At 41.4% G+C, this 60948-nt stretch overlaps 2 protein-coding genes and 1 pseudogene across 2 annotated transcripts; 2 read left to right on the top strand and 1 right to left on the bottom strand.

Annotated features, from left to right (window-relative positions):
* Window positions 1–13941: 13941 nt before the first annotated feature.
* On the top strand, window positions 13942–14040 carry LOC136170086 (U6 spliceosomal RNA; annotated as a pseudogene).
* Window positions 14041–22213: 8173 nt separating this feature from the next.
* On the top strand, window positions 22214–25930 carry LOC136168741 (PRAME family member 8-like). Its single transcript, XM_065936438.1, has 4 exons — window positions 22214–22246; window positions 23178–23488; window positions 23847–24419; window positions 25378–25930. The coding sequence occupies exons 1-4, from the start codon at window positions 22214–22216 to the stop codon at window positions 25928–25930; spliced, it is 1470 nt and encodes a 489-aa protein (XP_065792510.1).
* Window positions 25931–34972: 9042 nt separating this feature from the next.
* Window positions 34973–53066, bottom strand: LOC136168740 (tripartite motif-containing protein 64-like). The gene is made up of 10 exons (XM_065936435.1): window positions 52656–53066; window positions 52071–52166; window positions 51160–51403; window positions 50344–50353; window positions 48932–49029; window positions 47863–48352; window positions 42144–42558; window positions 37773–37823; window positions 35797–36023; window positions 34973–35168 (listed from the first exon to the last, which is right to left on the bottom strand). The coding sequence occupies exons 1-10, from the start codon at window positions 53064–53066 to the stop codon at window positions 34973–34975; spliced, it is 2238 nt and encodes a 745-aa protein (XP_065792507.1).
* Between the last annotated feature and the right edge of the window lie 7882 nt (window positions 53067–60948).

Here is a 60948-nt window from a genome sequence, read left to right as displayed (position 1 = left end):
TAGAGGATCTTGTCATCTGTAAACAGCGAGAGTTTCACTTCTTCTTTTCCTATCTGGATTCCTTTTACTTCTTTTTCTGCTCTGATTGCTGTGGCCAAAACTTCCAAGACTATGTTGAATAGTAGTGGTGAGAGTGGGCACCCTTGTCTTGTTCCTGATTTCAGGGGAAATGCTTTCAATTTTTCACCATAGAGGGTGATGCTTGTTGTGGGTTTGTCATATATAGCTTTTATTATATTGAGGCATGTTCCCTCTTTTTAATATACACTGTTGTACTATCTAACAGGGTAGAAAGAAGGAAAGAAAGTGAAGTCGCTCAGACATGTCCGACTCTTTGCGACTGCATGACGTATAGCCTAACAGGCTTCTCCATCCATGAGATTTCCCAGGCATGGGTACAGGAGTGGGTTGCCATTTCCTTCTCCAGGGGATCTTCCCGACCCAGGGATCAAACTCAAGTTTCCCACATTACAGGCAGCTGCTTTACCCTCTGAGCCACCAGGGAAGCCCATATGGAGTACAGTATTTTTAATACACTACTGTCTACCTTGTAGAATTTTCAAACATTCTATTCAACTATATAACAACTGGACAAATGCTTTAGAGACAAACAAGAAGATGCATCGTTCTTCTTATCACACCCAATCAGCATTATCTGCCATAAACCTGATATAATTTGATGTTAAACATGTTAATGTTGCTGTTAAACATGATTGTTGGTTAATGTAGTTTTTGGAAGATTTCTTACCTGTAAAGTGAAGTTTCTTTTTTGTCCTGCTTTATAAAATGAAGTACTAAATATTGTCTATTCTTAAAAGAAAGGTAGATTATGCATTGGTTTCTGAGGTTGTTATTGTTCAGGCACTAAGTCATGTCCCACTCTGCAGCCTCATAGACTAGTATGCCAGGCTCCTCTCCCTTCCACTGTCTCCCAAAGTTTACTCAGATTTGTGTCCACTGAGTTGGTGATGTTATCTAACCATTTGATCTCCTGCTGCCCCTTTCTCCATTTCCCTTCAATCTCGCCCAGAATTATGTGCTTTTGTTTTTGTTTTTTCTGATGAGTTGTCTCATCAGGAGGCCACAGTGTTGGAGCTTCAGCAACAGTACTTCCAGTGAATGTTCAGAGTTGGTTTCCTTTACACCATAGTTCAAAATCTTCAATTTTTTGATGCTCAGCCTTCTTTATGGGCCAACTCTCACATCTGTGCATAACTGCTGGAAAAACCATAGATTTGACTGTTCAGATCTTTGTCAGCATAGTGATGTCTCTGCTTTTCAATATGCTGTCTAGGTTTCTCATGCCTTACTTCCAAGAAGCAAGCATATTTTAATTTCATGACTATAGTCATGGTTTGGTGCCCAAGAAAATAAAATTTGTTGCTGCATCCACTATTTCCCCTTCTATTGGCCATGAAGTGATGGGACTGGTTGCTGTTATCTTTGTGTTTTTAATGTTGAGTTTCAAGCCAGTTTTTTCACTCTCCTCTTCTCATGAAAAGAATTTTAGTTCCTCTTCACTTTCTGCCATTAGAGTGGTACCATCTTCATATCAGAGGTTGTTGACATTTCTCCTAACAATCCTGATTCTATCTTGCGATTCATCCAGCCCAGAATTTTGCAAGATGTACTTGCTATATACATTAAATAGGCAGGGTGACAATATACACCTTGCTGTACTCCTTTCACAATTTGGAACTGCTCCATTGTTACATGTCTGATATTAACTGTTGCTTCTTGACCCCCATACAGCTGTCTTGGGAGAGAAGTAACGTAGTCTGGAACTCCAGTCTCCTTAAGTATTTTCCACAATTTTGCAGTCCACACAGTGTAGTCACTGAAGCAGAAGTCAATGTTGTTCTGGCACTCCTTTACTTTCCCCAGGATTCAATAAATGTTGGCAATTGGATCTCTGGTTCCTCTGCCTCTTTGAAATCCAGCTTGTACATCTGAAAGTTCTCAGTGCATGTATTATGGAAGTTTAGCATGAAGGACTTTGAGCATAACCTTGCTAGCATGTGAAATGAAGGCAATTGTAGGGTAGTTTGAATAATCTTTAGCATTGCCCTTCTTTGGGATTGGGATGAAAAGTGACATTTCTTGTCCTGCGGTCACTACTGAGCTGTCTGATTTTGCTGACATATAGAGGACAACAGTTGCATGGCATTATCTTTTAGGATTTTAAATAGCTCAGCTAAAATTCCCTCACCTCCACTATCTTTGTTTATAGTAATGCTTCCTAAAACACACTTGACTTCACACTACAGGATATCTGGCTCTAGATGAGTGACCACACCATTGCAGGTATCTGGGTCATTAAGAGCTTTCCTGTATAGTTCTTCTGCACATTCTTGCAATGTGTTCTGAAACCCTTCTGCTTCTATTCGGTCCTTCCCATTTCTGAGATTTTGATATTTCCAGTTTTCTTGAATAGATCTCTAGATTTTTTTAACTCTATTGTTTACCTCTATTTATTGCATTTTTTCATTCAAGAAGGACTTATCTCTCCTCACTATTCTCTGAAACTCCATGTTCAGTTGGATGTTTCTTTCCTTTTCTCCCTTGCCTTTCACTTTTCTTCTTTCCTCAGCTATTTGTAAAACCTCCTCAGACAACCACTTTGCCTTCCTGCATTTCTTTTTCTTTAGGATAGTTTTGGTCACTGCCTCCTGCACAATGTTATGGACCCAATCCATAATTCTCCAGGCACTCTGTCTACCAAATCTTGTCCCTTGAATCTAGTCATGACTCCACTGTATAATCATAAGGGATTTGATTTAGGTCACACCTGAAGGGCCTAGTGGTTTTTCCTACTTTCTTCAATTAAAGCCTGAATTTTACAGTTAGAACTCAGGATCTGAGCCACAGTCAACTCTAGGTCTTGTTTCTGCTTACTCTATAGAGCTTCTCCATCTTTGGCTGCAAAGTACATAATCCATCTGGTGATGTCTATGTGTAGAGCCATCTCTTGGGTTGTTGGCAAGGGTGTTACTATAACCAGCTTGGTGTTCTCTTGACAAATCCTGTTAGCCTTTTCCCTGCTTCATTTTGTTCTGCAAGGCTCAACTTGCCTGATATTTTGGTTGTCTCTTGAGTTCCTACTTTGCATTTGAATCCCCATGAGGAAAAACACAAGTTTTTTTGGTGTTGGTTCTAGAAAGTGTTGTAGGTCTTCATAGAACCAGTCAACTTCTTCAGCATTAGTGGTTGGGGCATAGACTTGGATAACTGTGTTGTTGGACAATTTGCCTTGGAAACTAACCGAGTTCATTCTGTCATATTTGTGAGTGCAACCAAGTACAGCATTTTGGACCCTTTTGTTGACTATGAGGGCTACTCCATTTCTCCTAAGAGATTATTGCCCAAACTAATAAGTATATTTGTCACTTGTAATTTAAATGATAATATAATTCATTAAATGGATATATTAAATTCATACTTGGGAAGTTCATTTATTGTCCAAGCAACAACTTCATGGATTACAAATGTAAACTTTTTAGCAGAGGTTGGATTGTGGCAATTGGATTAAGTAGGTATCAAAGGTTTGACATCAAGCATTAGCATTTGAAAGTGTTTTCAACTCTGCAAAACTCTAATCATGTGAACCTATACCTTTTCACAAGACTGATAACCATATCACTTGGAAGAAAAGGATGTGGTGTTCAGAGAATACATAAAGCACCTGGTGACAATGCAAGCTCATTCTTCTCCAGAGTCCAGAGTTGTTGGGATTGGAGTTGGCAGCACTGTACAGACTTCGCAATATTTCTGCCAGGAGGAGGTGAGCATCTAAGCCGAACTGAATTTAACAGAGTTACAGAACAGAAGTAGAACATTTCATCAGCTGTACCCAGAAGTGAGTTCTAATCAAGGTACAATTAAATTCTTCTATGTTCACTTAGAAATGGAACTTTAGTGGTAATTGTGGACCAAAATGCAATTTGTGTGTGTGTGTGCATGTATGCATTTGTCAGTAATATCTATTACTGCATATAATGCAGTGAGTACTGCACTAAGGATTTATTTTCTGTGGGATCTGAAGACAAGTAATTTCTTTTACCCACACTATGTCTAGTAATCCTTATAAAATGAGGGGGAGGGTATAAACTTGGTGAACATTGTTGAGAAGATTAAAATAGCTAATCTATATAAAAGGAATAATCCAAGGCCAAGAAATACTAAAAAACACACATTAGGTTCTCCTCTTGTTGTTGCCGGGTTGCTAATTTGTGTCAGCCCCATGGACTGTAACCAGCCAGGCTCCTCTGCCCATGGGGTTTTCCAGGCAAGAATAGTGGAGTGCGTTGCCATGTCCTTCTCCAGGGAGTCTTCCTGATCCAGGAATCGAACCCCCATCTTCTACATTGGCAAGCTGATTCTTTACCCCTGAGCCACCTGGGAAGCCCAGTAAGTTCTCCTATTATTTTAATATATCATAATCATTAAGATCATTAGTATAAAAGTTATTTTCTTCATAACGAATTCTTGGTCCGTGTCTAGCCCACTCTAAACATGACCTCTTTATACTTTCTCCCTGTTCATCAGCTATCTCATTTGACGCATGTGTTAGCCAAAGGCTTTAGGTTCTATGCTGTTGAAAATTATGGTTATCTTTCAGAATTCCATAAATCCCCTCTCAACAGTTTTCTTTTCTTTCAATAAATAGATCTTTGCACCATGGCTTTACTGTTATTTTTTAAGGCATCTTAAAGCTGTTGTTATACTTGCTCAATTAAGTAAAAGTTTTTTTTTTTTCCCTGTCTTTTTCTGACCAGACCTAAAGTCTCAACTTTGGAAAGAAGCAGCCTCTTCTATTCAATTTCTCACTGAGAGGAAAGAAAACAGGAAACATATAGTTAAAGCAAATATTTAGTTACAATGTATGATAACTGAAATTATATACTCATGCCCACTTCCTCTTATCCAATATTTTCCATTACCAACTTACCTCCATGGGTCTTGTCCTAGAAAACAAGTGGTTTTCTTAGGGTTTTAAAATGATATCAAAATTTAGAATAAATGTTAATAAAGCAATTTTAATATACTGATATTGGTAATATTCAGCTATTTAATTATTCTTGTTTCATGACCTTATATGTTCTTAGATATTTTTAAGTCTTAAAAGAATTTCTAGAGACATATGTATTTATAAAACACATAGTACTTTTAAAATGTTCAACACCATGTATACATTTGATAGTGTTTACACAGATGAAGAAGGTTTGAATTAATCAGAAAAACTTCTTTAAATGGTCCCATTTACTATCATTTTTAAACCATCACTTTGCATCCATAAATGAAAAGTATTCATACTAAATCCAAATACCGACATTTTTACAGTTTTAGGACATCAAAGTTCAAGTCAACAAGGATTATATTAAGTTTAAATTATTCATAGACAATTTTATTTGTCTTTAGAAGAACACACGTGTCACTCTGAGGTCAGAAGAGATAGAGAACGTTGGTGTAGAGGAGAAGGGTGTACAGTGTTGGCTCCGAGCAGGGAGAGATGGAGAGAAAGAGACGGGCTGAGATTATATGTGCGTATTTGTACCACTCAGCTGACAAAATGAACTCTGGAGTCTTCCTAACATTTACCTTCAGGTCTAATCTTTAACCTCTTCCATGTAATTTAGGTATGATTAAGATTAGAGTTTAAAGAGAAAAAAGTTTCTAGCGCTTCTCCTCTAGTTTTATTCTTTGTATGATAGCATGGGCCTAACTGTCTGTAGTCACCATTTCTAAGTTTGTATTGGGAGTAAGGAAATATGGAGATTAGATAGAGTTCAAGACAGGCCTATGCAAAAGGCTTTATGTTTCCATTATCAGGGCAGAAGAAAGACTTTCTCTCTTACCATTTCTATTCTCTCTAATTTTCAGAAACACAGACTCAGACAAGCTGGAAGCCTTCCAGAAGGAACTCACCTGCTCCATCTGCATGAACTGCTTCCTGGACCCCGTCACCATAGACTGTGGGCACAGCTTCTGCCATCCCTGTCCAAGCCTTTACTGGCAAAAGGCCAGACTCCAAGGAGCTGCCCTGAGTGAAGTACCGTATCAGAGACATCAGATTTCAAAACCAACACTGACCTCCAGAGGCGGGATTCCCTTGCCAGACAGACCAGAGCTGACCATGACCACACCTCTGAGGAGCAGGTTGAATTAATACAAATCTGCCCACCAAAGCTCAATCCTTATAACTTTTTTCTGTTTTTTTTCCCCTTCCAGTTTGATTGAGCTATAATTGACACATATCACTATATAAGTTTAAGGTGTATTTGATTAAAGTGTAAATCATTTTACTACATACATAGTGAAATGACTACCACAATAAAGTTTAGTGAGCATCTCCTATCTCGTGTGATACAAAATTAAAGAAATAGAAACAAAATTTCTTTGTCATAAGAACTCAGATTTACTGTATTGACAATTTTTATTTACTTTTTTTCATTTATTTTTATTATTTGGAGGCTAATTACTTTACAATATTGTAGTGGTTTGTGCCATACATTGACATGGAGTTACATGTGTTCCCCATCCCGATCCCCCCTCCCACCTCCCTCTCCACCCGATCCCTCTGGGTCTTCCCAGTTCACCAGCCCCGAGCACTTGTCTCATGCACCCAACCTGGGCTGGTGATCTGTTTCACCCTTGATAATATACATGTTTCAATGCTGTTCTCTCGAAACATCCCACCCTCGTCTTCTCCCACAGAGTCCAAAAGTCTGTTCTGTACATCTGTGTCTCTTTTTCTGTTTTGCATATAGGGTTATCGTTACCACCTTTCTAAATTCCATATATATGCATTAGTATACTGTATTGGTCTTTATCTTACTGGCTTACTTCACTCTGCATAATGGGCTCTAGTTTCATCAGATAGGAAAAGAAGAAGTGAAACTTTCACTGTTTGCAGATGACATGATCCTCTACATAGAAAACCCTAAAGACTCTACCAGAAAATTACTAGAGCTAATCAATGAATATAGTAAAGTTGCAGGATATAAAATTAACACACAGAAATCCCTTGCATTCCTATACACTAACAATGAGAAAACAGAAAGAGAAATTAAGGAAACAATACCATTCACCCTTGCAACAAAAAGAATAAATTACTTAGGAGTATATCTACCTAAAGAAACAATTTTTATATATAACATACAGCAGAGTTAAATATTTTTTATCCTATTGTACACTGTACCACTAGTGCTTCTTTATCTTCTAACTGGAAGTTTGTACGCTTTGACCACCTTCATCCAGTTTCCCCTCTCTCGACCCCACCCTCCTTCACCTTTGGAAACCATAAATCTGAACACTTTTTCTATGAGACCATTTGGTTTTGAAGTATAATTAACCTACTTATAATAATTTAAGCCCCTATAAGACCTGCACTCCCACCAGTCCATCTGTTACCCGTCTTCCATCACCACTCTGCCGCATTGCTTCATCTCCAGTGTCCTCCCGGTTTACTTAGAAGGTATGAAAACTGCTCTCACTCTGGGCATTTGCACTTCTTGTTTCCTCTACCTGGAATGCTTTCCCCCACTCCTTTCAGGTTTCTCTCCAAGTACTTTCTTTTTGGTGGAGAGATCATTTCTGACTACTTTTAAAAATAGTACCAATGATGTCACCTCATCCCTCTCTTTGCAAATTTCCCTGCTTTATTATTCTATTCTAAACCTTTGACTGTGAAGATCACAATAAACTGTGGAAAATTCTGAAAGACATGGGCATACCAGACCATCTGATCTGCCTCTTGAGAAACCTGTATGCAGGTCAGGAAACAACTGTTAGAACTGGACATGGAACAACCGACTGGTTCCAAATATGAATAGGAGTATGTCAAGGCTGTATATTGTCACGCTGCTTACTTAACTTATATGCCGGGTACATCATGAGAAACGCTGGGCTGGAGGAAGCACAAGCTGGAATCAAGATTGCTGGGAGAAATATCAGCAATCTCAGATATGCAGATGACACCACCCTTATGGCAGAAAGTGAAGGGGAACTAAAAAGCCTCTTGAAGAAAGTGAAAGAGGAGAGTGAAAAAAATTGGCTTAAAACTCATCATTCAGAAAACTAAGATCATGGCATCTGGTCCCATCACCTCATGGGAAATAGACGTGGAAACAGTGTCAGACTTTATTCTTTTGGGCTCCAAAATCACTGCAGATGGTGATTGCAGCCATGAAATTAAAAGACGCTTACTCCTTGGAAGGAAAGTGATGACCAACCTAGATAGTATATTAAAAAGCAGAGACATTACTTTGCCAGCAAAGGTCCATCTAGTCAAGGCTATGGTTTTTCCAGTGGTCATGTATGGATGTGAGAGTTGGACTGTGAGGAAACCTGAGCACTGAAAATTTGATGCTTTTGAACTGTGGTGTTGAAGAAGACTCTTGAGAGTCCCTTGGACTGCAGGGAGATCCAACCAGTCCATCCTGAAGGAGAAAAGTCCTGGGTGTTCATTGGAAGGACTGATGCTAAAGCTGAAACTCCAATATTTTGGCCACCTGATGTGAAGAGTTGACTCATTGGAAAAGACCCTGATGCTGGGAGGGATTGGAGGCAGGAGGAGAAGGGGACGACAGAGGATGAGATGGCTGGATGGCATCGCCGACTCGATGGACATGTGTTTGAGTAAACTCTGGGAGTTTGTGATGGTCAGGGAGGCCTGGTGTGCTGTGATTCATGGGGTCACAAAGAGTCAGACACGACTGAGTGGTTGAACTGACCTGATTATTCTATTCATGTACAAAAGGCCACAAGCACATGTAAAGATGCTCAGCATCACTGATAATTAGTAAACTGCAAATTATTTTCCACTCACCAAAATAATTATAATCAAAGAGACAGATAATAAGTGTTGACAGGATATGAAGAAAATGAAACCTCATTCATTGCTGGTGAGAATGTTAACTGCTACAGTCACTTTTGAGAACAGTTTGGCATAACATTGAAAAGTTAAAAATAAACATTGTATATTTCAAGAGTTCTACTCCTATGACTACCTAAGATAAATGAAAAAATCTATTCACACAAAGACTTGTACATAAATGTTATAGTAGCATTTTCAAAATAGTCCAAAAGTTGAAGCATTCCAATATCCAAATGGTGATTGAATTAACATGTGATACATCCCTACAATTGTATATTAATTAGCAATAAAAAGGGATGAAGTACTGATAAATGGTATAGCATGAGAGAATCTCAGAAATAGGCTAAGTGAAAGAAGCCAGATGTTAAAGACTACATGTTGATTCCAGCTGTATGAAATGTATAAAAAAATCAAATGTGTAAATACAGGTATCAGGACAGCAGTTAATTAGGACTGGAAGTAAATGAGAAAATTGAAAACAGAATGGAGGAAATTTTTGAGGGTTAATGAGAGCATTCTAAAACTGGATTTTTGCAATGCTTAGACAGTTTAGTACACTTACTAAAAATTCTTTACTTTCAATGGATCAAATTTTATAAAACGTAAATGATAACATGATAGAGATAAAATGCTTTCTTATTAACTCTCACTATGATTTATAGCAAATGATATGGAGGAGCTATAATTTTCTTTCTCCACATATAGATATACAGAAAAAAAATGTGGAGTGCTTACATTTTCTTTTGGCATAAAATGTAAGCACTCCACATTTTTTCTGAGTATTTATTTTTATTTAGTTTTTATTGGAGTATAGTTGATTTATAAGGAATTAATTTCTGCTGTACAGCAAAGTGAATCAGTTATGTATAGAGATATATCCACTCATTTTTACATTATTTCCTCATGTACGTCACTAGAGAGTAGTCCCCTGTGCTATACGGTAGGTCCTTATTAGTTATCTATTTTATACACACTAATGTGTATATGTTAACTGCAATCTCCCAATTTACCCCCCTTCCCCTTTGCTCCTGGTAACTATAGGTTTTACTTTTCTTTTCTTTTTTTAAAATTGTGACTCTATTTCTGTTTTGCAAATAAGTTCATTTGTACCATTTTTTTTTAGGGTTTGACATATGAGCAATATCACATGATACTTGTCTTGGTCTCACTAACTTAACTCAGTATGAAAATTCCTAGGTCTATCCATGTTGCTGCAAATGACATTACTTCATTTTTTCATGACTGAGTAAAATTCCGTTGTGCATATGCAATCACATCTTTATCCATTCCTCTGGTGATGGATATTTAGGTTGCCTCCATATTTTGACTAGTGTGAATAGTGCCACTATGAAAACTGGGGTGGGTGTATCTTTTTGAATTATGTTTTTCACCAGATAGGTGCCCAAGGAGTGGGAAGGCAGCATCAAATGCTGGCTCTATTTTCAGTTTTGTTAAGGAATCTACATTCAGTTCAATTCAGTTCAGTTCAGTCGCTCAGTCATGTGTGACTCCTTGCGACCCCATGAATCGCAGCACACCACACCTCCCTGACCATCACAAACTCCTGGAGTTTACTCAAACTCATGTCCATCGAGTCGGTGATGCCATCCAGCCATCTCATCCTCTGTCGTCCCCTTCTCCTCCTGCCTCCAATCCCTCCCAGCATCAGGGTCTTTTCCAATGAGTCAACTCTTCACATCAGGTGGCCAAAATATTGGAGTTTCAGCTTCAGCATCAGTCCTTCCAATGAACATCCAGGACTGATCTCCTTCAGGATGGACTGGTTGGATCTCCCTGCAGTCCAAGGGACTCTCAAGAGTCTTCTTCAACACCACAGTTCAAAAGCATCAAATTTTCAGTGCTCAGCTTTCTTCACAGTCCAACTCTCACATCCATAGATGACCACTGGAAAAACCATAGCCTTGACTAGATGGACCTTTGCTGGCAAAGTAATGTCTCTGCTTTTTAATATACTATCTAGGTTGGTCATCACTTTCCTTCTAAGGAGTAAGTGTCTTTTAATTTCATGGCTGCAATCACCATCTGCAGTGATTTTGGAGGCCCACCCCAAAAAAAGTCTGACGCTGTTTCCACTGTCTCCTCATCTATTTCCCACGAGGTGATGGGACCAGATGCCATGATCTTAGTTTTCTGGATGCTGAGTTTTAAGCCAACTTTTTCACTCTCCTCTTTCACTTTCTTCAAGAGGCTTTTTAGTTCCTCTTCACTTTCTGCCATAAGGGTGGTGTCATCTGCATATCTGAGGTTATTGATATTTCTCCTGGCAATCTTAATTCCAGCTTGTGCTTCTTCCAGCCCAGCGTTTCTCACGATATACTCTACATAGAAGTTAAATAAGTAGGGTTGCAATATACAGCCTTGATGTACTCCTGTTCCTATTTGGAACCAGTGTGTTGTTCCATGTCCAGTTCTAACTGTTCCTTCCTGACCTGCATATAGGTTTCTCAAGAGGCAGGTCAGGTGGTCTTGTATTCCCATCTCCTTCAGAGTGTCCCACAGTTTATTGTGATCCACACAGTCGAAGGCTTTGGCGTAGTCAGTAAAGCAGAGATAGATGTTTTTCTGGAACTCCCTTGCTTTTTAAATGATCCAGCAGATATTGGCAATTTGATCTCTGGTTCCTCTGCCTTTTCTAAAGCTAGCTTGAACATCTGGAAGTTCTCAGTTCATGTATTGCTGAAGCCTGGCTTGGAGAATTTTGAGCATTACTTTACTAGTATGTGAGATGAGTGCAATTGTGCGGTAGTCTGAGCATTCTTTGGGTTTGCCTTTCTTAGGGATTGGAATGAAAACTGACATTTTCCAGCCCTGCGGCCACTGCTGAGTTTTCCAAATTTGCTGGCATATTGAGTGCAGCACTTTCACAGCATCATCTTTCAGGATTTGAAATAGCTCAACTGGAATTCCATCACATCTACTAGCTTTGTTCGTAGTGATGCTTTCTAAGGCCCACTTGACTTCACATTCCAGGGTGTCTGACTTTAGGTGAGTGATCACACCATTGTGATTATCTGGGTCATGAAGATGTTTTTTGTACAGTTCTTCTGTGTATTCTTGCCACCTCTTCACATCTTCTGCTTCTGTTAGGTCCATACCATTTCTGCCCTTTATTGAGCCCATTTTTGCATAAAATGATCCTTGGTATCTCTAATTTTCTTATAGAGATCTCTAGCCTTTCCCATCTATTGTCTTCCACTATTTCTTTGCATTGATCATGAGAAAGGTTTTCTTATCTCTCCTTGATATTCTTTGGAACAATGCATTCAAATGGGTATACCTTTTCTTTTCTCCTTTGCTTTTTGCTTGTCTTCCTTTCACAGCTACTTTTAAGGCCTTCTCAGATAGCCATTTTGCTTTTTTCTGCATTTCTTTTTCCTGGGCATGGTCTTGATCCCTGTCTTCTGTACCATCTCATGAACCTCTGTCCATAGTTCATTAGGCATTCTGTCTATCAGATCCAGTCCCTTAAATCTATTTCTCACTTCCACTGTATAATCATTAAGGATTTGATTTAGGTCATATCTGAATGGTCTAGTGGTTTTCCCTATTTCTTCAATTTCAGTCTGAATTTGGCAATAAACAGTTCATGATCTGAGCCACAGTCAGCTCTAAGTCTTACTTTTGCTGACTTTATAGGGTGTCTCCATCTTTGGCTGCAAAGAACATAATCAATCTGATTTTTGTGTTGACCATTTGGTTATGTCCATGTGTCGAGTCTTCTCTTGTGTTATTGGAAGAGGGTGTTTGTTATGACCAGTGCATTCTCTTGGCAAAACTCTACTAGCCTTTTCCCTGCTTCATTCTGTACTCCTTGGCCAAATTTGCCTGTTACTCCAGATATCTCTTGACTTACTACCTTTGCATTCCAGTCCCCTGTAATGAAAAGGACATCTTTTTTGGGTGTTCGTTCTAAAATATTTTGTAGATGTAGAACTAACTTACTGTTTAAAAAATAAATCCTCATCTAGGTGACCCTGAGCAGTTCAACCATGTGTTGTTCAATATTCACCCGGTACAGACACATACATAGTTTCAGAAGAGGCTGGCGTGATTACGGTGACTCTGTATTCCCACTTGGTGTTGGATAAGATTCTTGAGAGTCCTTTGGACTGCAAGGAGATCAAACCAGTCAATCCTAAAGGAAATAAGTCCTGAATATTCAAGCTGAAGAACTGATGCTCAACCTGAAGCTCCAATACTCTGACCACTGATGTGCTGAACTAAGTCCTTGGAAAAGACCCTGATGCTGGGAAAGCCTGAAGGTAGGAGGAGTAGGGGAAAACAGAGAATGAGATGATTGGATGGTATCACTAACTCAATGGACATGAGCTTGAGTAAGCTCTGGGAGTTGATGATTGACAGGAAAGCCTGGCGTGCTGCAGTGCATGGAGTTGCAAAGGGTCGGACACAATAGAGTGACTGAGCTGAACTGATAGTCCCACCATCTGCTCTCTGTTGCCTAGAGAACTACATAATGCTATGGTATAATTCAGAACTAATTTGAAGATTGAAAAGCAATGGAAGTGACGGTGTAGCTCTCAGTCAAGAGTAAAGGCTGTGAGAACCAGGGAGCCAACTTGTGTGTGTCCTGGATTTTCCAGGTTCAGGAGCTAGAAACTCCAGTATTCATGGCCTGGAAGAGAGAGGGAGAACAGTTGCCCTTGTTCCATTCAAGCCCCCAGAGGATAAAGTGATGCCCACCACATTGGTGAGGGCTGATGTCTTGACTCAATTACTGATGTCAATGCTAATCTCTTCCAGGAATTCCCTTGCAGATCCTCCTAGAATTAATCTTAGACCTGTGATCTGGGCATCTCAACTCACACTGAAGTTGACATATGAATTTAACCCTCACAGTGTGTCTACACAAATGCAGCCAAATAAAGTTTCCCTGCTAAGGATTAAGAGGCTGCAATAGTTTTTTTCTGTGATGAAAGGGGATATAAGGCTGGGAGAACTTTAGGCAGTGCTTTGATTCCTCCACAGTGAATATAATGATGCACATACAGTTTATGGGATTTTTAGTAGGATCCAATGAGATACCTGAGCTCAATTGGGCAGCACATATACTAAAATTGAAATGATACAGAGAAGTTTATCTGTGCAAGGATGACACACAAATTCATGAAGTGTTCCTTATTTCCCTGGTGGCTCAACTGGTAAAGAATTAATGCAGGAGATCCCTGGGTTGGAAAGATCCCCTGGAGAAAGGAAGGGCTACCCATTCCAGTATCCTGGACAATTCCATGGACTGTATGTATAGTCCATGAGATCACAAAGAGTTGCACTCGACTTTGTCACTTTCACAAAATGAGATATTGCCTGTTGAGGGCTTGGCTCTGGGGTTGTTGAGTAAGAGCTCATTATTATATAAGCACTCCATATATATATATATATATATATATATATATATGTATATATATATATATATATATATATATATATATTTATACAATCTTCTCCCTCCTCACGAATAGCATGAGTCTTCATCCCTTGAACTTAACTCTTGTTGCTTACAAGAGAGGAAAGCAAAACCTAGGTAGTGAAATTGGACTCGCATATTACATGTAGTCCCTAATGAATTAGGATTCATCCAGGCTGTTCCATTTGGCAGTGCGAGGGGAGCTGGGGGTAGGAGTGAGTAGGAGAGACTGGATTCATCTTCAGTGATAGACATTCTGAGCTTCAGGTCTCTAGGCCAACTGCTCTTAGATCAGACCAGAGCACAGGGGTTAATAGTCAGCTGCCTGTTGCTCTGGCTAAGCCACGAGAAAAACCCCATGGGAAAAGAATAAAAGCAAAATATAGCAAAAAGTTATAATCTAAACAAAGGTACATCGGGTTGATTAGTTGGGTTCATCATGTCCTGCCAAGCTAAGGAATAGCTTAGTGTGGACCTTGGGATGCCAGGTCAGTGAAATTTCAGAACGCTGCTTCTGCACACACCAAGATGTTTTTCCATAGCATATGTGGGTCTATGAACTCCAGTTGGGTGAACCCCTTGTATAAAATAATAACAAAGATGGTCCAAAGTAATCTATAAAATGGGAGATGTGACCGGGGACACAAGACCGATTTTATCATAGTACAACAGATACTTTCTGCATGCCAAGACACTAAGTAAAGGTGATGTGGCTCCGAAGAACAGGGCTCTTGATCCAAGAGGTCTTGAGTCCCTTAGTTCCATCTTTGAAATTTTAATTCTGTCTCTAATTTCTTTTCCCCAAACTGTGCATCGACCACTTTCAATCCCTACCTGCTGCGCTGGCCACAGCACCTCACAATAAAAATCAGTTTTGTAATCAGGACTGTATACTTCAGAATTTTCAATAAACCTTGCTGTTCTGGAACTTCCCTGGTGATCCAGTGGGTATGACTCCATGCTCCCAACGCAGTGGTCTCTGGCTCTATCCCTGGTCAGGGAAATAGATCCCATATCCTGCAACTAAGTGTTTGCATGCCACAACTAAATGATCCCTCATATTTCCCAGGTGGCCCAGTGGCAAAGAAACTGCCTGCCAATGCAAGAACACAGAAGATGTGGGTTCTATCCCTGGATCAGGAAGAACCCCTGGAGAAGGAAATGGCACCCTACTCCAGTATTCTTGCCTGGAAAACCATGGACGGAGGAGCCTGGTGGGCTACATACAGTCCGTGGGTTCACAGAGTTGGAATCAAATGAACACATACACACAGAGACATACACACACACAATACCCACACACAGGGTCACAAAGAAGATTAAAGATCCTGGGTGCATGACTAAGACCCAGGGCAGCCAAATAATTAAATAAGTAAATATTTTAAAAACAGTGTCTTCTGGTAATATCATTGAGCATAAATATTTGCACAGTGGTTTGTATACAAATTACTCTAAAGGTTATTGAGGCAATATAGTATTTTTAAGAAGGCACATGGTTAATTTAAAAATATTGTACTTGCTTAGAAGACTCAAAAAAAACAAATGAGATTTAAAAACTGCTTTTAACCATAAATGAACAAGAATTGTTTCTTTAAAAAAATATGTAGATCAATAAAATTTTGAGCCAAAAGTCTTGCAAGGATAGTTTTGAGAGTAAATATTATATTTTGGAGCAGTTTTAGGTTCACAATAATATTGAGTAGAATGCACAGAAAGTTTTGTGAAATGAGAACATCTCTTGCCATTTCAATAAACAAGAAATGACACAGTCATCAGAAGTTTCTGGAGTCCAAATGAGGGCTCCCAGACCTCCAATCCAACAGATGTCACCACTCCCCAGGGTGATTGCTGAGGACTTCAGGGGGTGAAAGAAGCAGTCATCTGGTGCATCTACCACTCCTTAAGATGAACAAGGAAATAGGATTTGGCCCCAGAGAGCTGAGGTGCATATGAAAGGAATGAATTCAATGAGCCCAGAGGCTTGCATCTTCCCATATGTAGCATGCTAAACTCCTTCACTTGATGTCTGATTTTTGTTTCCGCAGCCCATGGAATTGCAAAGTCGGACTGAGTGACTGAACAACAACAATCTTTGATGTTCAGACTACCTTCTCCTTTTAACAAACTTTATCACTTGGGCCCCCCTCTTGCCTTCTTGGAGCAGTTTTCTCAGAACTGCTGAGATTCTGTCTCTTGGGCTTGGGTGGTCCTAAACATTGCCACCAAATAAAATATCCCTCTACTTTCAGGGGGTGTCTAATGTTTTCCTTGACAGTTTCCATCTAACTCCTGGAACTCAGGTGAGTGGGGCCAGGACATGTGCATTGGGAAAAGACTTGGAAGAGCATATAAAATGACAAATACACAGCCTAACATGTGAGACATATGTTTTATTTGGTGACTACAGATTATAGCCAGAAAGGTGGCTTCTCAGACAGCTCTAAGGAACTGTTCAAAAGTTATAAGGAGAAAAAAAAAAAAAAAAAACGTTATAAGGAGAGCCACAGTTGACAAGATCATTTGGTATTAAAAAAAAATCAGAAAATATCAAAAGATTATTGCACATGATAAAAGTGATACATCTCACTAATTTTCATGCATTTTAAATTTTATTTATTTATTTCTCTAATTTTTAAAACTTTCTTATTTTGGCTGTGCTGGGTCTTTCTGGCTAAGCACAGCTTTTCTCCTGTTGTGGTGAGGAGGGGCCACTTTCTAGTAGAAATGCATTGATTTCTCATTTTGGTGGTTTCTCTCATTGCAGAGCATGACCCCAGGGTGTGTGCACTTCAGTAGTCACAGCTCCCAGGCTCCAGTCTGGTGCTTGTGGAGCTTGCGCTTAGTTGCTCCCCAGCCTGTGGGACCATCCAAGACCAGGGATCCAACCTGTATCCCTTGCACTGACTAGTGGATTCTTAACCACTGGACCATCAGGAAATTTCTCTCTCTTTCTTTCTTCCTTTTTTAATGTATTGAAAGAGGCAAAAGTTTGGATATATTGAAGTCATCCATGTGACATGTATGGTAACCACCTCAGGACACCAACCTTCAACTGCTCCTTGAACTGCCCTCAGAGCATACTGTCTTGGGGGCTGCAGTGGGTGACGGTCTTTTGGCTGCAATAGCCTTTGTTTACTGACAAGGCAAGTGAAATATTTGTCCCCAGAGGAAAGTGTAGGAGAAGACCACAAGTGGAACTGAGGGAGAATGTCTACTGAGTCCCCGCAAGATGCACCTGCTCACTGGGTTACAGAAGTGAGGCAGGGAAAGCATTGTTTCACCAAAATTTATTCAGGCTCGTGATCCTTCTCCTCAAATTGTCTGAGGGCTTCCTTGTAAAATCCAGTTTGAATAATAATTCTAAATCAGTAGTCAGTTCAGCAAGAAATCCCACTCTTGATATCTGGTCTCCCCAAGAATCTGATCAAATATCCTCACTGCCCACTATTAGTATCCAGTTCAGCTGGGCTGCCCTCAGCAAAAAATCTATTAGCTTGGTTCAGCCAAGATCCTTCACAGACCTGATTCCTCCCATAGGAAATTATCAGTCAAGAAACACACTGCTTCTGAGTTGTGAGTCCCTGCCACCTGAAACTGTTAAAGCTGGATGACCCAAAATGTTAGGGTATTTTGTCTGTATTATCGTTGTCCTAAATAAAACTTGATGTAGCTACTTACACCTGTGTCTGTGTCTGAATTTCCTTGGAAATAATTCCTTCAGCTGATTACTGCTCAGGCAGGAAGCATTCTTCAAATATCCCCCAGATTCCCACATTCTCAAGGATGACCAACTTGGAGGCTGACCACTTTTGTAGCTTCCATATTGGGCCTCGAGTTATTTTCAGAAAATGCATTTCAACTTTAAAACATTCTGCTTTTGGATCTCATTGTAACTGTGATCCCAGAGGAACATCCCCACCTTGAATTTAGAAATTTCCACATTTCCACTAACATCACAGCATTTTCCAACATTTATGTGGTTTGACAATTGGAGGGGTCCTTCTCATCCTTTCAGCTATGACAGGAATGGTCAAATTTAATTCAGATGACCATTATATCTACTACTGTGGGCAAGAATCTCTTTGAAGAAATGTAGTAGCTCTCCTAGTCAACAAAAGAGTCTGAAATGCAGTACTTGGGTGTAGTCTCAAAAATGACAGAATGATCTCGGTTCCTTTCCAAGGCAAACCATTCAACATCAAAATAATCCAAGTCTATGCCCCAACCATGGACATGTCCAATGATGGACATGGGTTTGAGCAAGCTCCAGGGGTTGCTGATGAACAGAGAAACCTGGCATGCTGCAATCCATGAGGTCACAAAGAGTCAGACACAACTGAGTGATGGAACTGTACTGATGCCCCAACCACTAATGCAGAAAGCCGAAGTTGAATGGTTCTATGAAGATCTATGTGACCTTCTAGAACTAACACCAAAAAAAGATGACCTTTTCATCATAGGGGACTAGAATGAAAATGTAGGAAGTCAAGAGAAACCTGGAGTAACAGGCAAGTTTGGCCTTGCAAAATGAAGCAGGCAAAGGCTAACAGAATCTTGTCAAAAGAACATACCTGCCATAGCAAACACCCTTGCCATTAACCCAAGAGAAGACTCTACAGATGGATATCACTAGATGGTCAATACCAAAATCAGATTGATTATATTCCTTGTAGTCAAACATGGAGAAGCTCTATATAGCCAGCAAAAACGAGTCTGGGAGATGATTGTGGCCAGATCATGAACTTATTGCCAACTTCAGACTCAAACTGAAGAATGTAGGGAAAACTACTAGGCCATTCAGGTATGACCTAAATCAAATTGCTTATGATTATACAGCAAAAGTGAAAGTCACTCAGTTGTGCCCAATTCTTTGAGACCATGAACATTACAGTCAATGGAATTGTCCAGTCCAGAATAATGGATTGCGGAGCTTTTCACTTCTCCAGGGTATCTTCCCAATCCAGAGATCAAGCCCAAGTCTTTCACATTGCAGGTAGATTCTTTACCAACTGAAACACAAGGGAAGCCCAAGAATACTGGAGTGGATAGTCTATCCCTTCTCCAGTGGATCTTCTGGACCCAGGAATTGAACTGGGTCTCTTGCATTGCAGACAGATTACTTACCAACTGAGCTATCAGGGAAGACCCATGATTATACAGTGGAAGTGACAAATAGATTCAAGGGAATAGATCTGATAGATAATGTCCTTGAAGAACTATGGACAGAGGTTTGTAACTTTGTACAGGAGGCGGTGATCAAAACCATCCCCAAGAAAAGAAATGCTAAAAGGCAAATTGGTTGTCTGAGGAGGCCTTAAAAATAGCTGAGAAAATAGAGAAATGAAAGGTAAAGGAGATACATCCATCTGAATGCATCGTGCCAGAAAATAGCAAGGAGAGATGAGAAATCCATTTTAAGTGAAAAATGCAAAGAAATAGAGGAAAATAATAGAGCAGGAGAGACTAGAGATCTCTTCAAGAAAATTAGAAGTAACAAGGAAATATTTCATGCAAAAATGGGCATAATAAAGGACAGAAATTGTATGGACCTAAAAGAAGCAGAAGATATTAAGGAGAGGTAGCAAAAATACACAGAAGAATTATTCAAAAATTTTCTTAATGACCCAGATAACCATGATGGTGTGATCACTCACCTAGAGTCAGACATCCTGGAATGCAAACTCAAGTGGGCCTTAGGAAGATTCACTATCTACAAAGATAGTGGAGATGATGGAATTCTAGCTGAACTCTTTCAAATTCTAAAAGATGGTACTGTTAATGTGATACAGTCAATATGTCAGCCAATTTGGAAAACTCAGCAGTGGCTGCAGGACTGGAAAATGTCACTTTTCATTCCAATCCCAAAGAAGGGCAATGCCAAAGAGTATTCAAACTACCACACAATTGCACTCATTTCACATGGTAGCAAGATAAAGCTCAAAATCCGTCAAGCTAGGCTTCAACAGTATGTGAATTGAGAGCTTCCGGATGTTCAAACTGGATTTAGAAACGGCAGAGCAACGTGAGCTCAAATTGCCAATATTCATTGGATCTTAGAAAAGACTAGAAATTCCAGGAAAACTTCTGCTGCTTCATTGACTACGCCAAAGAACATTTATTGACTGTGTGGATCACAACAAACTGTACAAAATTCTTAAAGACATGGGAATACCAGACAATGTTACTTGCCTCCTGCGAGACCTGTATGCAAGTCAAGAAGCCACACTTAGACTGGACATGGAACAAGGAACTGGTTCCAAATTGGGAAAGAAGTACATCAAGGCTGTATATTATCACCCTGCTTATTTAACTTCTATGCTGAGTACATCATGTCAAATGCCAGGCTGGATGAAGCACAAACTGTAATCAAGATTGCCAGGAGAAATATCAATCAACTCATATAGGCAGATGAAACCAACCTAATGGCAGAAAGCAAAAAGGAACTAAATTTGATAAAAGTAAAAGAGGAGAGTGAAAAAGATGGCTTAGAACTCAGTATTCAAAAGCAAAGATCGTGGCATCCAGTGTCATCACTTCATGGCAAATAGATGCTGAAACAATGGAAACAGTGACAGACTTTATTTTCCTGGGCTCCAAAATCACTGTGGAATATACTGCAGCCATGAATTTAAAAGATATTTACCCCTTGGCAGAAAAGCAGTGACAAATCTAGACAGTATGTTGATAAGCAGAGACATTACTTTGCTGACAAAGTCCATCTAGTCAAAACTACAGCTTTTCCAGTATGCACATACGGATTTGAGATCTGGATAATAAAAAACACTGAGCAACAAAGAATGGATGCCTTCGAACTGTGGAATTGGAGAAGACTCTTAAGATTCCCTTGGACTGCAAGATAAAGCTAGTCAATCCTAAAAGAAATCAAGCTTGAATATTCTTTGGAAGGACTGATGCTGAAGCTGAAGTTCCAATACCTTGGCCACCTAACGCGAAGAGCTGTGTCATTGGAAAATAGCCTGATATTGGGGAAAATTGAAGGCGGGAGAAGACGACAGAGGATGAAATGATTATATGGTATCACTGACACAGTGGACTTCATGAAATGGTGAAGGACAGGGAAGCCTGGCATTCTGCAGTCCATGGGGTCACAAAGAGTTGGATATGACTGAGTGACTGAATGACAGGAACCCATAATTTCTTCCCTTTCTTCTACCCAGGGATACAACTGTCCATACTCAATTCGGTTCAGTTGCTCAGTTGTGTCTGACTATTTATGACCCCATGGACTGCAGCACACCAGGCCTCCCTGTCCACCACCAACTCCAAGACCTTACTCAAATTCATGTCCATTGAGTCCATGATGCCATCCAACCACCTCATTCTCTGTTGTCCAACCCCTTCTCCTCCAGCCTTCAACATCTCCCAGCCTCAGAATCATTTCCAATGAGTCAGCACTTCGCATCAGGTGGCCAAAGAATTGGAGTTTCAGCTTCAGAATTAGTCCTTCTAATCAACATTCAGGACTGATTTCCTTTAGAATGGACTGGTTGGATCTCCTTGCAGTCCAACGGACTCTCAGGAGTCTTCTCCAACACCACAGTTCAAAACCATCAATTCTTTGGTGCTCAGCTTTTTTTATATCCAACTCTCACATCCATACATGACCACTGGAAAAATCATAGCCTTGGCTTGACAGATCTTTGTTGGCAAAGTAATGTCACTGCTTTTTAATATGCTATCTAGGTAGGTCATAACTTTTCTTCCAAGGAGTAAGCGTCTTTTTATTTCACTGGCCATATTAGCAAAACTCAACCAATTTTGTGGAGTGAAGCAATGAATAAGTCCTAGATTCCCCCTCCCCCAATTCTTTCTCTTTCATGAATGATGATCTGACTCAATCAATTCATCTGGAGACTGGCAGTAACCCAATCAGGATGAACCTGAGCGACACTCTGGAATCCAATCAGGTAATGCCTACTGATTGGAAGTTAGCAGTTGAAAGGAGGGCAGATGTGGTTAAAAAGTTCCATAAAATGCCCAAGCACCAGAGAATAGATGCAGAAGCTTCTCACTCTGGAGTCACTCCTTGTGTTCTCCCTGAAGTCTGAGGTCTGAGCAGCACCCCAACCCCGACCACATCAGACCTGGTGAGTTAACCTCTGTGAGGGATGTTCTGCCAACAGCCAGCATGCAGTGAATGGTAGAATGCAGTTTGATATGGCATGGAGAGCTTTCCTTTTTCTCTTCTTTTTGTTAAATTTAAATCTATCTTGTTGCCTCAAAGCCTGTTTTTGCTTCACATCCATCTTGGTTTGTGCTTTGGTTTATATTATTTAAAAGTCTTAACTAGCAGTTTTTCTTTTTAAAGACATCTGTTTGGAATGCTATTTTTGGCATTTAAGGTTTTTACTCTATGCACAAATGGCATTCCCTTTACAAGTATCTCCTTCATTTTTCCCAGTTAAGTTGACTTTGGGAACTGAGGATGATAGCTGTGTTATACATGAACTCCTGTCCCCATGATTTGGGCTTTAAGTGATAGTTTATTTTTTTCACCATAAAAGCAAAGGGAGTCAGCTTTTTCAGTCTCCTGGTGCAGATATGCAAGAGGGAAATGCATTAAGGAAAGCAGTGGATGGAAATGGATGAGACCCCGGTTGGCTTTGTTCCTTACAGGAACTTGTTAGATTCTTGCTCTAGTGGCAGGATGGGGAGAGCTCTGGCTTTATGGCCACAAACCCAGACTGGAATCCAGACAGAGTTCTTCCATTTTGGTTCATCATTGCCAGAGCAATGGCTGTGCTCCTGATTTGATTTCTCTGACGTGTGGGGAGAGAGACTATCCTGATGATTACGATTGTTCTGAGAAGGATGCCTTGTCCCCTTGCTGTTTCCCAGGATTCCAATCAGAGAAGAGTCAGGATGAGTGTTCACAACCCTCCCAGACTTGTGACCTTGGCAGCAATTGGCCTGCTGAGAGACGAGCCCTCAGCCATCTCCGCTTTGGAGTATCTGCCCAGAGAGCTCTACCCGCCACTCTTCATGGCTGCGGTCTCTGGCCAACGCAGGGAGACCCTGAAGGCCATGGTGCCGGCCTGGCCCTTTGCCCGCCTGCCTCTGGGGGGCCTGATGCAAAAGCCTCACCAAGGAACCTTACAAGCAGTGCTGGACGGCCTTGATGTTCTGCTTGCCCAGAAGATTCACCCCAGGTGAGTTGGATTCAGGGAGACTGGCAGGGTCTTGGATGTCCAGGAAGAGATACCTGGTGCCAGGCAGAGTAGATGAACATGCGGTGGACCAGGGGCTTCTGGAAAAGTTCAGAGGCCTTGAGAATTGCTGAGATCAGTTTGGGAAATCCCTTACAAAAATATAATAGGAAGGATGGAAGAGGAAAAGGAGTTGGGGGAGAGGGAGCAAGAGAGGAAAGAAACAACAGCAGGTGAGTGCAGGAGTGTGAAGAAAGAGTGCAGATGGGGAGCTGGAATGTTGCCTCAACTCTGAGGCTGTGGATTCATTCAATGTATATTTTGGAGAATCTCACCCCACCCATCTGCTGTTTCCCCACAGGAGGTGCAAGCTGCGAGTGCTGGACTTAAGGAATACCGGCCAGGACTTCTGGAACATGTGGTCTGGAGGCAAGGACCACATGCCCTCAAGTTCACTGCTGGCCCCAGTGGCTGAGGACATGTCCAGGATAAGGCACGCCTTGACTCCCTTAGAAGTGTACATAGAACTTTGTCTTAAGAAAAAGCCCCTGGAGAAATTCCTCACCTACCTCTTCAGGTGGGTGGAGCAGAGAAAAGCCTCCATACACCTGTGCTGTAAGAAGATGAAGATTATTTCAATGTCCAAGGAAAATATGAAGGAAGTTCTCAGGATGGTGAAGCTGGGCTGTGTACAGAAGGTGAAATTGAGTTTCACCCAGAGGCTGTCGACCCTGGCCCAGTTTGCTCCTCTCCTGGGTCAGATGAGCAGCGTCCAGAGTCTCATTCTCTCCCGCATTCGGGGGTCTGCTGTTGAGGAGCAGGACCATCAGGATCTTCTGCAATTGACCTCTCAGATCCTCCGGCTGCGGGACCTCCGGGACCTCCGCATGGAAGCTCCGTCTTTCCTTGAAGGCCGTCTGGACCAGATGCTCAGGTGAGGCTCCACCGGTGGCCGATTAACAGTGGACACAATGGTAGAATATCAGGGGCAGTGTCTCATCTGCTGCTCCACCGTGAAATGTGGCATTACAGAAGAACAGCAATCCAGGTGGGGGGGATCTGTTACAGAAGCTCTGGAGAGGGACTCCATGCTGGGAACCCACAAATGAGGGGCATAGATGTAGTGCAGGTGTGTATGTGATTTCTTCTTTGGGGGGAGACTTCTCTGTTCTGAAGATTTATGTAATAGATAAGCGAAGGGGGCATTGAAGAGGTAAAATCACATCAGCCTGAGTGTTGTGAAAAGAAACTCCGTGATCACTAACATGGGACCACAAGGAGTCTGTTTTAAAGCCCAAGTCAGTAACAGGTGGCCTTTTGTTGCATATAAGGTAATTAATACATGGGAAATTCATGGTTCTGGAGATGATGGTACTGAAGCAGAGCCAAAAGAATATAAAAAGTGATAGAAAGTTTCTAGATGTCATAGGGCTGGGAGTTCCTAAAGACTGGCAGCCCCAGGGTGTGATGTGGGCTCCTTTGCTTCTGCATGTATTCCAAGAGCCTCAGCTGGCCAGAGGTATATGCCCCTGCAGCTCACCCACAGAGTGGCAATCTAAATGAAAAGCATTTTTTATCTCATCTCCCAGAACTAACCTTCAGCGATGTCCACCCTGATGGACACTTTGTGTCCCACTCTCCTCTGATCATGTTCCAGTGCATTCCATTATCCCCATTCATCCTGCTAAGGAAGTAGAGTGTACTGTACTCTGCTTGTCAGGTGAGGAAAGATGGCTTTCAAGATCACTAAGAAAATGGCGGGACCTAGCCTAGAATGAGCCTGGGCATTCTGGATATTGAACTTTGCTAGCTTTGGGCCAATCATTGACTTCTCTGGGACTCATCTGCCACTTTGGTTTCCCTGATCTAATTGCTTGGTTTTTTCCCCCCAGGTGCTTGAAGACCCCCTTGGACAACATCTCAATCACCAACTGCCTGCTTACAGAATCAGACCTGACACATCTGTCCTGGTGTCCAAAACTCTGTCAGCTGAAGGGCCTGAATCTTAGTGGTGTTACCCTGACCGACTTTAGTCCCGAGCTCCTTCAAGTTCTGCTGGAGGAAGTTGCAGGCACTCTGGAAGAACTGGACTTAAACCTGTGTGGGATCACGGACGTCCACCTCACGGCCTTTTTGCCTGCCCTGAGCCGCTGCTCCCAGCTCAGGGTCCTCAGCATGTGCGGAAACCTCATCTCCATGGCCATCCTGGAGAGTCTCCTGCGTCACACTGACAGGCTCCCCGATTTAAGTTTAGAGCTTTATCCGGCCCCTCGGGAGAGTTACAGCTCTCTGGGTGTCCTTCACTTGGAGAGGCTTGCCCAGATAAAGGCTGAGCTGAGGGCGATCCTTACAGGCTTAGAGCGTCCCAGGAAGATCTGGGTGAGCCCCAGCCCCTGTCCTCACTGCGGTGATGACATGTGTGGTCACCTGAATCCCAACACGTAATTCTGTAATACCCTGCCTAGTCGGTTGCTTCTATCAGAAGCTTTCTCCTGGACACCTGAAAACTGAAATCTAGGACATACATCCATTATGAAGGGAAAACACAGCTCTGGCTTCTGATATTAGCTCAGTGTGATTGAGAAAACCTGATCCAGCAAGGGTGCGGGATTCCAAAAGGGCGTGTTGACTTGTGGAGTTGACATGACTTTTTTAGAGATGTGTTTATAGAGTCAAATATGAGACTGAATTTCTGGAAGATTCAGTCTGAGACACACATGTTCAAGTTATTTCTGTATGCACAGTTGTAGAAATGGTCAGAAATAAAGAGACCTTCAGTGTAAATGATAAATGCCGTCCATGATATTATTCTGCTTTCTGTATTTACATCTCATGGATCTCCAGTTACTGGTGGGGTGGAAGCACTCTGTTGCCTATGACCTGAATCTCTGTCATTCCCTAGTTATCATTTTTCTTCCTGGTTTCCTTACCTGGTTCTGTGGGCTAATACAAACAGCAAAGGAAACACACTCAGTTGTCCTCAACAGCTCATCCCTGTCAAGAGTGGGTGCTTACCTGCATATTCCTGTGAGAAAAATGCTAAGATCATACCGGCATGAAACATAGCTTTGTTACATTTATATCACATTTCAGAAGTATGTCTTTTGAAGGTTAGGTCATATCAATAGAATTTCATTTTATCCCCATACCTACTATTGGTCTTCACTATCGAGGAAGACTAGTAGAGCATGTTTTGACATCAGCATATCAAGATGTATAATAAAATGTCTGTAATATATACCATATAACTTATAGTTCACCATTATTATCCTCAGCTCCCTACTCTCTCCCTCAGTCAGCCACAGATTCATTATAAATTATTTATTAAGATTCTCTGAATCTCCTGTCTTACTAGTCAATAATGATGTAGAAAGTGTTTTCCCCTGTTCCTTCTTCTCATGTCTAGGCATGTACTATTACAAATATCCCCTATGTAGTTTTAGATATGATTGATGGCCTCAAGATATTTAGCTATGTTAGAAGCCTGGGTCCCCATTGGGTAGTGCAGGAGACACTAATTTTATAAGGTAGATGGGCTAAAAGGTATATAGCTCGTTACATTTATAAATTCCTAATACAGTGAAGAGAGGCACAAGACATAAACAATTTGAAAACAAGTTAGAACAAATCAAATAATGATTAGTGAAAATCAATTGTCATCTGGTGGCAGTAATTCATCAAGTCCACAAAGGTGCTGGACAAGACAAATTCTAGAGGAATAAGTTAGAAAGAAAAAGATAAATCCTTCATCTTTGTTTACAAAGTCACAAGCACCTAAGATCAGGTAGAACAATAACATCTCAAAGAAACAGAGCAAAAAATGCAAGTTACTCCTAAAAGGGATTTTATATCTGTAAGGTGAGAATTCTGGAAAAAAATATTTTCTCATGCTAGCTTTTCCTAACTGTGTGCAAAACTATCAAATTTGGACCATCAAAAGAAGCCCATTTGGCCATCTATTGTCGTAACACTGAATAAAATTTGTCTCCAACACTTAACCCCATGTCCGTCTCTGATTTTCCTTGGCATAACTGAAGACAAGCTCAGGCAGGAAAGGCCCTTCTGAACATCCCCCAGATTCCCGCATACCCGAGAATGACCAACCTGGAATCTGGCCACTGCTGTCGAGCTCCATATCAGCCCATGAGCTTTCTTCAGAGACTAGTTTTTTGATCGATAGATTGGCTGTGCTAGGTCTTCCTTGCTGCAGGCTTTCTCTAGCTGCGGTGCACACGGCTGCTCCTCATCACAGTGCTCGGGCTTCCATTGTGGTGCGTCTCTCGTTCTAGAGCACAGGCTTAACTTGCTGCTACCCATGGGTTCAGTACTTGTGGCTCCTGGGCTTAGTTACGCTGTGGCATGAGACATATTCCTGGGCCAGGGGTTGAACTGGCATCCCTTGCATTGTAAGGTAGATTCTTAAACTCTGGACCACCACAGAAGTCCCAGGTTTTTAAAAAAAACTTTTACCGAAGTATAGTTAAATCATTGTGCTTTTACTTAAACACACAATTAAAAATGAACACAATTTAAACACACAATTAAAAATAATTTTAGTTGAATTATTGTGTCTCATCTTAACTGTAGGGCAAAGTGACTCAGTTACACACATATATATTCTTTTTCATCATGTTTATGTTTAAAATGTCACTTGAGTAGAATTCACTTAAGTGACTAAGACACAGAACACCCTTCAGGGAGTCTTCACCTTGGTGGTCAGAGGTGTATAAGCATTGTTCAGGCATCAAATAACAGGGGTGGGTGAGAGGCATGGAAAATTCTTATAGATGAAGAAAGGGTCTCCCTTTCATATGACATTTAACTTCAAAGAAATCCTTGTCAAGTGGGAGTCATCCCTGAACATGGTAGTATGCTAACACCAATAAGAGCTTTGGTATTAAGTGCAGAAAAGATGTTGGTATTAATGAAGAGAAATAGCAGAATTTTATTTCTGGGCCTAATAGTGTCACCTTGATCAGAATCTGTGTGGATTTAGCTAGGTCTAGGAAACAGCAATCATCTAAATACAATGGAAAAGGGGCCAGTGAAATTATGATTTATTTGACTTCTAAGAACCCTGAAAAATGGCAGGGGAATAGCCATCTGGAGAGTGTCCTCAGTGAGACAAAAAAAATGAACAACTTAAAGAAAATGACAGGGTTACTGGGGACTGAAGCAGGGTTATTTGGGACTGATGCAGGTTTATTTCTGCTCTGATTTCAAGTTCCCAAAGAGCCCACAATGCTCACCCTCAGTGTGCTGTGCTGATCTCAGCTTTCTGGGAAAGAGCAGCCTCTAAGGTGACAGAGTCTACTCTGAGTCTCTCTCTTTTCCTGTCTTTTTTCCTTGAAATTTATTGCATTTCTTTTTGGGGCCTTGGGTCTTCACTGCTGTTCCTGCTCTTCTCTAGGTGGGGCAAGGGGGCGGCTCTCTAGTCGTGCTGCGCAGCCGTCTCACTGAGGTGGCTTCTTTTGCTGCAGAGCAAACTCTAGAGTGCTTGACTTTCAGCAGTTTCGGCTCCCAGGATTTAGAGCACAGACTCAACAGCTGTGGCAAACGGGTTTATATGCCTCATGTCATGTGGGATCTCTCCAGACCAGGGAATCAAACCCATATCTCCTGCACTGGCAGTCAGATTTTTTATGACTGAACCACAGGGAAGCCCTCCTTTACTATCTTAAAATCACCCAGAGTAATGTATTTAAATTTCCCTGTTTCTCAAAATATAAAAATGAAAAATAAACCTTTACTTTCCATTGTTGATCATTTATGATGTCCCTTTAGGAATGCTCAGCTCCAAACTTTCCAGAACCACTCCTACTCTCACTGAGGTTTTGACCTGTCCACCTTCAGAGAAGGCTTGGCTTAGGCCTGGAAAACCAATCACATCCCCCAAAGCTCTTCCCTTGCTAGCCGAATAGGCTCAGAATCTCCTGTGTTTCCTACCTAATACCTGAGTGAATATCTCATACAGGAATGAGTATATTTTGTTTTCTTTGATGACAACACCACTGTTTTCATGAAGCTGTTTTAATTCAAGGACATTTTGCTAATTTTGACTTGACCAAAATTCCCTCAACAATAATTCTGTCAACTTTTCTTCTTTCTTGTCCAAGGGCAGGAATCAATAATCCCTTTCAAGCTTGACCCACAAGAATATAACTGTCCATATTAGTAGAATACAGTCAACATTTGTGAAGTGAATCAGTGAGTAGATCCTCGATTCCCTGACCACCCCACCACTCTCTGTTTGGTGATGTGTGTATGATTCAATCAACTAATCTATAGAAGGATGATGATCCAATCAGGGTCAATCCAGTGGTTGCTCTGTAATCTTATCAGATATACTGTTCTGGTTGGGTTAGCAGTGGGGCAGCGGGATGATAGAACAAGAAAGACTTATAAAAGTTTCAAGCACCGGAGAAGAGGTGCAGAATTTCCTGGCTCTGGAGACATCAAAGGGGTTCTCACAGGGTGTGAGGTGTGAGCACCCCACCAGGCACATTAGAGCAGTAAGTTACCACCCTCATACAAGGACGCTCTTCTCTTACTAGTAATTAGCTAATCTTGAAAGGTGCCATGTATCCCTAGTGCAGGATGAGCTATTAAAAAATCAGTTCTTTCTGATGAACATATTGCAGGTCTAATTTTGCCTCTCAGTGTAGTTTTGCCTGAACTCAAACATTTTAATTAGTGCTTTAACTTCTATCATTTTAAAATATCTTTTAAAGACATTTAAAGTATGTATTCAAAATATCATTCTGGAATTTTGTTTCATGAATTTAAAATATACAGTTCTTACACAAATGGCATTCACGTTAGGGGTAACTGAGGATGGAGGCTGTGTTGGTCCACATGACCTTCCTCTTCTTATTGATTTAGGGCTCTAAATGATGCTCTCACATCATCCCCTCATGAAGACTGGAGTGAGTTTTCAGTCTTCCTGCTACCCCCTTCCAGGTGGGACTTGGATTAGTCAAAGCTGTGTATGGAACTGAATGGGCTGGTGGTTGCCTTTCCTCTGGACTGGTACTTGTGAGAGGCTTGTTCTGAATCCAATAGGGAAAGAGCTATAGCTTTGTGCCTATTGAGGCCTGAATGGCATGTGGCCTGACTGAGGCATGTCCACCCCTGCCAGAGCAGTGCCTTAGTCCTGAGTAGGTTCCTCTAAAGGATTGGGAGATTGTCTTGGGTGTGCTCCTGCTTGGCCTGACATGGATGATATACTTATTGGCATTTTCCACAGGATTCCTCCTTAAGTAGAATCAGGATGAGTGTCCGGATCACCCGTAGGCTCCTGGACCTTGAGGGAACCCACCTGCTCAGGGAAGATGCCTTGGTCTATTTTTATCTGGAGTTTCTGCCCAGGGAGCTCTTCCCACCCCTCTTCATGGACGCAATCCATGGGAGACACATCAAGACCTTGGGATCATGGTGCAAGCCTGTCCCTTTGTCCGCCTGCCTCTGGGAGTCCTCCTTGCCCTGCTTCATGCAGGGCCCTTATGAGCAGCGCTGGAAGCACTTGATGTCCTGTTGGCCCAGAAGGTCCACTCCAGGGGAACCAGATCCAGGGAGCTTGACAGGGTCCTGGGCATCCTGGAAGAGATCTCTGGGTTGGGCCAAGGGGGTGACCCGGGGACGGAGCCAAGGGCTCTGAGGGTGGCAGTGAAGAGGCTTGGAGGCCTGGATTCTGGAGATGGAGTAGATGTTGGGCTGGGGGAAATATAGCAGTGGATTGCTATTCCCTTCTCCAAGGGGTCTTCCTCACCCAGGGATCGAACTCGGGTCTCCCACATTGTAGACAACTTCTTTACTGTCTGAGCCATCAGGGAAGCCTTATCCTGGAAATCAATAAGATGAAACATGTTAAGGCCTTGGTACTGGACCTGGTATAGAGTATGAGTTCAATAAATGAGTCCTTGCCTTCTTTTCCCTTGCTAGCAGACACCCTCAGGAGTCTTCATTCTTCAGGCTTACTCTGTATTCTTGTAACAGGAAGGAAAGAAGGACTCAGAAGAAGGCTCAGCAATTACATGAGGCCATGAACGAATCAGAATTCCCCCAGGCTGCTTTAGTAACCCTCACAGAAAGGGGCAGGTGTTGGTCATAGGAAAGATTCCCCTCCTCTCTGGGGACAGACATCCAGAGGCTCAGTACTCCTAGGTGACCGGCTAGTACATCAGCCCCAAGGACATGAACTAATGTTGCAAGCAGGGCTGTGGAGTTCAGCATCCTATAAACATGTGCTATAATGTCAATGCACTTCTGCTGTGATTTATATAAACATAAGGACTTCCCTGTAGCTCAAATGGTAAGGAATCTGCCTGCAATTCAGGAGACCAGGGTTCGATCCTGGGTTGGGAAGATCCTCTGGAGAAGCGAATGACAAGCTACTCCAGTATTCTTGTCTGGAGAATTCCATGGAGAGAGGAGCTTGTTGGGCTACAGTCCATGGGGTTACAAAGAGTTGGACATGACTGAGCGACTAACACACATTATATAAATATAGAAGATGTAAGTTGTCTTTTAAAATTATAAAGAAAATTTAGTGAAAGGATGCATGTAGATTTGGAGTCTCCAAAGAAAAATATCTTTAAAGTTGATTTCAAAGATCATTCAAAAAAGAGTTTCTTTGTCATACATTGACATGAATCAGCCATGGATTTACATGTATTCCCCATCCCGATCCCACCTCCCACCTCCCTCTCCACCCGACCCTCTGGGTCTTCCCAGTGCACCATTGTATGACAAAAACCACTACAATATTGTAAATTAGCCTCCAACTAATAAAAATAAATGAAAAAAAAAACTAGTTTCTTTAAAAATATTTAGAATAAAATTTCAGAACTGGATTGCAATTATCCCTTTTAAAGTAGACTTTACATTGAAGAGCAGTTTTGTATTCAAAGTAAAATAGAGGACATGGTACAGAGAGTTTCCACTAAATCCTTCTCCCTCCCCAGCAGTCAACATTCTGCATTCTACCAGTATGTTTGTTATAACGGATGGGCCCACATTGACATAACATCAGAGCTTATATGGCGCTTCCCTCTTGGTGTTGTGTGTCCTATGACTTCTAACAAGTATATAAGGACATTGTAAAATCACACAGTGTCTTCTCTGCCTGTTTATCCTTCCTCCACCTCTACCCCTGGAAAAAATTCTGATTATTTCATTGTTCTCTGAGCCTACCTTTTGTAAATCGTCATGTAGTTAGGCTCACTGTATGCAGGCTTCTCAGAATGGTTCTTTCACTTAGTAATAGCCATTGTGGTTTCCTCCATGACTTTTCATGGTTTAATACCATTTCGTTGTCTGTATATATCACAGTTCATTGGTTCTTTCACCTACTAAAGGACAGCTTGGTTCCTTTCAAATTTGGCAATGAGGAATGAAGCTTCTCTAAGCTTCCGTGTGCATGTGTTTGCATGGACAGAATGTTTCAAGTCATCTGAAAGGAGTAAAATTGATGGATTGTAAAATACCAATATGTACTAATTTTTTTTTCCTTAACAAACTCCCAAGTTAGATATTGTCAATGGTAAGGAACAAAAATCAATGGTAAGGAACAGTGTCCCTGTGGTCCCATAACTGACCATGGAGACTGGCAAATCAGTAAATGGTTATAAAGGGATGGTCCATGGAAAACTTTATCATCAGTGTTTGGTGAAATATTATTATTTACTAAAATGACAATTTGGGGAAAATCAATGCTAGCCCAAGGTGCCAATACCACAAAAATAAACATATCAAATAAATAACTCTTCTGGTCAATATATATGTCCATGAAAATTACTTATGAAAGAAAACTCCATTTTTTTTTTACCATACCTTTTTAGTTTTTTCCAAATAAAAACACTTTCTAATGCTACAGATAGAAGAAGCATCTCTGCCAAACTTCTTTCTCATCAGTGTGTATATATATACAAACAAACATGTATATACATATTATTATGCTATGAAAAGAAAGATATCCTACCATATTCCACAAAGTGGGATGAATTTTGAGGGCATTATGCTAAGTGAACTATGTCAGAGAAAGTAAATAGTGTATATTCTTCTTTAACTGTGAAATCTAAATAACTGAGCTCCTCTTTCTCTTTCTTCATGCTAGCTTCTTAAACTTCATCTCTATTTCTCTAATTCATTGTATGTTTGCTCTAGATTTTCCAAAAGGATATGTCTTTATTTTCAACACTGTTCATGGAAAAGAATCTGATAATAGAGAATATTCAATAAAATACAGAAAGTTGAGTGGAAATACAATAAAAATTCCCAGAACTTTGCAATCACCAGTGCTTTCATGCTAATGATGACCCTCTGGACATTTCAGCCTGCTGATCATGATGCTCACAGATGTGAATTTCCATCTTTGTGATAATTACCATATCTGTTACTACATATGTTTCCTTTTCCTGAGAGTGAGCAAGAAAAACAATAAAGTTCTGAGGTTTGAAGAATAGATGCTTGCTTCTTGGACAGAAAGCTATGGCAAACCTGGTCAGCATATTAAAAAGCAGGGACACCACTTTGCCTACACCACTTTGTATAGCCAACCTTTGGTTTTTTCAGTAGCCACATACATGGCTATGTGAGAGCTGGACCGTAAGAAAAGCTGAGCACTGAAGAACTGACTCAGATTGTAGTACTGGGGAAGAATCTTGAGAGTCCCTTGCACAGCAAGGAGATCAAACTCATCAATCCTAAAGGGAATCAGTTCAGAATATTCATTGGAAGGACTGATGCTGAAGCTGAAGCGCAAGTATTTTGGTCATCTTATGTGAACAGCCGACTCATTGGAAAAGTCCCTGATGCTGGGAAATATTGAGGGCAAAAGGAAAAGAGGGCATCAGAGGATGAGATGGATGGATGGCATCACCAGGAATGGACATGAAACTGGGCAAAATCTGGGAGACAGTGAGGAACAGGAAAGCCAAAGAAATAAGCAAAGGGTTAAGAGATGCTCTTAACAGAAGAAAGAATGTGCAGGAATGGTTACGTTTTGGATCATAGACCACGCAGTGCTTTCTCTTTAAAAATCAATAACTGGAGATTGCTGAGGTAGAAGCCGAATAAGAGAGTACTGAAACAGGGAAGGCAGAAGTTGATTTTCAATGAAAGTTTCTTTATTTCTGACAATTGCTTTACAAACACCTACCCAGGGAAAATGCCAACATGTGGGTCTCAAACCCTCCAAAATTTGAGATGCATATGTGATTGTATAATACATATCCCCAAAAGTGCCAACACCTCCCTGAGTCTACATTTGTCCTTGCAATGCAGCATCCACGCAGGGTCATCTTTCCTTCTTCCATTCACTTTGAGCTGATTACTTAAGTTGCTCATCGTAGTGGTGTGACTCAGAAGCTTCTCCAGGATGGCCAGAAAGGCCATTCCCACAGACTGAAGGTCCCAAGCTTGAACAGAGGCTCAGGGTAGACAGGATGAACTCACGTTGGGACTCTCTGATCCCACACCACTCTAAGTTCAGTTCCTGGAGGGTGGCTGCAACTTGTTCCAGAAGACTTGGAGGATCTCAGGACTAAAGTCCGTCATGGTGACCACACTCAGATCCAGGCCTTTGAGCTGACGCATGTTTGGGCTCTGGGACAGATGGGGCAAGTCTGAGTCTGTAAGCTGCCAGCTAGTTACTGCCGGGAGGGCCAAGGGGATCCTTGGGCATCTGGGGAGAAAGCAAGCAAATAGGTCTGAGAAATCAGGGTGGCAGCTAAGCTAAAGTTGTGAGATAGGTGATTTGCCCAAAGACAAGGTCCTACTACCGCCTCCTGAAGGTCAGTACCCAGAATGACCCGTCTCATTTTGGCCTGGCAGTTCCTCTCTGCATCACCTGCAAACCACCTACAGCTTTGTATGATCTCTGGCTCCTGCTCCACTATAATCCTCTCAGAATTATGCATTTCTTAAATATTAACTAACTTATCAGGAGCAAAAGGCAATCTTTTAGGGACTGGTGATTTGAGACAAATTCATTGTGTTCAGGAATCTGGTAAGCACAGAGATTTTCTCTCTCTCCCGAACTTTCTCTTTTCATTGTTCTTTGCTGGCCACACCACACAGGTTGTGAAAATTCTTCCCCCACCAGGGATCAAACCTGGACTTTCAGCCCCAAAAGAGAAGCGTCCTAACCACTGGACCCCCAGGGAATCCCTCAGACCTTTTCTCTCAAATTACTCGGGTCTGAGGTGGTGTCCCTTCTTTAAGGCCCTCTTCACTTACCTATTTCCTTAGTCATCTGACATAGCTTTCCCTTCCTAGGGAAGAACCCACGTCCGCCCTCACGGGATCCAAACCGCCCCACCCAGAGATCTCTAGTGTGCTGTCTCTGCTCCTCCCCCTTGATTTCCGAGGTGAAGTGATACCACCGCGCAGGATAGAGCCACGGAGGACCCCGTGGGCTTGACGTGCCAGTGTTGTGCTCACTGTTTCCCAGGCAGCGGTCCACCCTCACCTGAGCGTCTGGTCCAGGCAGGTTCAGACAAGGAGGGAGAGTCCAGATAGACAGACTGGAGACGGTGAGCTTAGAAACAGAGGGGGAAATCGGACCACTTCCTCCTGCTGCTGCTCCTCACTGGCAGACCATGAATGTGGGATAGACAGGGTCTTTGCACATTGCTCATCTGACCCAGGAGAAGAGTAAACGTGGGCAGGATGGACAGATGCCAGATCCAGGTCACTTGCACCTCCTGGATACAGTCCAGCTGCACCATATTCAGGAGCTTCGTGATACTGTCCAGGGCCATTGCAGAGATCGTTAGCTTCTTACAGCACAGGTGTGTGCAGGGTTTTCTCTAGTCAAAGCAGTGGTTTTTCTAGCAGTCATATACGGATGTGAGAGTTGGATCATAAAGAAGGCTGAGCACTGCAGTACCTATGCTTTCAAACTATGGTGCTTGAGAAGACTCTTAAGAGTCCCTTGAACTGAAAGGAGATCAAATGAGTCAGTCCTAAAGGAAATCAACCCTGAATAGTCATTGTAAGCACTGATGTTGAAGATGAAACTCTAGTACTTTGGCCACCTGATTGGAAGAGCCGACTCATCATTAAAGACCCTGATGCCTGTACACCCATGGCTGATTCATGTCAGTGTATGCAGACACCACACAATATTGCAGGTAGCCCCCATTAAAATAAATAAATTAATTAAAAATTATAATAACTAGTAATAAACACCATTAAATGTATACCATTATGCAAAAACAAACAAACAAAAAACAACCCTGACCCTGGGAAAGATTGAGGGCAGGAGGAGAAGAGGATCACAAAGGATGAGATGGTTGGATGGCATCACCAACTCAATGGACATGAATTTGAGCAAACTGTGGAAGATGGTGAAGGACAGGGAAGCCTGGCATGTTGCATCCCTTGTGGTCACAAAGAGACAGACACAACGGAGCAACTGAACAGCAACGCAGTTCTACATCCAGTCTTCTCCTAAGCTTTTGCTTGGGGATAGACATTTCACTTGTCACTTCAGTAAACAAAGGATGTTGCAGCAAAAGGCCGTTATCCACTGCAGTGCCCCTCCCCCCTCAAGACATTGTGCCTGAAGGGAATTCAAGGAGAGGAAAACAGGATGGTGTCCTGAGGGAGTTGAGATGAATAACATAAACAGGACTTCAGTAAGTACAGACTCTTTCCTCTTTTCATAGAGAAAAGCATGAAAAGGAACTTCCCTGGGGGTCCTGTGGTTAAGAATTCACTGGTCAGCACCAGGGATACAGGTTGGATCCCACTAAGCCCAAGCACCACGACTACTGAGCACCTAACTAGAGCCTGGGGGCCATGACCACTGACGCCTACACCCCGGTCCCATGCTCTGTGATGAGAGACGGTGCCGAAAGGAGAAGTCAGCATATTTCACCTTGAGAGTAGCCCCTGCTCGCCACAACCAGAAAAGGATGCGCTCAGCAAGGAAGACCCAGCACTGCCAAAATAAGCAAACAAATAAGATCACACACAAAAAAAATAAATAAATGAATAACAATTGTTTAAAAGCATGAATATCATTAATTTGAGGTGTACTGTGTTCATCATCTGCAGTGATCTTTCTGAATGCTTTCTCAGTCCGTGAGCTTATGCACTCTAGCTCCCCTTATAACTTTTGAACGGTTCCTCAGAGCCACCTGAGAAGACCCCTTTCTGGCTGCAATCTTCTGTAAATCACTGGATAAAGAATATTTGCATATTTTAGTTTGCTCATTTTTTTGTCATTTGACCTGCTCTTCCAAGACCTTTTCCCAACCCACAGAGTCTTTCCCCCACTTACCTGAGTTCCAGGGATTAGATGGAAACTGTCGACTAAAACATGAGTCACCACCTGAAAGTAGAGTCATTTTATTTCATAGGCGTATTTAAGAGCCAAGCCTGGGCTTCCTCAGTGGCTCAGAGGGTAAAGAATCTGCCTGGAATGCAGGAGATCTGGATTTGATCCCTGGGTTGGGAAGATCTCCTGGTGGAGGAAATGGCAGCCCACTCCGGTATTCTTTCCTGGCAAATTCCTGGAAGGTTATCTGAGTGTCCACACAAAGACAATCCACCTGTAGCAGATGGGGGAACGCTGGAAGATCAGCCCTAAACTCACCAGGGAGCTGCTCACGGGCCCTTCCTTCTGAGAGGACAGGGAACCTGCGGGCCTTTCCAGGGCAATCCCTGGTCCCTATCCCCTTCCTTGCCTCCGCAGGAGCTCAAACTTAGACAACTCCACATGGTTTTCTCCAGAGAGGGAGCTTTTCCATGAGGATCCAAGAGGGCGCCTGTACTTGGAAAACTGGTCGGGAAAGCACGGAGCTCCTCTCTGTTCAGCCAGAAGTCAGCCTTGGAGGCTCTGTGGGGAGGCGTGGCAGGCGGGCCTAGCGTGGTCCTTCTCTCCTTTCTTTACAGGGTCTGCACCCCTCATCGCCAGGGCCCCAGGGGTCCTGGGGGGCCCCACTTCCAGACAGAGCTGGCAGAATAATTAGGAAAGACTCCAGAAGGTCAAGAACTCCTACCCTTCATTGAAAGAGAAGCTGCAGACAAGGAAATGGGAGACTGAGAATCCTGAGAACACATACCTCCCTCAGCCACAGGAGCAAAATATGGTATTAATTACTTCCATTCAAGTGTAACAGGAAATTATATTCAACAAAACAGACACGGATATGTGTGTGTTAAGTTGCATCCAATTCTGTGACCCTATGGACTGTAGCCTGCCAGGTTTCTCTGTCCATGGGATTCTCCAGGCAAGAATACTGGAGTCGGTTGCCATGCCCTCTTCCAGGGGATCTTCCCAACTCAGGGATCGAGGCTGCATCTCTTGTGTCTCCTGCATTGGCAGGCGGGTTCTTTACCACTAGCACCACCTGGGAAGCCCCATAGATACATATACACACAAGTAATGTAGTATTGTCTGACACGCTACATGTTCCCTTTGCTAAATGCAGCTTGATCTCTTACACAGCCTTCACAGTGCCATCATCAGCATCACAAGATCAGACTTACCATTTCAGTTTGTCTCCCAATTTCTGTCAAAAATAAAATAAGGAAACATAAGACTAGACTTCTTCATAAATAGCCAACCAGTATTTGGGTTAGGAAGACTTCAGAAAAGCTTTTATCACCACCATGAGAAAACAGTCGGGAAACCCATTGTCGTTTTTCTCCCCAAAGGAAATTGGCACAGCTTGTTGAGAGAAATCTAAATTTTAGATAAATTAAGAAATTCGGAGGGAGAAGAAGAGAAAGAAAGTACAAGGGTAGTGATTGGAGAACCCTCAGCTCTCTGTAAATTGATGTTTCCTAGGGCTTGTCCTAAAGGCTTAATAAGCCCCAAACTAAAGGCAACTCAAACCTCGGATATTCTAACAGGAGGTGAATATTTATGAATGTATCTAAAATTTCTCCCCTTGCCCAATTGGAAATCAAAACATTGAATGGCAGTACAAAAGTTGTTCCTTTCTGGTTTTTACAGAATCAATTTACAAAAGAAGATTTTGAGAAGGGAATATTCCCTGAGGAGTCTCCATTATCACAGTTTTGAAAAGCTTGCTCAATCATGATTTGCATGAGTAGCACTTTCTCTATAATATTTCCCACTAGGAGAGACTCCAACCTTAGGATGAAAGAGATGAAAACATAGACCCCTGGTACCACCTAATGGGCATCAAATGTGTGAGCTTCAGATAATACATTTTAAGTCCTTGGTCCTTAACTGGAGCAGCTCCACATTTGGTTTATAGGACATTTTCTTGAATTCTGTGTATATTACTTTGAGATCTGTCTTCTTTCCACTCAGTTCCTTTTGTCTCTTTGTGATTTGCTTAAAAATCTTTTGGCCTTCTTTTGTAATAAACCCTTTGTAGTGATTTTGCCCCTCCTGAAGAATTGGAGTTACCATCTGATAAGTTTTCTTAATCATGTCTCCATGTCCATTCACGTAAAACTGTTGGGAGAGGGGTTTCAACAGCATTTAGTTTGCTCTGGCTCATTCTGTCTCCCAAGAAACTACATCCATCTTAAATTCATATCTTCCCTCTTCTCAGAAATCAAACTTATTCTTCTTTCCTTCACTTATTTTTCATGGTTTTTTGACTAGGTCAAGAGTCAAACCCACACTTTTCTCAAATAAATTCCATCCATTTCATACAGATGTTTCTGAAACAGCTGGAGAAAATCTGTTCATGGGTCATTTCTTTCATATGCCTCCTATCAAATCTGAAAGACCTGTGCAAGCAATTGAAATCTATGAGTAATTCATGCATCATGTGCAGTATCCTGATTTCAATGTTAAGAAGTAAACTGATGTCTCATCTCAAACCTCCCAAACTCCCTAGCTTGACTTCTCTCTGATCAACTATGTTCCATTTTACCCTTGGGGTTGGTATCCTAAGGAAAGATCTTCAGATTTTCATCTACTGCCCTCAAACAGATGCTCATCCTCCACTCTTTTCTTTCTGCCCTCCTTTTCTCTACAAACACGTTCTGTAAGGTCACAGGTTCCTACCCACATTGTTTAGAAGGGCATTCATCCTCGTTCCGTTGCATATTCCTTCCCAATATTGATGAATTCACTCTCTCACTCTTTATCTGTTTCTCTTTACTCCTTTCCCTTCTGAGGTTTTTCTTTAACATGTCACATTTTCTGCTTCCTCGCTAGATAGTGAGCTGTCACTCTTCACCATGATAGTCACACCCTTACATTGTGGTTCAATTTCCTTTGTATCCACCCGAGCTCATGTACTAATCAGATTGAAAATATCTGTGTTTCTCAATAATATTTCCCTTACTTTCTAGAATGCATGACTTACACAGAAATCTGTGCCTGAAATAACCCAGGAATTTTTAAATGCCCCCTTGATCTTCAGAATGAGAACTGATCTTAAACCTGAGAAGTTTCCCTGAGATCCTGAGTCCCGGGTGTGGAGTTGTCCACGTCCCATCCTGTGTCTCCATCTTAGCACTTGTGCCACAAGCTTCTAATGGATCTTTTGCTGCAGTTTCTGATCCATTAGATTCCAAAAAGCCCAAGCCTCTTGGGCATGTAGGTTGAAATGATACATGGAATATTATTCTAAATAGTGTTCCACCCATTCTCTGAATTTTTTAGCACATGATTATTTCACCTCAATCTATTAAGGGACAAGTTTCTAGCATGTCTGCCTCGATCTTTTTCAAAGACAAATGCATTCTCCTATTTACCATCCAAGCATCAGCTCATTCGTCATATTTTTTGAGGTTTCTTTCAAAATCTTGTATCTTTTCCCATAAAGATCTCATTTGGTTTGCCAACTTCTCCTGTAAAAGAATTAAATTTTAGTGCCAGAAAAGAATGAGGTTTCAGACTTCAAATGAGGGAGTGTACTAGGGAATGTCAGATACAGGAACTGGAGGAAGACTAGCAAGGCCATGACAGATCACCACATTTCCCTGTTCTTCCTCACTAATGATCAATTTCAGGAGATTCCGCACCACAGAACCACACCCAGGGAATCATCCATTTAGGGAAAGGAACAAGGTTTTGTTGAAGATAGCTAATTTTCAGATATTGTGACATCTTGTATCAGAGTGTGATTCTAGTGATGCTTGTCCCCTGTTAAATCCAACATCCTGTATCTCCCTTCTTTGTCCAGGGTTAGGGAACTGATCCAATGGAAAAGACTTTTTACGTTTGTAGATCTTAGAGTCAAAGACTTTTTCTCAAAATGAAGGCTTTACAGAGCCTTAAGCATAATAATGCATCATCCAAATAATCATGGGGCTTCCCGGTGGCTCAGCAGTAAAGAATCCACATGCCAATGCAGGAGATGTGGTCTCAGGCCCTGCGTCAGGGAGGTCCCCTGGAGAAGGACATGGCAACCCACTCCAGTATTCTCGCCTGGGAAATGCCGTGGACTGAGGAGCCTTATGGGCTACAGTCCAAGAGGTCACAAAGAGACAGACATGACTTTACAACAAATTGACTTCATAACCAAGCCAGTGGATACAAGTTCCATAAAGGCAGGTGAACTATGGCATTTTCTTCACAACTTTATCACTGCTAACTAGATTTGTGCTGGCACTCAGTAAGGAGAAGGTTTAATCATCATCATGATCATAATATCCTTTCGGTCTCTTAGGTGTACCATCCCCAAGCTTCCTGAGTGCTCTCAGAGGCATCACTCACCCAGGATTCCTCAGCAGCCTCTTCAGCGGGACAATGTCTGTGAGTCTTGTGCTCCTGACCTTGAGAGCAGACCAAACAGAGCAAGCTCTTGTCAGCCTCACAGAAGATCGTCTTTGTCTGCTTGTGGGTCCCACACAGCTGTTCCTCACACTTCAGGAATTGCCTGAGATTGGCTTTTCTGACAGCGGACACCAGATTCTTCAGAAGAAAATTGGTTTTGAGGTTTCTCTGTCCTGATCGTTGTCTGCACACCGGACAACTGGCAGGGGCTTCGGCTTGTTCCCAGAAAAGACAAAGACAGGACCTACAGAAGCTGTGCCCACAGCGTATGGTGACTGGGTCTAGAAGGAAATTCAGGCAGACGAGGCAGGTGAGCTCCTTCTGGAAGGCTTCTGGGATTTCTGAGTCCACTTTCCTGAGGAAAGAATATCAGGAGTTTATTCCTCTTTCCCCAAGACATAAAGGAACAAGCAAATGAGACTTGGGGGATGACTGACCTGTGGAACTGCACTGGGAACAGAAGAGACTGGAGTTTGCTTTGACACAAATGGAAAACTGAGACACAGAGAGAGCTCTCAAGAGCTGCAGGAAATTTTCTCGACTGCCAGACAAACACTGTCCACTTCCTGCCCTCTTTCCTCTACCTAGAGGAGAACCTCAATTTTGTTGAGGACTTATTTTCTTCTAGTTTGACCTAATTTATAGCTCTTTGTTGCAGGTCTTGACTGCCCTAAACAATCAATCACAGTACTCAGTGCCAGTCCTTGATTTAGCACGAGACACTTGACTAAGCTCCTATTTTATTATCTCCTGTGATTGTCAGTGTTCCTGTGATTGGATGTCCTTTGTTTTATCTCAGTCTAAATTCACATCCACAGTCACTTTTTCCTCTCCAAAACACCTTCTGAATGCATTCAGAATTAATGAAGATGAGACAAAATTTTGTCAAATAGGATCCTATGTAACAGAAACTACTGACATAAACTAATTGCATTTAATTGTGTGCGCATGCATGCTCAGTTGCTTCAGTCGTGTCTGACTCTTAGGGTCCCTGTGGACTATAGCCCGCCAGGATTCTCCAGATGAGAATACTGCGGTGGGTGGCTGTACCTTCCTCCACAGAATCTGCCTGACCCAGGGATTGAACCCAGGTCTCCTGTGTTGCAGGCAGATTCTTTACCTCTGAGCCACCAGGGAAGCCCTTCATGAGTTGTAACATATATTAATTCCATATACTGATTGGTTACCTTTACTTTCCTGTTTAATCTGTATCACACTCATTAATCAACCAAAAATGAAACCATAGGATTATATCTTCCAAGTCTTTAAAACTATTATCAGACATCCCTTTCATTTGTGGTAAGATGCAGTTTACATGTAATGGCGATAATCAGCAACAAAAAACAAATCATACTCTTTAAAATTGACTTTCCTAAAATATCAGATCCTTGTGTCTGTACTAGTTAAGTACAGAAATTCCTCAGACATCTCAAGTGTCACTTTTCTGTCTGCTAAATTATTTCCTAGTTTCTTTAAAATTTCAACCACAAAAACTCACATTTCTGAAGAGAAAACATTTACTTCACTTAATTTAAAGTAATATTTTTCTCAAAGTATTACATTCCTTACCTAGTTCAATAGAATACAATAGTGGACAGTATTATCTCTCCTGTGTATACAGGCACACTCCATGTTTAAAGTAGACCATTGTAGGTATTACACATGGAGATAAATAGCTCTGAAAATTATTTTTAGGATCTATACCACTTTCTGAGTCCTTGTAATGTATAGGAATAACTAAGAGATGAACAAAATTAGAGAACTAACATTAGTCACCATTAATTCCAACATGTATGCCATTTAGACAATATAGAAATACAATAATTTTACTAAGTTGGCACACACAGTTACTTCAATGAAATAACCTCAGTTTTCTGTTAAAATTAGTAAATTGTGTTTTTTTTTTTTGTTTGTTTGTTTGTTTGTTTTCTCCCCCCTTTCTCAAGAGATTCCCAGGAGCTGTACTGTGATGAAATTTATACTCACCTCAGATGTAGAAACAGTTTGCCCTGGAGAATAATGTAAAGTTGGCTTAGGGATCAAGAGTTCCAGTGTGGTCATGATAGCTTTCCGAAGTCTCAAGATCCAGGTGCGCTCCAAACACTCCCTCTCAGTACTGGAGAAAACCTTGGCTCCTGGAGTCTCCTTATACTGAATCTCTGAACCCCACCCATTTGTTCCAAGTGACTGTATTTCATCAGTCTTCCAGTGGGATATGGATGATGAGATTCCCTGAAGCAAGATAAGATTGCTTTAACACCTTGGCTTATCTTCATAAACATGTCTCTGCAAACATCCTTTTATCAAGAGTCACTGTCTGTACTACAAACCCACCTTGAAATACATTGATATGTGACTTTCTGAATATTAATCGTTTTTATTTTTAACTTACCAAAAAAGTTGGAAAGATTATTTCATCACTTAGAGAATTTAGTTAACGTCTTGGAAATCTTGAAAATCTGTTTCTTGAGGTTAGTTTAAATATGTTCTGTCGTGGAGGAGGAGCTTTATTTTATCAATTGATTGATTTTTGGATTTTAAAGGAACACTGTAATGTAAGAACTCCTGTGGTCACCACTGCAGAATGGAAACACCTCTTGCCCCTCAAGCCCCCTCCCCCCATGCCCTCCAGCAACAACAGCACAGGGGTTTCTGCCTGGTGCTCCCCACCCAGCTCATGCGGGACAGTAGAGAAAGGCTCCAGCTCAGACACCCCTTCAGGCCAATGACATTAGAAGGTTGCTTTGCAACAAAACAAACATTAGTGACCACAGTGGGAAAATTAGGACAAAGACATACTTTGAAGAAATAACACATATCCTCACCTTTCTGCCCTGATATATTTCCCATTGGACAATCAGGTGGAGAATGCAGAATTTCTGGAAAGAGTGGGAATCAGGGCCCTGCTTTTAACTCTTTCAAGACACTTGTACTATTTCTATACATTTTAAGGAGTTGATGGCTTCCCAGGTGGCTCAGTGGTAAAGAATCCACCTGCAATGCAGGGGACACAGGAGACACAGATTTGGCCCCTGGGTTGGGAAGATCCACTGGAGAAGGAAATGGCAACCCACTCCAGTGTACTTACCGGGAGAATTCCATGGGCTGAGGAGTCTGGAGGGCTACAGACCATAAGGTCACAAAGAGTCGGACACAACTGAAATGATGGAACATGCATGCAGGCAAGGCGTTGATGCTTCTATATGTTTATGAATGTGCATTTAAAAATGATCTTGAAGATTCATAGACTTAGAGAATGAACTTATGGATGTCAGGAGGAAGAATGGGAGGAAGAGGCATAGTCAGGGAGTTTGGAATGGATTGATACACACTGCTGCCTTAAAATGGATGACCAACGAGGACCTACTATATATCACATGGAACCCTGTTCAATGATATGTGGCAGCCTGGATGGGAAGAGGGTTTGTGGGACAATGGATACACATGTATGAATGGCTGAATCCCTTTACTGTTCACTGGAATCTATCATGACATTGTTTGTTGATCAGCTATACTCCAATGCAAAATAAAAAGTTTTTTAAAATTGAAAATGATCTGGAATTGCAAAAGCACAACCACTGTCTTATGGGGGCCCACAATTGTTATAAGCATCCCCAAGGTCATTGTTTTTCAATTCTTAACCAATTTCCCTAGCACCATTCTTTGGTAAGTGAAGTATGGCAATATAGGTTAATTTCTATAATAATATTTTGTGTTCCAAATTAGTCATAAGGAGTTTTTAGGAATGCTGACATAAAGGTGATTTTATATTACTTCTCTGTTTTTCTGTATTTACAAATTGCAGTAGTCACAAAAATCAGGGCACCAGACACAAGTGTAGTTTCTCTTTGGAAGACACAGGTACTCTGGATCTCCTTAGTGGAAGAGTTTGATGACAGTGTTAGACCAGAGTTCTCAGAAGTGGATGACATTAGGCCTATAAGTACATGTTCAATGAAAAGTCTGCACCTGCTGTGGAGTGGGTAGGAATGAAGTATATACATCCTCCAATTAAAAATATAGTTTAAAAAAGTGTATATATATATATATATATATATATATATAGGTAGGAATGAAGTTTAAGGGAGAGGGGATATATATATATATATATATATATACATCCTCCAATTAAAAATATACTTTAAAAAAGCCGGCTGCTCAGACAGCAGCTAGGAAGATAAATTAGTGTAAGCGCTCCAGTTTAGAATCAGGATAAGAGACTTATGTCTGCAAACTCCCTTCAGGAGAGCCGTTGGATTCACTTAGTGCTTGTGTGAATAATCATAGATGGGTGACCCTGTGGGCATGTTTCAACTTGGCTTCTGCCCTCACTTTGTCACGTAACCCTGCCAAGTTGGCATGTCACGAAGTCATGGTGAGTTTATATGCCAAAGAATTTATCAAATATAAAAATACCTCCTTGTTCCATTTTAAGTTTACCATGAAGATCACGTTGAGTAAGTGTACTACATAGATAGCCTGGAACTCAATAAATTGATCATATTTGATCATACACATTTCTGAATGCAAGAGAAAGAAGCTAAAATTTTGTCCACTAAGATTACTGTTGTGAACTTGACTGATTTCAGTGGATTTCTCTTTTTAACCTTACAACTTGGTGAATTGTTTTTCAGTATTTTTTGCTGCCATATGGAGTCAACTGTTTTAGAATACTAACTAGTTAAAAAATATACAGGATATCATAGACTAAGTGCAAACTATTGTTACTTATATAGTTTAATATGTAGCATATTTTGTTCAATGATATCCCACATTTCAGAAATTTTGATTGATTTTCTATTTACTGATTTAGTTATTGAAAATGCTATGTAGTACATTCTTTGGTCCATGTATCCTTGTTTGTTATAATTTCTATTGGAAAGAATGCTAGAGATGATGTTGCTGGGTCAAAAGATTTATATAATTCCTTGGAAAGCCAAGAAGCCCCCAATGAGTGGACATCACATGTTCCACCATGATTTGAACTATACACTAAACACCATTCTTTTTGTTTACTAACCTGATATAAATAAGTATACCACTTTCTGTTTCATTTATGCAAGTAAAGCACACTGCTTACAATGTATATGAACCTTGAAAGTAATAAGTGAAAGTAACCAGATATAAAAAGTCATAAATTGTGTGAACCCATTTAATTGAAACTATATAATAGAAAAATTCATGAAAAATAAAACTGGATTAAGGGGGTGACAAGACGAGGAAAGGGATGTGGGGAGTAAATATGTGCATTGATTTCTTTTTGGAGTGATGGATATGTTCTGAAATTAGACAGTTCTTGTTTCACAAATTTTTGTATAGTACTAAAAAACCCTGAATTAAATACTTTAAATGGGGTAATCATTATGGTATGTAATTTTATGTTAATAGGACTATTATTTAAAAGAGAAAAGCAATTGATTATATTCTATGAAATAGTCCATAATAAATTTTTATTAGAAGAAAATTTAATTAACAAACTTATACATTCAACATGGTCATGCCATTTTATATAAACATACAGTCACTATGTTTCATTAAATTACAATGTGCTCAGAGATAGTCAGGGATTATCCTGTGGCCTCACATGAGGTTTTAGAAAACAGTTACCTCAGAGGAGAAGTAAAAATAATGGTCACAGAATTTGACAATTCATAGAGACCTAAGACAAAGAAAAGGCTTCAGAGGGAAGGAAAAGGGGGAAGGAAGGAAACTGTATATGAGGGATCCTCTGCAAACATCATAGAAGCTCACAGCTCCATTGTCATAATCCAGGAACACCCCAATCCTACCCAGAGGCCTTTTCACATACTGAATGTAGGGTGGGGTGTTGGTGAAGAGACTATAATGATTGTTCACCTTCTTGGAAAACAGAACACACGCTTCTTCAGGATAAATGCTGATACTAGTATCAGTTATCAAGATATCTTTGCAGGTGCCCAGAATCCAGCTGGAGGAGTGTGTCACATCCAGCTCCCAGTAATGCCTCCCAGAGGTGAAGGCCCGAGCTCCCCAGGACACGACACTCTCCACAATCTGAGGCTGTCTGGACGTGCCGTGGTGCTCATCTCTGAATATCACACTTGCATCATCGCCATCCTCAGAAAGGCTCATGTGGTGAATGGTCATTGTCTGACTCAGAATGTCATCCACTGCAGAAAGAGCAGAAATCAGGTCAGCAAGTGGGATTTCCACGTCTCTGAGAGGCAGAAGGCAGAGGTTCCCTACCCACTGAGATTTTTTTTCATTTTCCCTCCTCTAGGAAAACCCAAAACAAAGACAGCAAAGTGAGTTCAGACTGCCCTTCTAAGAAGAGGAAGACTTACTACTATATATATGGCATATAGAAACACCTTAAATCATATCAAAAAAGAAAAAGATATATCATAAACTGCATGAAGTCTGATTTAATCTCAGTCTCTTGATGATCACTCTGAAAACTGAATATTCTATTTCTTTATAACCATATGAGCAACTTGATTGCTCTCTTTCACTCTATGTCAGATGTAACTAAATATATGTATATGACTTTGCAGTTTCAGTAAACTATAGGTTGGAAAGTGCAGCCTTGATCTTTGCCATCCAAATATACAGGTAGAAAAGATGCAACAACTTGGGAAAGTCATATAGTATCATCATTTCAGATAAAAATAAAATAACATTGAAAGGAGGCTCCTTCCTAGGAAGTTCTAAGGAAATTCAGTCCTGATCACCACAGGGCTGACCCTCACCTCTGAAGTTGTTCAGCATGTCTAGGATTCCAGTGACAGGCCAGCAAGTGAGCTCTGGGTTCACTGGCTGAGGCTTCTGCATCTCTGCCAAGTCAGTCCTGTAACAAATGACATACAGACATGTCAAGGTCAAAGGCCAATCACATGACCATTACAAAAAAAAGCAGTTTTTAACCCAGGAAATTTTGTTAGAATTCTATTTTTGGTTAATTGCATAGACAATATATTCTACACAGTTTGGAACATAAAAACATTACCAGATTTTTTCCTAAGTATAAATTATATCAAATTTAAACTTCCCCATTGTTTTCAGATGTTATTCCAGTTTTCAACTCATTGCAACTCATTACCTTCCTCTATTCCATATCAGGTAATCAAAGATACTGGGCATTTTACAGACAGAAAATTCCGGCTAGGCCTTTAAGACTTCAGTCAGTAAGTAGTCATCAAGGATACATTCAGTGTCTACAAGGAAGAGTTCATTGAGCCAGACCTGTTTGCTCTTGGCAGCCCAGCAAAGGACTTCAAATCCAACCTGGTTATTTTGGTCCAAAAAGTCTACCTGCTCAGTGGGTAGCAGAAAGCCACTCCCTCTGAGGTTCTGCCTACAAGGGAGCTTGCAAAGATGGAACAACCTGAGTCACTGCTACTCCTCAAAACAAAAGGACAGTTCTTTTCTCATTCTTAGGTAATTTGCCTCTTCCAGGCCTTTTCCACTTTCCAACTTATTAGCATAGGTGCTTCCTCTGTGATATCTTAGAAAATCCCTTCACTAAGCTTAACTTGGTGAGGTTGGAGAGGATGGGGTGAGTGGGTAAAATAAAGCTCAGAATGTCAGAATGTTTTCAGGTGTATTGGATTTCAGCCAAATGAAAAGGAAACTTCTGAGACTAAGGATTGAAATTCTTTTGAAATAAAACAGAAAATAGCCAAAAAGACAATATCGGTCATCTATATATGAGGGTGCTACACCTATGTATTTACACATGGATTCAATTTATAAATTTGCAGTTATTGGTTTATGTACTTGTTTATTTACACGTTTATTTATTTCATGGGAGGTGCTTCTTGGACCAACTATATAAATATATTTTAAATACAACAGTGTATGTATGTCAACCCCAGATTCCCAGCCTATCCATTTCCCCCATCCTTACTCCTGGTTCTGAATGGAAAATATTCAGAAAAAAATTCCAGAAAGTAAAACTTGAAAATGCCACGTAACAGGGAACTATTTACAATGGATTTAATTTACATTGTATGTGTTAGTTGTTATAAGACATCTAGAGATGACAAAGTGTATGGCAGTATACTTGTAAGTTAACTGCAGATACTATGGCATTTTGTATAAGGAATCCTGCATCCTGGAATTTAAATATTGATGAGGACACAAAAAAAATCTCCCATGGTACCATGAATCTACTTCACCAAAAAGAGAACAACATTTCTAGAAATAAAAAAATTAGTGTATACTCACATTTCCAATACATTTACCAAGACCTGCAAAGAAAAACAAAGATCATGTTAATCATGAGACTTCTGTCGTTTTGCATATTCCTCTCTATTCTTTATTCCATAAGATATTGTTTTTTAAATCATCTTCTAAGGAATACTCAGAAGGCATCCTAATAACACAGCCTAAGCTAAAACATGGGGGACTTCTTCAGAGCACATTATGGAAGGAAGGAGGTCAGAAGAGTCTGTGTAATGATGCGGCAACATCTAGGATTCCAGTATCACCCTCTGCCAGTGCTGTTCTCAAGGACAGAGCTCACCATTTAACAAAGTAATAGCAAAAACAGGGAACCAAATTTAATTATAGAGTGAAATTGAGGACTAGTTTTAACAGCCTTGCCTAGAGAACAGGCGAAACTTCAGTGTCTCTGGAAAATTTGGGATAACAGGGAGTGACAAAGGTTTAGGGGAACACATACTGAGATTTACTCCAAGAAAGTTAACTTTCCACTGGTCACAGAATTTTGTTGATTTTAGATCATCTGTCTGGATAGTACTCTTGATCATACTGGAAATATATAGTCCTATTTTAGCTAAGAAATGGACAAAAATCTTGCAAAGGTTACCAGAATATGTTGAACTAGGGGACTGGACAAATACAAAAAAGGGGGTCAAGGAGCACCATCCCTCAACTGAGAGCAACCATATATGAGGCAATATTTCAGTGTCATAGCAGCTCGTCTAGAAGAGTGTTTCTCTCTCTGAGGACGGGCCCTCCTTTCTCACCTGGAGCAGCTCCCTGTCCGGCTTGCAGCACATCGCAGTCAGCTCTCTGTACATATCTTTCAGACGTTCTCTGTACTGAGTCATTCTGAGCACACTCTCCTTGAGTTGTTCACAAATCTCCTTGGCTTCTTGCTCCAGGGCCTCCAGATGCAGTTGCTCCTCCTCCCGGAGCAACAGAAGCATTCTCTGATATTCAGCTGTAATCATCTCCTTCCTTAGGGCCACATAGTTCTGTGGGGACAGTGTATTCGAAGTATTGCTTATGCTAACATTCAAAGGAAAACTTCAAATATTATTTCCTTGATGTCATCAAGAACATTCTCGACAAACTGTTGGCCTCAAGTATCTTCCTGTCCACGGTTTCTCTGAGTTCCTAGTGTCTTTCCCTGTTTGAATTAAGCCATCTGAGGGGTCCCAAGCTCTCCCCTTAGAAGGATTCTTCAGGGTTCTTACTCTATCAGTTATTTCCTCTTTAATTTGGATCGTGTTTTTCTCTTGTTCCTTGCCCTGATTTTTCTAAATATTCTTTAATGGGGTAAATTCCATTTTGTATAGTTTTAAAAGATGCTCTATTTTCCCTGTAGGTACTTCTATTTTCCTCTCCTCTACTACAGAGTAACACTTGGTGCAGTGTTGTCTTATACTCCATTTCTGAGTTTTATTCAAATCCTCAAAATTTGGCCTAGGAACACTTTTCATGCCGAGGTTTTTCCCATGTACTAAGATTCCTTGAACTAGCATGTACTGACCTGTTCCACTTGTGATTACTGATAGGTCCTTTGAAACCACGTGTTTTCAAAGGAAGAGATCAATATCCTTTAATGGGAATGTAAATAGACCTAAAAGCTAGAATTATATCACTGTCTATAGAAATAAATAGGAGCATTTTTATTCTTACCTTAAATGACCTTGTTTTTTTAGCTTCCTGGTTCAGAATGATTTTCATTTCTTCTCTGATTTGCCATAAAAAGCCCATTCTCTTTAGAAGTTTCTCCTGCAAAATACCCAGGGGATTTAGACACAGAAGATGACACTGTACATTTCATCCCCTTATTCGTGAACAAAGGCACTAGTTGGTTACACAGAAACCTTGAGTTAGAATGTTGTGGTCGGATTTTCCCACGTTAATCTGAATCTAACACCAAGATGATAGTGATAAAGTGTATGCTACAGAACTGGAGAAATGTTCCAGATCATGAAATCCAATCCCTAGAAACTGAGACTCACATATTTATATAGCCTGACTAAGAAAGCCTCACGCTCCCATCGGAAGCCTGGGGCCCTGGGGCCACCCGCCCCGGGATGCTGCATTTCCTCACGTGTGGACAAGTGGGCAACAACACTGACAGGACACATTATATGTGAGGGTCCACATTCAGGAATCCCACCTCCACTGTCTCCATCCCATCACCATCACAGCCCCCCGCCTTCCTCTCTGACTTGGGAGCCTCTAGACCCCAAACTGCCCCAGGGCATCACCTACCCGGGACTCCTCAGCAGCCCTGTGTATGGGACGGTGGCTGTGAGCTGCGTGCTCGGGGCGCTCAGAGCAGGGCCCGCAGAGCAGGGTCCGGTCAGCCTCACAGAAGAGGCCTCTGGCTTCCTGGTGTGTCTCACAGATCTGCTCCTCAGAGCGGTGGTCGTGGTCAGCTCTGGCCTGCCTGGCAAGGGAAGCCAGCCTCTTGAGGACAATGTTGGTTTTGAAATGGGGCCTCTCTGCTATTCCCCTGCACTCAGGGCAGCTCCTTGGAGTCTGGCCTTCTTCCCAGCAAAGGCTCAGACAGGGACGGCAGAAGCTGTGCCCACAGTCTATGGTGACGGGGTCCAGGAAGCAGTTCATGCAGATGGAGCAGGTGAGTTCCTGCTGGAAGGTTTCCAGCTCGTCTGAATCCATGTTTCTGAAAATTAAAGAAAGAAATAAGAGAAGGTAAAAGAAAAAGTCTTTCTTCTGCCCTTATCAGGAAAAATAAACCCTTTAGACAAAGTCCTGTCTTGAACTCTAACTTCCCTATTTGCTTACCTCCCCAGAACAAACCTGGAAATCGTGACTATATACACATTGAATTTGAACTATTATACAAAAGATGAATTACAATAAAGAGTCCTTAGCACCTTTTTTGTTTAAAATAAACCAGGATTTCGGTCATACTAAAATTATTAATACATGGAGAAGCTTAAAGTTAACTGTGTGTGTGCTCAGGCCTGTCTGACTGGTTGCTACACCATGGACTGTAGCCCACCAGATTCGTCTGCCCTTGGGATTTCCCAGGCGAGAATCCTGGAAAGGGTTGCCATTCCCTTCTCCAAGGGATCTTCCCAACTCAGTAGAACCCATGTTTCCACATCTTCTGCATTGGCAGGTGGGTTCTTTACCATGGAACCACCTGGGAAGCCCCTTAAAGATTAGAATGGAGGTAAGTGTTGGGATGACCTCAGAGTTACGTTATTAGCTGAATCGAACAGAAGCACACACAGATCCTCAGACTCCCTGACTGGAATCCACACTAGAACACCCTTCGTTTCTCTCCTCATGGCCTCAGTTCCTTCTGTCATCAAAGTGATAGAAGTGCTTTTCTAAAGACAAAAGATTTTGTTTACATAGAACTTAAACTTCATACAATCAGTGTTGACTTTAATTTGATGTGTTAACCCTAAAGAGTTCAGAGCTTGTTTCCAACTTAAATGACAAAACTGCTCCTTTCAAGACAAAAAGAAGAAGAAAAAAAAATGTGATTTCTAGTTTAGGAAAGCAAGTTTTCCTGGAGTCGGTTCATATCATCAGAGCACGTCATATTTTGAACTGATGAATGTTCAGGTATCACAATAATCAGGAAACAATCGTCAGTATGAATATAATCATTTGTAGACTGATAGCATCAATGACCATGATAATATTAAAGCAATAATAGCAGAATTTAATATGTGTTGCCTAGTATTTCTCATTGAATTAAATCCTTTTTTATGGATTAACTGCTTTAATTGTCTCAACAATATTTACTAATTTTCTGTTTTTACCCACATTTTGTAAGGCAGTTACTTGGTATAGTGTGGGTTAAAATAAGTTACTTGTCTGCAAATCCCACATGGAATCAATGCTTGAGGAAGTGCTCAAACACAGATAGTACTGACAGAATAAATACAGCTAGCTTTTGTGACCAGGACTGCCATTAAAGTTTTACTTTTAACTGAACATATCAGAATTTCATTGTACCGTATTCAGAACTCACCTTTGGTTGTAGTTAATAAAACTTTCCACTCTTTTTCAGTAGGTAACTCTCAAATTCAGTTCAGGATTTAGGTGTTCCACTGCTGGTGGCAGAAACTTTCAAAAGTCTCCACAGATCAGCCAAACACCACAGCTCTGGACTCCAGAGAAGATTGAGCTTGGTTCTTGCAGGATGCTTTATATTCTCCAATGACCACACCCATTTCTTTCAAGTGATAGGGTTATCAACTCCATGAAAAGGTATAGGTGTACATGATTAGATTTTGTGAGTTGGAAACACATGAGGATACCAATGATTGAATTCAAACATTTGAAACCTACTTAATCCAATTTCCACAATCCAACCTCTGAGAAAAGTCTCACCATGAATTCACCTTTGTAATTCATGAAGTTTTTGTTTTGGAATAAACTATCCAAGTACGAATTTCACATCTCCATTTACTGAACTATATTATAGTTTTAATAGCACCTACCCATCTAGACCTATCACCCACTAGATTTACTTGCCTTTCTGAATGTGCCTGCATTCATTCGGTGATATTTCTTCAGAATGAGGAGTCCCTCACATTCTATTTTTCAACCCGGTACTCAAGCTCCCCCAAAATACCACATACTGCTCTGGCCAAGATAGCCAGAAGTTGTTGTTTGGAAATAACTGAACTCCCTAGGATTGAATTTCATATCTTCATTTTACAAACTATATGATAGCCCTAATTGCAGAAACCAATAATCTCACCAGTAACAAGTGAGAATGCATGCCTGCTAAATCTCTTCAGTTGTGTCAGATGCTTTGCGACCCCACGGACTGTAGCCCACCAGACTCTTCTGTCTGTGGGATTCTCTAGGCAAGAATACTGGAATGGATTGCCATGTCCTCCTCCACGGGATCTTCCCAACCAAAGGATGGAACCCTCAGCTCTTATATGTCCTGAATCTGTAGGTTCTTTAACACTAACTCCACCTGGGAAGCCCACAAGTGCGTAAAGGGACTGTGATTTTCCTTCTAGGAGTAGCAGTGACTCAGCTTGTTCCATCACAGCAAGCCCGCTTGTTCTCTAAAATGCAGTGATCTTTGCCTTACCTGACATGGAATAGGGGAAGGGAATGAAGTTCAGTGAGTTGAAAATTGAAATAATGCCTGAGAAAAATAGGATAGTTTAAATTGGATATATTTTGAAAACCTAATATGGTAAGATTTTATATTCCCAAAGGTGCCATTGCTGGTTTTTAATTTTCTCTGTATTATAACTGAATCTTTTATTCATTGCACAAAGAATATTTATTGTTTGTAAAATCAGGAAGAATTGACAAAAAGATTAAAATTGTCTTAGGCTGAATAATTGTAAGGATCATATGCGGAATCTAAATATTGTATCAATATCAACTAACTGAAAGGCAAGAGATATGTGAACATGGTTATCCGGAATTCCTTTTTCAAGTTTCCTGTATTCACTGATGAGTTCCTATCAAATTTTTGGACTTTTGAAAATGTAACAGATAGAGAACCACCCCCCCCAATAAATATCCACATGATAGCAAAATGCCATCTACATGCTCCATGAGTTTAACAAAAGGGACACAAGAAAAACTTTCTACTAAAAGCTAAAAATAGTGTTTTGGGTGAGTCCTGAAATAAAGGATCAAGACCACAGAGTGTGTGCGTGCTCAGTTGTGTCTGTGACTCCATGGACTATAGCCTGCCAGGCTCCTCTGTCCATGGGGTTTCCCATGTAAGAATACTGGAAGAGGTTATCATTTCCTTTTCCAGGGGATCTTCCTGACCCAGAGATTAAACCCAATCTCCTGTGTCAGCAGCACTGGCAGGCAGATTTTTTTTTTTTTTTTTTTTTTTTTTGCCACTGAGCCTCCTGGGAAGCCCAAAAGTATCAAGAGGCTGACATTAAATCAGACTTCACAGTTCATAATATACCTCTCTTGCTTTTGTTTTACTTTCCCTACGTGATTGGAGGTGTTTCTATACGCTGTAGAGATAGTAATAGCTTCTATTCTTCCTAGAGAAGTCAGTCTGAACTCTCAGCAGTTTGTGCTCTGTCCTTCCTTGGAGAAGGGAAACTGAACTAACTCATTGAATAGAGAGACTTTTTCTCTGAGGATATGGAAATGCCATTAACTGACCTGATTTTTCTCTTTCTCCCTTGGATAACATTCTCAGTCAGAAAATTAACATTCACAATGTGAGTCTTTCAGAGGATGATACAAGTGTGATGTTTTGAAATCACCATTACTGAATGTTTCTTTTAAAAAAATAAACATCTAGCAAAAAATGTAAGTGTTGCTACAGAAAAATATTGAATCAAAAATAGTATATAACAGCTTCAGCTCCATAGTTTGAACTCCTGCAACCCAGAATTCCAGGCCACCGCAGCGGGAGGGAGAGCAGAAAGCGGTCCTCAGGCCCCTCTGACCCGGGGGGCTAGAGACAAGCAGCCCCAACCCCGACTCAGGGCCAAGGCTTCCCCCGGAGACGGGCGTTTGGAGGCCTGGGGAGACCTTAGACTCTCCTTTCTCCGGCATCCCCGCTGATGGAGCCCCCTCCTTCCCCAGAGACCTGCCTTCCCCGAGAGCAGCGTGTCTTTCAGGAGAACCGGGTCTGCCGGGGTCTGAGCCCGGGCGGTCCTGGCGGTCAGTGGGCTCCGGCCCCGCCGCTGAGGGACCCGCCCAAGGGGGGCGCGGGGCTGGGGGCGCTCGGACACTCGCTCCGGGGGCTCCGGGAGGGACGCCAAGTCCGCACGGCCGCAGGGCTCAGAGCCCGCGTTTCCGGGAAGGATCTTGGCTTCTGTCCGCCCAGGAGTCCGCAGGCCCAGTAGGGAGTCAGGAGGACGTGCGTGGCGATGGGAGGACGGCCGTATTCCCGGATCTTAAACGGCTGCTCCAGGGAACCCCAGCATCTTTTGTCTGCAAGTGCCCGACGGGGCCCCGGAGTCAGGCCGTCCTGAGGATCCTGTCTCCCGATGGAGGTGGCCCGAGTGTCAGAAAAAAACTCAGATCCGCGGGCACCATGTGCAGGTCTTGGCGAGAGTCACTGCCGCAAAGAGGGGTGCTGGACCATCGAGCCGGAGGGGTTCGTGGGGATTCCGGGGTTGCGGCCTCATCGGGCTCTCAGGAGCTCCGCTGACGCCTGAAACCTGCAGGTTCCCCCGCATTGCACCTGCCACCCGCCGAATCTTCCTGTTCGAGGTCCCCGAGAGTGGCCCTCTGTCCAGGGTGAACTCAGGGGAGAAGCGACTGAGTCAGAAAAAGAGAGATAAATAGCATGTGATATTGACCATATTTGGAATCTACAATAATGGTAAAAATGAGGTTATTTACAAAAGAAAGACACAGATGGAGAAAGCAAGCTTAAGGTACCAGGCGCTAAGAAACAGGGTGGAGGATGGGAGGGATAAAGTGGAGATGTGGATGATCATACACCCATTCCTATGCATAAAGCTGTAATAAATAAGGATCTGCTGTGTAGCCTGGGAAATTCTATTCTATACTCTGTAATGACCTGTATGGGAAAAAAATCTTTAAAAAAACAGTGGATACACACATTTATATAATTGATTCACCAGGCTGTACAAGAGAATCTAACACAACCTTGAAAATCAAGGATATTCCAATGAAAATTGAAAAATAAATACATTTTCTCACCTAGTAACCTTCCCTGAGTGAAGTGTTATGGCTCATTATTGAATAAATAGAAAAAATGTTCTGAGGACTGAAATGCAAACACAGTATCATAAAGAAAACCTGAAGTTGCCCAAACTCAACAGACAGTATCATATTTCTTTCACAAATTGTCTATTATTTTCTACTCAATCCTGTATTGTACAAAACAATGACATAATCACTAACTCCACAACCTAGCATCAATACTTCCACTGTGCATACATGTTAAATAATAGAATGAGAAGGTATGAGGTCATATGCAAGGAATGAGGAACAGGTATAGAGTCTTAGAGAAAAACCACCAACAGCTATTGTGTATGAAGTTACAGACATAAAGAGAAAAAGCAATAGTGTGTAACCTAAACAGAATAACAAAATAAAAAATAAGCAAATAAAAAATATTCTGAAGTAAAAATTTCACGCAGAATTGTACGAAAAGAATAAAATGTGAAAGAATTTTAGTTCAGATGAGGTTGAGAATACCTATCAGAGACTAGAGTGCTATCTCAGCCCAGTCAGTGGTATTTGGGGGAGACTGAGTGTCCCGTGTTGAAAAATGGAATCTGAAGGACCCTTTTTTCTGAAGAAGTGTCACAGAGTGAATGCAGGCAAATTCAGACAGACAACTAAATCGAGTGGGTGATGAGCCTGGATGGGTCAATGAAATTAGGACTATTATATTGCTCATGAAATGAAGGTATGAAATTCACATTTGAGGAGTTCAATTATTCCCAAACAATATCTTCATGGATAACAAGTGTAAACCATGGTGTGACTTCACCAGAATGAAATATGCAAACACATATATATGAAACACACACATACACACATATATATATACATATTTTTGTATACGTATATATTGATGCATACTTGTGTGTGTGTGTGTGTGTGTCTGTGTGTGTATACACACATGAGAGGAATTTGTATCAAAGGAGTCTAGTGAGATCTGAAACCACACTGGTCCCGTTCCTTTCTTCCTCCAACAATTCCACTCTCTCATTCAGTTTCCTGTCTGTACCATTCCTACCACCAACATGAGCAGGTTGTCTAGGAAGTTACAGCTCTGTAATGGGAAGATTTAAGAGATTTTTGTCTTAATTTCCAAGTTTCATTTCACTTAATAGCTTCCCATTTTGACCACAATTCTTTATAGCAAGAGACGTTTGAATTAATCAGATATATTGGAGTTAAAAACGTATTGCCGTGGAGGGTTTAGGAAATTTGAGAAAGTTTCTCAACTTGTTTGGTGTGCACAGTGCATGTGTCCTTGGTCATGGCTGACTCTGGGATCCTTTGGACTATAGCCCACCAAGGTTCTCTGTCCATTGAATTTTTCAGTCAAGAATATTGGAATAGGTTGTCATTTCCTCCTCCAGGGTATCTTCCCAGGGATCAAACCCGTGTCTCATGTGTCCCCTGCATTACATTTTATGTGAATTGTTTACCCACTGAGTCATCAGGAGAAAAAAAAATAAAAACCTGGATGACATAGGGGCTTCCCTGATAGCTCAGTTGGTAAAGACTCCAGCTGCAATGCAGGAGATCCCGGTTGTTCGATTCCTAACTCAGGAAGATCCACACCAGTATTATTGGGCTTCCCTTGTGGCTCAGCTGGTAAAGAATTCGCCTGCAATGTGGGAGACCTGGGTTCGATCCCTTGATTGGAAAGATCCCCTGGAGAAGGGAATGGCTACCCACTCCAGCATCCTTGCCTGGAGAACTCCATGGACTGTATAGTCCATGGTGGCAAAGAGTTGCACAGGACTGAGTGACTTCCACTCTCAGATGACATAAAGGCAGGAGCCCAGGGGAGGGCGCGGTCCTGTACTGTTAGGAACTTTACACCTTGGAAACCAGAGGAGAATCCAGTAACATCCTTTTTAACAATAAAATTGTCTCTCATAGAAGAGCCTCCACCGAGATTCTTTCTGGAAAAAAATAACCGGCCATGACTTTCTGATAGTTCTGACTGGAAAAATATCAGTCTCAAGACAAATCAGCAAATCTACAGAAGAAACTGGGAAATATTGTAAAAATTCTGGGATTATAAATGGTAGGGAAATCATAGCTATGTTTCTCTGATTACTTTCCATGGCACAGGAAAGTTGTGACCTGTGTATTGCTGCAAGTTCACAGCAAGCAGCTGAGCCTGACTATCGCCCAGTGATGGCTCCTGAAATGAGCTCCGGGGTCACAGGCCCGCACAAGGACAGCAAGACTGACTCATTACTGCCGTGAGGATTCTGCGAGAGTTCCTCTTTTGGTGCCATGGGCTTCAGCAGTGTTTACTAATACATATTAACCTGAAAATGTTCATCAGAATTTTTTTCTCATATTATATTAATCAGGCAGAAACATCAGGTGAATTTGTATCATTCTTAGAAAATCTTCCTAATTTCTCTTTTTTCGTGTCTGCTTCCACTGTCCTGACTCTCAGAGGTACTTGCCTCTATTACCTACAACTTGGGGAAAATTATCCTACAAGCTTGAAGAAGGTTATGAATTTGAATCTTAAAATCATAGGTAGAAAATGTTTAGCAGTTTATGTCTTGAAGCCTTCAAAACATACCACTGCAACAAAAGAGGGCTGCAGGAAAAAGGAGCCCAGAATAACTTCAGATTCAGAGACACAGGAGATCATATTCACTATGATGAATATTGGAGTGCATATATGTTTTCCATGTAGTCTGTTTGATTTTTTCTTAATAAAGACCCAAAGTGAAATTGAGGGAAAATATGCTGATGCAGGACCATGTGGTAGGAAGGTACTATTCATTAAAACTTTCAAGATTTTTGTTTTTATTTTCACTACTTTAGGAGGTGGGTCAAAAAGTATCTTGCTGTGATTTATATCAAAGTATGTTCTGCTTATGTT

The sequence above is a fragment of the Muntiacus reevesi genome, chromosome 5 (genome assembly GCF_963930625.1).
Source record: "Muntiacus reevesi chromosome 5, mMunRee1.1, whole genome shotgun sequence".
Classification (NCBI taxonomy): Eukaryota; Metazoa; Chordata; class Mammalia; order Artiodactyla; family Cervidae; genus Muntiacus; species Muntiacus reevesi.
The sequence above is the reverse complement of the archived record's forward strand: the minus strand, read 5'-3'. Positions and strand labels throughout refer to the sequence as shown.

What these genes read in the sequence shown, in the direction of transcription:
- LOC136168741 (XM_065936438.1), top strand. Translation starts at nt 22,214, where the DNA reads ATGAACCTGAGCGACACTCTGGAATCCAATCAG. An exon ending in GCCCAGAAGATTCACCCCAG is followed by an intron (nt 23,489 to 23,846) that starts GTGAGTTGGATT and finishes GTTTCCCCACAG; the next exon opens with GAGGTGCAAGCTGCGAGTGC. An exon ending in CGTCTGGACCAGATGCTCAG is followed by an intron (nt 24,420 to 25,377) that starts GTGAGGCTCCAC and finishes TTTTCCCCCCAG; the next exon opens with GTGCTTGAAGACCCCCTTGG.
- LOC136168740 (XM_065936435.1), bottom strand. Translation starts at nt 53,066, where the DNA reads ATGGATTCAGACGAGCTGGAAACCTTCCAGCAGGAACTCACCTGCTCC. An exon ending in CATGCTGAACAACTTCAGAG is followed by an intron (nt 48,353 to 48,931) that starts GTGAGGGTCAGC and finishes CTCTTTCTGCAG; the next exon opens with TGGATGACATTCTGAGTCAG. An exon ending in AAGCCTTTTCTTTGTCTTAG is followed by an intron (nt 42,559 to 47,862) that starts GTCTCTATGAAT and finishes TTCTTTCCTCAG; the next exon opens with GAAAGTGGACTCAGAAATCC.